The sequence below is a fragment of the Thamnophis elegans genome, chromosome 2, assembly GCF_009769535.1.
Source record: "Thamnophis elegans isolate rThaEle1 chromosome 2, rThaEle1.pri, whole genome shotgun sequence".
Taxonomy (NCBI): domain Eukaryota; kingdom Metazoa; phylum Chordata; class Lepidosauria; order Squamata; family Colubridae; genus Thamnophis; species Thamnophis elegans.
In genome coordinates, this window is record NC_045542.1 from 173,769,819 (window position 1) to 173,838,393 (window position 68,575).

The window sequence follows — 68,575 nt, forward strand, 5'->3', positions numbered from 1 at the left end:
GGAGGCATTGAGAGAGAGGGCCTTTCCTCCTGCTCCCACGCCCATCATCCCTGCCCTTCCCTCAGATGAGCTCCCCTTTCCCGCGCTTTGCAGGGAAGCCTGCAAATCTAAGCAAAATCCACCAGGGGGCGCCTTCTGCCAAGGGAAGGGAACATCAGGCGCTTCCCCATTGGGCCACTGGAGGTCGAAAGCCACGCCTACCTTGCCAGAGGAAGCTGGGAAGGAAGTGACATCAAAAACTCTTGTCGCTCTAGGACGCCGCGCTCGCTCGCCTTAATCCAAGAGGTTGCGGGAGGGTCTGGCGGGGGGGAGGGAGACCCAGACGTGCCCCGGGTGAGTTGCGGGCTCTTCCCGTGCAAAGGGAAGCCTTTCTCCGGCTTTAACCCCGGGTCCCATGTTACACTGCCGCCCTCTGCATGCAGGGGGAGGCGAGGATGCCAGGGGGGGGGGGGAGAGAAGGGTCGACCTTGCGGAGACCCAGCAGGAGAGGAGAGAAGCCGGGCGGGAGGAGGCAGGATTCGCACCCTGCTCCCTGAGCGCTGGAGAGAGGGGAGAGAAGCAGGGCGACCTCTCCAGCTGCCTCCTCCCCGGCCCTGCTGTGGGATGACCCCTTTGGGGCTCCAGGCAGGTTGGGTGAAGGTTGTTCAGTGGCTGAATTCTCCACTTTGTAATTCTTGGCATTTCTTTTCTTTTCCATCTCAAAGCCATTTGTATGTTTTTGGGAGCCAGAATTATCTCTTGATTGAGCAAAGGAAGCAGTCCGTCCCGCAACAGCAGAAACCATCCCATGAATGAGAAGCGTTTGGGGATCCACAAGATTCCTGGGATCTGCTTGGAGTTGCCTTGCAGGCTAGAGACAGAATGGAGGCGCAACTTTTAGCAAGTGAAGCCGCTCGAAAAGGCTCTCGTGCTGTTCATGTTCCGCCTGGGAGCTGTGGGGAGATCTGTGCAAGAGCTGGGCAGAAGTTCCTGGAGGAGGAAACCATCCTCCATTCAGAAGTTCAGCCCTGCAGCTTCAGGACCATCCAATACCAGGAGGCTGAGGGTCCCCGAGGACTTTGCAGCCGACTCCACAACTTTTGCAGGCGATGGCTGAAACCAGAAAAACACACCAAAGCCCAGATGCTGGACCTGGTGGTTCTGGAGCAGCTCCTGGCTATCCTGCCCCCAGAGATGGAGAGCTGGGTGCGGGCGTGTGGAGCAGAGACCAGCTCTCAGGCGGTGGCCCTGGCGGAAGCCTTCCTCCTGAGCCAGGCAGAGGAGCAGAAGGAGCAGGTCGAGTTGGAGGTAAGGGACTTTTGACTCTGGAGTCTAGATGGGCTTTGAAATTGTACCCACCCCTCTCCTAGAAGAATGAAATCTAGGAAATATTAAAAATGCAGAATATTATATTTCTCTGGATATGTAAAGGGAGAAATGTGTTTTTAAAGCCAAAGTAGCTCCTTGCAGCTTTCTGCTCTCCCCACCTTTGTCAATGGGCCATTGCGGCCTGGGCCATTCTATTCTATATAACAAAGGTAGGATTAGCCTTCTACTCATCTCACCACATGGCACCTGGGAGGATTGCATCAGCCAGCAGGACAAACAGGGTTGGGTCTCAGGACAGCCTACAGAGTTGCCCCTGCATGGCCCAATGGGATTCTGACAGCCAATCAGAGTGCATTTCTTGCACAGGAGCGGGGGAGGGGGGGTTCTCAGCAAGAACCCCCCCCTTTTTTTCTTCAACATCTTTGAGGCATGTGACCTCCCCCCTTTTCCCCAGGACCTCAACCACGTCCTGTCCACCATTAAAACCATCTTTCTGTTGGAAGAACTTCCTACGTTTCCAAGCAGCCTCCATTTTTCTAGTGTCTTTTTCCCTACTTGGAATGGAAGCCAGAAGAACAGTTCTTCCAACAAAGTGAATAAAGAGTTTGAATTCTTCACTCCCTCCCTTCCAGACTCCTCTGGCATGGAGGTACTACATGGAGGTGTTTCACTAATTCATTAAAAGTAAGTAGGTAGCTAGAGTAATAGACAGGGAGAGAAAGAGAGAGAAATACTGTAGGTAGGTAGGGAGAGAGAGAGTAGTTAGGTAGGTAGATATAGGGGGAGAGAGAGAGAGAGAGAGAGAGAAATAGAGCGTGTGTGTGTAGGTAGGTCGGTAGGTAGAGGGATAGAGAGAGAAATAGAAAGAGAAATGCAGTAGATAGGTAGGGGGAGAGAGAGAGTAGTTAGGTAGGTAGGTAGGTAGGTAGATAAAGGGATAGAGAGAAATAGAGAAATACAGTAGGTAGGTAGGGAGAGAGAGAAAGTGTGTAGGTAGGTAGGTAGGTACAGGGATAGAGAGAGAGAAATACAGTAGGTAGGTAGGGAGAGAGAGTGTGTAGATAGGTTGAGGGATAGAGAGAGAAAAATAGAGATAGAGAGAAATACAGTAGATAGGTAGGTGTTTCTGCTGGCACAGCACTTGATCAATGTAATTCTCATCAATCAATTAAAGAGCTTTCGGAAAGGAAAAAAAACCCTTTTGCACTCTGCAAACCTCCCCAAAACGGCCCATTTTTCATGAATATGGACCCAGTTTTTTTTAAAAAAAAGGCATGAATAGCCTTGGGGGGGCTTGCAGAGTGATCCTGGGGGGGGGGGGCAAAAATGAGCAAAAAATGGCTCATTTTTCGTGAAAACGGGCCTGTTTTTTGTGAAAAAAATTGCATGCATAGCCTTATGGAGGCTTATAGAGTGCTGCTGGGGGATGGAAGGGGGCAAAAAAAGTCTCATTTTTTGCTCATTTCTGCCCTCCACAGCCCCCAGGAACTCTCTGAAGGCCTCCATAAGGGTATGCACAGCCATTTTGGTGAAGGGGCAGGGCTTTGGAAGGCAAAAAATGCTGTATTCGGTGTATAAGACGCACACAGATTTTCAGTCTCTTTTTTGAGGAAAAGGGTGCGTCTTATACTCCGGAAAATATGGTAGTTCCATTCATTCATCTCTCAGGTCCTTGATGACTATCGGGTGCTTTGAGGTTGTGTTTGGATAACAAGAATCCTCTTCATGTTGTATGATGTCCATAAATTCTTCTTCTTTTCTCCTTCCTCCTATTTCAAGTCCTTCACTGTGGAGATCAGAGATCCTGAAGGAAGGAGGAATCCATCAAATTCCCCCGAGGATCTGTTTTTCAGGGCGGTATCTGAGGAAGAGTCAAGTCAGGACACCTTGGGAGGTAACCGAAGGTCCTTCATTCCCCAGAGAGATCCCAGCTATCTTACCTTGTCTATGCCTTCTCTTTGTTAGAATATGTCCTTCTATTTTGTTATTAATCATGAATGTCTTCCTCACAGGGAAACACAGAATGAAGTTTTCTGGTCCTTATGGTGGAGCTGAATCAGTGGCTGAACCTCCAAATCAAGTAAGTGGGGGATATAAGCTAGATTTGTGTTCTGATCCCCCTCCGTCTGGTGATTAACGCCGACACAGGCTTACTGTTAGCACACTTTATTCACAGTAATTACTCACAGACAAGACTCCCACAGATAAGAGATACAATACACACAAGAGCTTCTCCAGCTTGGTATGAACGGTTGTGTCCTGCAAAAAGTCTCCTCCCAAAGTCTCTTCTTATATACTCTCTTGGGAGGAGCCAAACCACAACCACCCGTATGAGTCTGCCTTCGTAATTGCTGTCTTTGTTTCTCCTCCCTTCTCTGCCTGGTGTCAGGGACAAACTCCCTTTGATCTTCACCACTGCTCCATGACTCAGGCGCCTCCTGGTGGCCAACCAGCCTCTCTGGTCCCTGCTTGGAGTCTGAACCCTGCCCAGGGTCCTCCACATCTTCCAGAGCCGACTCATAGGGTCCCTCACTATCGGAGTCCATTGGCAGCTCCAACGGCTCCTACTGGGCCACAACAGATTTGTGTTGTGTCTTGCCTTCAGGAAGTCAAGCTGGTGTACAGTGCACTCCATTCTCCCCCCCCCCCACTTCTTTGGGCTGTGTTATTTTGCTGTTTGTGAGCCATGTGGAAGGGAGTTTAGTAGACTTAAGTTGCTTTTAGCAGGTTAGTTTCCTCCGAAGACTGTTGTTGGGATACACACATTTCTACTCTCAGATTCTGTTTAGGAAATGTTTTTTTAAAGGCAACTAGTTAACTTGCTCTGCTGGGTATTCTTCCTACTATTAGTTTATAAGAAGCAATTAAAAAAAAATCTCTTAAAGAAATAGCAATGAAGAAATAAACATAACTTTCTGTTTTGTCTTCTCCTGTCTCCCTTAAACCTTGGAATCTTCTTAAGCATAACTATTTAATTTAGCAGATAGTTGTGGTTTTGGGAATAATGGAACAAATCCTCCCTGGCCTTTTTTTGTTTTTCCTTGTTAAGGAGGATGTTGTGTCCTTCGAGGAGGTGGCTGTGTATTTCTCAAAGGAGGAGTGGTCTCAGCTGGATCCTGATCAAAAACAGCTGCATTGGGAAGTCATGGTGGAAAATCATAGGAACGTGGCCTCTTTGGGTAAGAGTTTTCTATTAACTCTAGTGTTGAGAGTGAATAGAAGTATTCCTGAGTTTTTTCTCTGCGGCTATATGATTTTGGCAAAAGAAAATGAATAGCAAAGAGGAGGTAGTTTGAATAGAAAAAAAAGAATTTGTTTCAAAATTGTTTTAGTTCTTACAGATCTCTGCTGAAATGAACTGGCTCTAATAAATGTTAGGCTATCTCCTACTACCTCCTTGGATATTTCCTCTGATTATTGCTTAAGTGAGAGCTAATATGTATGATTAATTGTAGAGAAAGAGAGATTTTCTAGATATTTCCAAAGTTTCTCTAGCTTATGAATATAGAAATTGTAATTTCTATCCCTTGTCATTGTAAGCATGCAAACATGAAATATGTTGGAATGTCACAAAAATTCATATGACTTCCTACGGTTTGATGTTTTTCACTAGCCATTTTTCTTTTCTTCTGAAGGTAATAATGTGCAGGAGAATCAAGATTCCTGTGAACTGTTCCAAGTGATCAATGCTGGAGATAGAATGGAGAAGTCTGCAGTTCAAAAGGCAGTAGGAAGACACGAAAGAAACCAGTTAAATAACTGGAACCAGGAAAACTCATCTTCTATTGATGCTTCAGTGCAAGAGTTTTTTGCCCAACAAGGGAATATAAAGAAATATGTTTGGAAAAGTGTGGAACTGATCAAAGCTAATTTACATGTAAATGAACGCTTTCCAATCCAATACAATGGGACTTTAAATCTTTCGCCTGGAAATAGATCCCTTATATCTCCAAAAGAAATCCACATAGAAGAGAAGCCTTATAAATGTGAGGAATGTGGAAAAAGCTTCAGAACAAGCAATCATCTTACTTTTCATAAAAAGTCCCATACAGGACAGAAGCCATATAAATATATGAAATGTGGAAAAAGCTTTGGTGCCAGTTGTGATCTTACTGTACATAAAATGACTCATACAATGAAGAAAACATATAAATGCATGGAATGTGGAAAGAGCTTTAGTTCTAATGGTGGTCTTTTTTACCATAAAAATATCCACCAAGGGAAGAAGCCATATAAAAGCACTACATGTGGAAAGATCTTTGCTCATAGAAGTCAACTTACTAAACATATTAGGAGTCACATAGAGAAGCCACATAATTGTAAGGAGATTCAAAAGTGGCCGAATATAAAACGTTCCCTTATTCTCCATGAAATGATCAACAGAAGGCAGAAGGCATTTAACTGTGTGCAATGTGGAAAAGGCTTTCACAGGAACTATAGTCTTACCATCCATAAAAGGATCCACACTGGGGAGAAGCCCTATAAATGCATGGAGTGTGGACAGACTTTTGCTGCGAGGAATTATCTCATTTACCATCACAAGATCCATACAGGGGAGAAGCCACATGAATGCATGGAGTGTGGGAAAGCCTTTGCTTACAGGAGTAAGCTTGTGAACCATAAAAGGACCCATACAGGCGAGAGACCATATAAATGCATGGAGTGTGGAGAGAGTTTTGCTGCGAAGAATTATCTCACTTTCCATCACAAGATCCATACAGGGGAGAAGCCATATGAATGCATGGAGTGTGGGAAGGCCTTTATTCAAAAGAGTAAACTTACCATCCATAAAAGGATCCACACAGGGGAGAAGCCATACAAATGCGCAGAGTGTGGAAAGACCTTTGCTCAGAGCTACAATCTTACTTCCCATAAAAGGATCCACACCGGGGAGAAGCCATATAAATGTGCAGAGTGTGGAAAGGACTTTGCTCATAGCAGTAGTCTTATTTCCCATAAAAAGATCCACACAGGTGAAAAGCCATATAGTTGCAAAGAATGTGGAAAGTGGCTGAAAACAAAACGTTCCCTTATACACCATGAAATGACCCACACAAGCCAGAAGGCATTTATATGTGTGCAATGTGGAAAGGGCTTTCGGAGGAATTGTGATCTTACCATCCATAACAGGGTCCACACAGGGGAGAAGCCATATAAATGCACGGAGTGTGGAAAGACCTTTGCTCAGACCAGTGGGCTTATTTCCCATAAAAGAATCCACACCGGGGAGAAGCCATATGAATGTTTGGAGTGTGGAAAGAGATTCAGTCGGAGTGATCGTCTTACTTATCATAAAAGGATTCACACAGGAGATGCCATATAATTTTGTGGAATGTGGAAAGGGTTTCTACAAAAATTGATCACTGATGTTACATAAAAGTATCCACACAGTAGAAAAGCCTTATATAAGCATGGAGTTTGGAAAGACCTTTACTCAGACCAGTCATCTTACTTCCCATACAAAGATCCAAATGGGAGAAGGTATAAAATGTATGGAGTGTGGAAAGGGCTCCAGTCATAATAGGTCCCTTACATATCATAAAGGATCTATACAAAACAGAAATTATATGAGTAACTTGGAAAGAGCTTCAGGAAAAGTAATGACCTAATTTTTCAATAAACATATTTGTGTGAGAATCCATATAGACTTTCTTGGTTAAATCTCTGCATTTCCTATGTGTGTGTAATTATCTAGGGAAGGTTTTTTAAAAAGGGCCAAACCCTGACAAGATTGGGACTTTTAGGAGTATGTAACCATGAGGTTGGTTGGGTTCCAATGGCCCTCACCTAACTTTTATTTTTTTATTGTCAAATTTTTATGATCTTTGCCTTTGTTGGAAGAAATATCCTTCTGGGTTCAGTTCCAAGTGGAGTGAAAGACACTGGAAACATGGTGGCTGCTTGGAAAGATGGTTTATTGATGAACAGTATCATATGGCTTGAGTTCCTGAGCAGAAAGGGAAGAGATGCTGAGAGTCCCTGGGTTTTATGCCCTCTGTTGGGTCCCACCTTAGTTTCCTCTTGCTGTGTAAGAAATGTATCCTGATTGGTTGTCAGACTCCTAGGAGGGCGGGGGGGGGCCAGGTTTCTCTTTGTTCTAAGTTTGTTGGAGTGGTGGCTGATGCAATGAAATGGCTCTACCTGAAGGGGGTAGCTCTTTGTTATGTAGAGTAGAGTAGCCCAGGCCTTAATGGTGACAAATTGACAAAGGTGGGGGCTATTAAGAGTGAGTCTGTTTCCTGCTTAAAAACATGAATAGTCTGACTCAGACCTTAATAGTCCATTCACAAAGGTGGGGGAAATGAGTTTCTGCCTCCTTTTTAGGGGGAAATATTCTGCCCCTTTAATATTTCCAAAAATATTTCATTTTTCTAGGGGTGAGTGGGTGCTAACTTCCTACACTTCTATGTTAAATATGTTTAATTTTTATGTTTTTAACATTTTGTCTGAACATCACCCAGAGTCCATTGGGAAGATCGGCAGTTTCTAAAGTGTGTGTATGTGTATGATAGAGATAGAGAGATAGAGATAGAGATAGATGAGATAGATTACTGTTATGGCTGCCACCAGACTCCGACAGCGAGGGGCCCTATGAGTCGGCTCTGGAGGATGTGGAGGACCCTGGATAGGGTTCCGACTTCAAGCAGGGCGCAGAGAGGCTGGTTGGCCACCAGGAGGCCCCTGAGCCTTGGACTAGTGAGGAGGTGACAAGGGAGTGTGATCCTGAAGACATGCATTGGAGCAGTGGGGAGGAGCCAAGGGAGTTATTCCTGGATGCCCGACACCAAACAGATGATAGCCGGAAGGAACAGTTGCGCAGTTACAGGAGATAATTGCACTCAGCTGGTAGTAATTAGGCTTCTCTCAAGACTATAAAAGGAGTGATTGTGCACACGCCCTTTTGCAGGAGTCAACGTAGGCACTAAAGTGGGAGAACTTTTGGGGCTAGCTTGGCAGGCTGGATTGCTGCCAAGATTAGTCAAAATTTCATTTTCCCATCACAAGCACAAAAGCCAGAAGCAGTTTCCCAATAAAAACAAAATTAGATATTTTAATTTATTTTAATAAAGGAATCAATTTAACTATCTGTACTTTTTTTTCTTTGGTGTGGAAAATGTTTCTATTTGCACGTATTATTTATAGACTATCATTTATATTAGCAAAATTCACTATTCTCTTTCAGATTCTTTAACTTAGTTACATACTCCATGTAATTATGGTTTTGTCCATGTGAATGGATAGGTACACATAGGCTTAACGGTAACAACATCTCTTTATTAAGTACAACAAGTGAGAACAATCCAGCGAAGGTTAAGTCTGACAGCAGCCCTTTATAGGGAGCTGTCAGACCCTTCGACCAATAGGATTAAACCTCTCTTGCCGGAACAGAGGACCTTGGTGGAAAGAACTTGTAGTTAGAACAAGTATCTAACACTTCTGATGGGAAGTAAGTTATCTGTGCCGAGCAAATGTAATTCCTCACTCTGCATTTCTGTGGCTTCTCCCCTACATGCATTCTTTTATGCAGAGCAAAAACATTCCATCTAAAATCCCTTCCACATTTCAAGCATTTATATGGCATTTTCCCTGTGTGGATCTTGTTATGTGAACTAAGTCGACCACTCCGAGCAAAGTTCTTTCCACACTTCATACACTTATATGGCTTCTCCCCTGTGTGGGTCAATATATAATTGGAGTTTATTTGTCTGCCTACAGAATAATATTTAAAATATTTAGAATGACAGAGTTGGAAGGGACCTTGGAGGTCTTCTAGTTCAACCTATTGCTTAGGCAGGAAAGCCTATACCATTTCAGACAAATGGTTATCTAATCTCTTCTTAGAAGCTTGTAGTGTTGGAGCATTTACAACTTCTGGAGGCAAGTTGTTCCACTGATTAGTTGTTCTAACTGTCAGGAAATTTCCCTAGTTCTAGGTTGCTTCTGTCCTTGATTAGTTCCCACCTCCCCCAATTGCTTCTTGTTCTGCCCTCAGGTGCTTTGGATCCTTTGGATCCAGATCCTTTAGGCAGTCAATCTGGAAAAGAGTACTTAAGAGTGGCTGGTGTCCCAGCATGATGAAGATGCCTCAGAGCTGGTCGACCTTGACACATTCATGCAAACCCTGCAGGAGCAGTTCAAGGATCCCATGGCAGCCCAACAGCGGAAGCCTGCATCTGTGCCCTGAAGCAAGGGAAGTGACCAATGACAGTACATTCAAGATTTCTGCTGGGTAGCCAGTCTCTTGGGAAAGTGGTCTGAACACTTGCCGGTCTACCACTCCCATGAAGGACTGAATAAGGAGCTATATCAGAACTGCCTGCAAGCTGCAGGCATGGCACCGCATAGCTACTGAAGTAGAGATCAAGCTAGTGGAATTCCACAAGCGCAAGATACCAGATGGTTGGTCCCAGCACCCAGCTGAGAAGCAAAGTTAGGAGGAAAGTGGGTGCACTCCCAACTAAAGGGGGAGACCCCACCAGAGAATGGGTGGTTGCTTTCACTGCAGGAAAGAGGGGCATAGAGCAGTCAAGCGGTCAGTACCATGACCAACGACCATCTCCCCCCCCCCCCAGATCCAGTCAAATAAAAAGAGGACTCCACCAAAGACAAGGGAGAGAACTCACATGGGACAAGTCATAGAGTTCACCCCTCCATTCAGTAAGAAGGAAACTCTTGACTCCTGCCAAGATGGGACCAATCCTGTATGAGAGCGAGAACAAGATAACATGATGGTAAGTGGCACCTGACAAGGTTCTGTCAAATGAACCCAACCAATTCAGCACTCCGAGACTTTCAACTTTCTCAAGTAACTTTTATTGAGTACATCATTTTGACACGGATGAAAACAAAACCAGGTCTAACTATTTCCTGTACTTTCAGTATAACTAAAGAATAGAAAACTCCCTCCCTCATTGTCACAGGTCACAGTGCCCAGTTAGGTGTTCTGGTGTCTCACAGGCAACTCCCCGTAGTCTTTGGCCACCACCTGTTCAGATTACCTTGCTTCCCATGATCTATTGTTGGTGTCTGGTCTGACATTCCAGATCTCCCCCCTCCCACACTGTGTGGCAAGCTGAGAAACAGAAAGATGGCTGCAGCAAGCCTAATCAGTTTCAAAGTTGACAGTCGGATTCCCCTAGAAAGTGAGAATCATCTGGAAAACATCAAAAATGCACACACACACACACAGAGAGAAATCAGGCTCCCCTTATCCCTAGGAAGGTCATTTGGGTTTCTGGGGATAGTTCTTGTGAAACTTCCTGATCAACTAATCTGCCTTCATATTTTGTGCTTTCACCATCTAGCTTCTGATATTGGATATCTCTCCCATTGTATTCAGTATTAGAATTTGCCTTTGTATAACCTGGAATCCAGGATCCTTTTTACCGCACAATGTGTCTCCCCTTCCACGACGATTGGACCTGGAGCTATCCTGGCTATTGGCCTCAGTTCTGACCCTACCACCGGTTTAAGCAAGCTGCAATGGAACACCCGGTTTATTTTTCCCTATAGGTGTGGCAGTTTTAACTTTAACCGTCACTGGGTATATTATTTTCACCATGGGAAAAGGCTCTATACATTTTGGACCCAGCTTTTGACACAGCAGCTTCAATTTTGTTGAATGTATTTTGTGGAGACACTTTCTCTCCAATGTGAAACAGTCTCTGGGGTGACCGCCTCTTGTCTGCCTGTACTTTTTGAGTCTCCGTTGCTCTAGCTAGTGCCCGTTTTAGATTTCCCCACATGCTCTTCAAAGAACCCACCCATTCTGTTAAGCTCACTGAGAAAGATTCCCAAGAGTATTCTGGCATGGGGATAAACTCCACCTCATGGCTATTTTGAATGGGGTATGCCCCACACTGCTGTGTATTGCATTATTGTATGTAATCTCAGCAAACAGCAGGAGATCCACTCAGGTAGACTGCTGACTAGTTATCACAGCATCTCAAGTACTGCTCTATCATTGTTTTTGCTCATTCACTGGCTCCATTTGTACTTGGATGAAATGCAGAGCTAAACTCTTGGGAGGATCCTATCAGCTTTACTATCCCCCTCCAAAACGTGACAGTGAATTGGTCCCTCAATCTGAGAAAAATTCTCTTTGGCTTCCTGTGCAATCAATAGATGTGCTGCAGGAATAGCATGGTCAGCCTCTGGACAGATGGAACGCTTTGGTAGGCTACGAAGTGGGTTTGTTTAGAAAAGAGGTCTATTACTGTCCAAATGACAGTGTTCCTCCCACTTTCAGGGAGCTCAACTATGACATCCATTGCTATTTACTTCCAGGACCAGATCGCCTCGTGAGACATGCTGCAGCAGCCCTGGGCCGTAAGATAACTTTTCTGAGAAAAAGTCTTTCCAAACTCCATGAATTTATGTGGTTTCTCTCCTGTGTGGATCATGTTACAGGGAGTAATGTCACTGCTTTGGGCAAATGTCTCCATACTCCATGCATTTATATAGTCTTTTCCTTGTGTGAACTCTTTTATGGACTGTAAGATGACTCCTCTGAGAAAAGGTCTTTCCACATTCCGTGCATTTATATGGCTTCTCCCCTGTATGGATCCTTTTATGGGAAACAAGACCACCACTTTGAGCAAAGGCCTTTCCACACTCCAGACATTTATAAGGCTTCTCACCTGTGTGGATCCTATTGTGCTTATTAAGTTGACTTCTATGGGCAAAGGCTTTTCCACACACCATGCATTCATGTAGCTTCTTCCCTATGTGGATCATGCTATGGGAAGTAAGATTACTCCTCTCTGCAAACATTTTCCCACACTCCATGCATTTGTATGGCTTCTCCCCCGTGTGAATCCTTTTATGGATCACAAGTTTACTCCTATGAGCAAAGGTCTTCCCACACTCTATGCATTTATGTGGTTTTTCTCCTGTGTGGATCATGTTATGGGAAGTAAGGTCACTGATTTGAGCAAAGGTCTTTCCACACTCCATGCATTTATATAGTCTTTCCCTTGTGTGAATTCTTTTATGGACTGTAAGATGACTCCTCTGAGAAAAGGTCTTTCCACATTCTGTGCATTTATATGGCTTCTCCCCTGTATGGATTCTTTTATGGGACACAAGACCGCCACTTTGAGCAAAGGCCTTTCCACACTCCAGACATTTATATGGCCTCTCCCCTGTGTGAATCCTCTTATGTTTAGTAAGTTGACTTCTATGAGCAAAGTTCTTTCCACACTCCATGCATTTATATGGCTTTTCCCCTGTGTGGTTCCTTTTATGGATTGCAAGTTTACTTCTATGAGCAAAAGCCTTCCCACACTCCATGCATTTATGTGGTTTCTCTCCTCTGTGGATCATATTATGGGAAGGGAGAAGACTGCTGGAAGCGAAGGCCTTTCCACTTCCCATGCATTCATATAGCTTCTTCCCTAAGTGGACCATGCTATGGAAAGTAAGATTACGCCTCTCTGCAAACATTTTCCCACACTCCATACATTTGTATGGCTTCTCCCCTGTGTGGATCATGTTATGGGAAGTAAGGTCACTGCTTCGAGTAAAGGTCTTTCCGCACTTCATGCATTTATGTAGTCTTTCCCCTGTGTGAATTCTTTTATGGACTGTAAGATGACTCTTCTGAGTAAAGGCCTTTCCACACTCCGTGCATTTATGTGGTTTCTCCCCTGTGTGGATCAAGTTATGAGAAGTAAGGTCATTGCTTCGAGCAAAGGTCTTTCCGCACTCCATGCATTTATATAGTCTTTCCCCTGTGTGAATTCTTTTATGGACTGTAAGATGACTCTTCTGAGAAAAGGTCTTTCCACACTCCGTGCATTTATATGGCTTCTCCCCCGTGTGGATCCTTTCATGGATCGCAAGTTTACTCCTGTGAGTAAAGGCCTTTCCACACTCTGTGCATTTATGTGGTTTCTCTCCTGTGTGGATCATCTTATGGGAAGTAAGGTCATTGCTCCGATTAAAGGTCTTTCCACACTCCATGCATTTATATAGTTTCCCCCCCGTGTGGATCCTTTTATGGTAAAAAAGACCACCCCATGACCGAAAGCCTCTTCCACAATACACACATTTATATGGCATCTGTCCTGTGTGGATCATTTTATGGAAAGTAAGTTGACTTCTTGTTCTGAAGCTTTTTCCACATTCCACACATTCATAATGCTTCTCTTGTAAGTGAATTTGTTTTGGAGATATAAGAGATCTATTTCCAGGAGAAAAAGTCCCAGTGTAATTTTTTCCATTGTTTCTGCTTATAGTATCTTGTTTGTTTTGGATTCGATAGTGTTCATATTTATTTTCCCGCCCTTCTTGGGCAAGAAAGTCTGGCATCAAATCATCAATGAAAGATGAACTTTCTTCATTCCAGTTGTTTAATGGGTTTCTTTCAAGTCTTTCTACTTTCTTTCGAATTGCTGACTTCTCCATTCCATCTCCAGCGTTGATCACTTGGAACATTTCAAAGGAATCTTGATTCTCCTGCCCATTATTACCTTCAAAGGAAAAGAAAAATGGCTAGTGAAGAACATCAAACTGTAGGAAGTCATATGAATCTTCATCTTAATTTTTGCAAAATTCCAATATATTGCAGGTTTGCATGCTTACCATGACATGCTATAGAAATTATAATTTCTATATTGATAAGCCATAAAGGCTTTGGAAATATCTAGAAAATACCTCTTTCTCTACAATTATCCATAGGTACTCAAATCTCATCCAGACTCAGCTCTCATTTAAGGAATAAACAGAGGAAACATCCAGGCAGGTAAGCAGATAGCCTAACATCTATTGGAGTAGGTTAATTTCAACATTGAGAAGTAAAGCTATTTTGAAACAAGTCCTTTTTTCCTATTCAAACTACTTTCTCTTTACTATTCATTTTCTCTTGCCAAAATTACATAGCAGCAGAGAGAAAAAAAATCAGGAATTCTATTCTCAACACTATGTTTGCAATGGAAAAACAGCATGATTTAACACAATGGTGGTGTAACATATGTGCTTGGAATGTCCAAAATTTTAGAAAATACTTTACTCTGCTGGTGTAACATACATGACTTTTGCCCCTCCATCAAGAGAAAATTATCTCCCCCCATCTAGACCAGTGGTGGGATTCAATTTTTTTTACTACCAGTTCTGTGGATGTGGCTTGGTGGGTATGCTGGGCATGGCAGGGGAAGAATACTGCAAAATCCCCATTCCCTCCTGATCAGCTGGGGCTCAGGAGGCACTGAATAGTTGGGAGCGGGGCCAGTCAGAGGTGGTATTTACTGGTTCTCCGAACTACTTAAAATTCCCACTACCGGTTCTCTAGAACTGGTCAGAATCTGCTGAATATCACATCTGATCTAGGCCTCTCTAAACAATGGTACTCAGCAGCAGCAGCCCCAAACCTGGGCTTGAAATAGAGGCCCGTGCTTCAACTTCACCCCTACAATCAGTGATTCACCTCAAAAAAAGCTGTGATTGTCCTACTATTCAATGCTCTCCCGGGTCTGCTACATCTTGCTTTACTTTCAGGTAGTGTTCTCTTTTTGTTGACAAGCCTATACAAACTATTCAAGGCTGCTCTGAGTCCCATTACAGAAGGCCTATCAGCATTCCAAATATCATGCAGAATTAAATCAGAGTCCAAGGCAGAACTATCCTTAAGTTTCCAATTTAATAAGACAGACATGTTGGCATCATGCTATGGATCCCAATACTGGAAATGACATCAGAATTCCACCCAGTTAAAAGTTCATCATCTTGTCCCAACACCCACAATTCATCACATGGTCCAATCTTCTTCTTCCATGCTGGCATCTACACCCATCTGTTTCCGGTCAGGTGTACTGGTGCGGAGACAAAGGATGACCTTGGCTTCTAGTAAAGAATGAAAACAATACATTCCACAATCTCACTCCTGTCTATTTCCCCCCTCCCATCAACTATACTAATGAAACAGCATAATGAAATAAGAGAAAGTGTGCCAGGCCAAAATTCTAAAAGGAATATAATTGCAGGACTGACATGGCCTTTGTTCACTTTCTATGGCCTCTTCAGCCTCCAAAACTGCATTAAAGGCAGGGGTGGGTTCCGGCTGCTGCTACTGCCGGTTCGCTCAGGGACGCGGCCCACGAAGCACACTTGATGTATGCTATACGCGCATACACAGTACTGGGGGAAATGCTTCTGTGCATCCGCAGAAGCAAAAAACAAGATGGCGCTGCCGATAGAACCAGTTTGGGGGCATGGCAGGCTGGGTTACTATCTATTCAGCCGAACCGGTCCGAACCAGGAGGAACCCACCTCTGATTAAAGGCACTCTTCCCATGATTTTTGGAGGCTTCAAAGGCAATGTATGTGATGTCTCCCCTGGATGCTTCCCCAATACCTCTCTAGATGTCAGCTTGGAGGAAGATGAACCAGTTCATGGCGCATGAAGCGGGGAGTGGGTTAATGGCTCTGAGCAGCTGTCTGAGAGTGATTTGGTTGAAGCATAGCTTCAGAAAGACAGCTCTGAGGCTTCAGGTGAGGAAAGCATGCCCCCGCAGCTGGTCAGTGATGAGGAAGAGGAACTGCCTTCCTTACCTGATCCAAGAACAGGTGTCAGGCCTGCAATTATATTCCTTTTAGAATTTTGGCCAGTCACACTTTCTCTTATTTCATTATGCTGTTTCTTTAGTATAGTTGATGGGAGGGGGGGAACAGAAAGGAGTAGGATTGTGGAATGTATTGTTGTCATTCTTTTCTAGAAGATCAAGGTCATCTTTTGTCTTCACACTTTTACACTTTCCCGGAAGCAGCTGTGTGGAGATGACAGCGTGGAAGAAGAAGATTGGACCATGTGATGGATTTGTGGGTGTGGGGACAAGATCATGAACTTTTAACTGGGTGGGATTCTGATGTAATTTCCAGAATTGGGATTTCACAGATGTGCTAAGATGTCTGATTTATTAAATTGGAACTTTAAGGATCGTTTTGCCTTGGACTCTGATTTAATTCTACATGATACTTGGAATGCTGACACAGGTAGGGCAGAGAAAAGCAGAAGCAGAGAAGGACAGCCAGATAACTCATGAGGAGAAAGCCTCGCCATCTTGATGAGTTGTATCAGAAGCTGGCTATTGAGCACAGCAGAGAGATGGAGGTGATGCCGGGAACATGTTCATTTCCTAACTGTGCATTTTCTTGCCTTGATTTGGATTGACATCATACAGTATCTTGTTTTGGATCGTGCCTTGTGAACTCTGGACTTTTCTTGCCTTGTGAACCTTCTTATTGTGAAACCCTAATTTCACTTATCTCAAAGGTGCTTTTTCAAGAGGCAACTGGAAATAACTGTGCAGGCAAAAAGTCAGCTCTTTTTAGAACAAGACACTGCACAGACAACTCCCGGGGGGGGGGGGGGGTTTGTCTGATTAACCGTCTCAGGGACCTGCCAGGCTTACAACAAGCTGATATTATCCAAAGACTGGACAACTTGAGAGGAACTAGTGGCTACACAAAAAGCAACCAGATTTTTAATTAACCTGATTTCACCAATTACCCAAGACAGCAGTTAGCACATTGATAAAAGATGTGTCAGCATGATGGCCCATTCCTCTGACTAGGGCAGTGATGGCGAACCTATGACACGCGTGTCAGTGCTGACACGCGTAGTCATTTGGGGTGACACGCACAGGATTTCATGCGATTCATCCTCGGCTCCTGCACGGCCGCCGAGGATGAAAGAATCTGTGCTGGAGGAACGGTGGGGGGGGGGGGCGGGACGTGTGATCTCCCCCGCCCACACTCACTTACTGTATCGCCGCCGCCCCTTTCTGAGTGCAGGGGCTGCTGGTAAGGCGTGCGTGCCGTGCGCACACACATCATCAGCGCGGCGAGGGAGGACCCGCAGGAGAGGAGCGCGGGAACAGTGCGCGCCTCTCTCCAGTCAGGCCGGCACAGAGAGTCTACTCCTGGGACTGTCGGTTACGACTGCACCACAGCAGGGAACAGCGGAGTGCCAACGGGAACTGTGAGCGCCATTAGCAGCAACTATTGGGGTGCCATGGACTTGTAATTGCCCACAATACCTGAGATAAGTGAGGGGGAGGTTGTGTTAGCTTGTTAGGCTAGTTAACCCCTAATTGGTTATCTATAATTTATATATCTATAAAGTTACTAAGCAGGTATGTTAAATAATTTGTTTTTGGTTTATTAAATACAATTATATATTGCAATTATACATTTTTGTAGTTTAAACTATAAATTGCGCAAAATTATGTTTTTGTCGAAGTGACACACGTGAGTTATGCTCGATTTTTTGCCAATTTTTGACACACCACGCCAAAAAGGTTGCCCATCACTGGACTAGGGGAATCCAGATCCCTATACCATCAATATAGGATGTCCTGGAGCAGATTAAAATTCCTCTGCCCTGCCCTGTCAAAGTACTACAACATGCAGAACAAGATGTTTTATAGATGGCACTTAGATCCTAAAAAATTGGCTTGTATGTATCCGAATTTACAACCTAAATGCTGGAGTTGTGATTTTGTTGATGCTACGTATTACCATATAGCAGTGGTTCCCAAACTTGGCAACTTTAAGACTTGTGGACTTCAACTCCCAGAATTCTCCAGCCAGCTCTGCTTCTGGGAGTTGAAATCCACAAGTCTTAAAGTTGCCAAGTTTGGGAACCACTGCCATATATGGTGGACTTGTAAAAAGGTTAAAGCATTTTGACGGATTATGCAAAATATTCTTAAAAAGAGGATAAAGTTTACTCCTCAGTTATTCCTGTTAGGTATAATTACAGACTGTGCAATTACAGAGACTAATATGATTTTGAGCCTTACAAGGGCAGCAAGACTATTGGTGGCGCAGTACTGGAAGAAGGAAGAATTACCTACTATTCAAGAATGGACACTAAAAGTAACAAACTTAGCAGAGATGGCTAAAATATCAGCATATCTTAAGGACCATTCAGATGAGAAATATAAGCGGGAATGGAGAAGATGGCTTGACTATATTCAGAATAAATATGGGACCAAGAAATTCCAGATAGCTTATGAGTGAATGAGCAAGGAATGATACAATTTGCTTAAAGTTAGCTTTACAAAAGGAGAGTTAAAGCACAAGTGAGGGATGATGCCAAAGTCTGTTAGCTTATTTTAGAATATGGATGTTAATATTTATACCCTGAATTTGCTCTGGGAGGTTGGGGGGGGGAGTTGAGTTTTGAGGGGGAGGGGAGGCATATATTTGTAAAACTTTTTTTTTAAATTTTCAATAAAAAAAAACATGCAGAATCTTCCAAGAATAATAAACCAAATGCTGCTTACTGTATATACAAGAGGACAGTTTTGACTGCTTAGAGTCCCGGGAATTACAATCTGAGCCAGGCGGTGACCTGCTCCAGACACATAACATAGACTTTTGTCACTTAATACATCCCTTATGGAGAATTACAAGAGGACTGGAAAAGAGTTGATGTAGTTCCCATCTTCAAAAAAAAAAGGGGGGGGGGAAATTGATCCAGGATACTACAGACCTATCAGCCTGACCTCAATACCTGGGAAGATTCTAGAAAAGATAATCAAGCAATGAATTATTGAACACCAAGACGCAAACAAAGTCATAACCAAAAAACCAACTTTGGTTAATCAAAAGTTTATCATGTCAAACAAATCTTATTGTATTCTTTGACGAAGTGACAAAATTAGTGACTAGAGGAATGCTGTCGATATAATTTACTTGGACTTCAATAAGGCATTTGATAAAATAGACCACTTGATCAGATAGAAAAATGTGGGCTAGACAGCATCACCACCAGATGGATTCGTAACTGGCTGACCAACCACACTTAAAGTGTAGTCCTCAATAGAACGACATCTACATGGAGGGAAGTATGCACTTCTCAGTTCTACCCAGAAACACCATCTTGTGCCAATCTGCACACCCTCTCCAATTAGCCAAATATCTCAATCACATAACAATCCCAAAATTCAGATGGGCCCTTTCTTTAGCCAGATTTAATGCCCTTTCAACAGCTGTTACTCAAGAAAGGTTGTAATAAATTCCCATCAAACAAAGATTGTATCCATGCGGTGGTGGAATAACTGAATCATTACAACGTGTTAAGCTCTATCTACGCAGGAGTGTAGGATGAGTTATTATTTCCATTTAAAATAAATGGAGATAAAATCATTTATTTTATTAAATACTCTGGTCAGCCTGATTTGTTTTCTCTTAATGTGCTATTATCGGATCAATCTGACTCCATCTCTTTGTCCATAGCAAAGTACCGTCACCTCTTTCCATCTTGGAGCAGGAGAAGGCCAGATGTTTTCCTTCGCTATTTGCAGAAATGACATCTTGACTGGAGATTTTTTACTTAAGAAATAACCGTGACCCGACAAATGCGCGCCCGACAAATGCGCGCCCGACAAAACCATGGCGACAAAACTGCGATGTCGACAGCATGCCCACAAAGGCGTGCCGACAAAAGAGCACCGACAGAAGCGCGATTAGGGTTAAGGTAAGGGTTAGGGTAAGGGTTTAGGGTAAGGGTTAGGTTTAGGGTTATGTTTAGGGTTAGGTTTAGAGCGCGCTTCTGCGCTCATTCATCGGCGTGCTTTCGAACTCGCGGTTTTCTTGCCGCGGTTTCATCGGCGTGCTTTTGTTGAGCGCGCATTTGACGGTGAACCGAAATAACTGATGGCATGTAATTATAGAATATCTTCCTGAACACTCTATTGAAGCGTATCAAATTCTTACCCAGAGAGGCAATGTTCCTATGATTTTCCAGCATGACTTCCCAATACAGTGCTGTCTGTTCAGGATCCAGATGAGACCACTCCTCCTCAGAGAAATCCACAGTCACCTCCTCGAAGGACACAAGGCCCTCCTGAACAAGGAAAAACAGAAAAGGGCAAAGAGTATTTGTTCGGTTTGTTCCATTGTTTACAAATTCCCAAAGCAAAGATATTTGCTAACTTAAAAGGCTGTGCTTGATATGAATCCAAAGAATCCATGCGCTCTACATGGGGCTGCCCCTGAAAAGCATTCGGAGACTGCAACTAGTCCAGAACGCAGCCGCGCGAGCGATATTGGGTGTACCAAGATACACCCACGTTACACCTATCCTCCGCGAGCTGCACTGGCTTCCTATTGGTCTCCGGACGCAATTCAAGGTGCTGGTTATTACCTTTAAAGCCCTACATGGCTTAGGACCAGGATACCTGCGAGACCGCCTACTGCCACATACCTCCCAACGGCTGGTGAGATCCCACAGGGTGGGCCTCCTTCAGATGCCGTCAGCCAGACAGTGTTGGCTGGCGGCTCCCCGGAGGAGGGCCTTCTCTGTGGCTGCTCCGACCCTCTGGAATGAACTACCCCCAGAGATCCGGACCTTGCCCACTCTCATGGCCTTCAGGAAAGCTGTTAAAACCTGGCCTCATTTCTGAGATCCAGCCCCAATCAGATTGGGTGCATGGGTGATGTTTTTTAATTTGTTCTTTTTATTTTTATTAATCATTCTTTTTGTTTTGTAAGCTGCCCGGAGTCCTCCGGGATTGGGCGGCCTATAAATCTACTAAATAAATAAATAAATTAATGGGGAGGGGAGAAGACAAAACTAAGGAAATTCCCCAGGAAGGACATTCATCAGCTGGATTGTTTTGTTTCCAAATCCTGGCACAAATCAGAGGATTGAAAACTACTTTGCAGGCCAAAACTGCCTTGATTATATGCTCCTTCTTTACTTAGAGACTTTCCCATCTGGCCATTGTCATTGGATTTTAACAATCTGCATTATCTTTTACTCTGACAAACTCATTTTTAATCACAGGTTGCAAACAAGGCTTTTTAAAAATTGTAATGCTACAGTGTGACCATTTAGTTATTTTTTAATAAGCTTTGTACAATTAATTTGAGGTCAAAGAATAATAAAAAGCATGGATCTGTTTACCAGTTGCTGCCGCTGTGATGTGTTTATTCCTACATTCCTATTTCTTGAAGGTTTTTTAAAAAATTACTTCTTGTAAATTAATAGTAGGAAGAGTACCCAGCAGTGGAAGTTAACTAGTGGTCTTTTTAAAAAAGATTTCCTAAGCAATTTCCTAAGGTGGCTCAGTGGCTAAGACGCTGAGTTTGTTGATCAGAAAGGTCAGCAGTTCGGCAGTTCGAATCCCTAGCTCCACGTCACAGAGCGCCCTAGAGTCGGGAACGACTAGCACTTATGTGTTACCTTCGGTGGTTCGAATCCCTAGCTCCGCGCCACAGAGCGCCCTAGAGTCGGGAATGACTAGCACTTACGCGTTACCTTTACCTTTAAGCAAAATCTGAGGGTAGAAATGACAAAACATTGTGTCCCAACAACAGCCTTCAGAGAAGCTAACCTGCTGAGACCAACTTGAACCTGCTGTTGTCCTTTCCACATTGCTCAGAAATATGAAAATAACACAGCCCAAACGGGGTGTGGGTGGGTAGGTGGGGGGGATGGGATGATGGAGAGTTTTGTACATCAGCTTGACTTCCTGATGAAAAGGCAGAATACAAATCTATCTTATCTTTACTTGATTTGGAGGTTCAACCACTGTTTCAGCTCCATCGTAAGGACCAGAAAACGTCATTCTATGATTCCCTGTGAAGGAGACAGAATTTTAAAATGAATAAATAACAAAATAGGAGGAGGTATATTCTGCCAAAGGGAAGACAAAGAGAAGGTGAGAGAGCTGAGATCACTCTGTATAATTGGCGGGGGGAGAGAGGGCCTTCAATTACCTTCCAAGGTGTGCTGACTTGGCTCTTCCTGAGGGATCCTCCAGAAAAACAGCTCTTGAGGGGGATTTGATGGAATCCTCTTTCCCTCAGAAATGCTGATCTCCACAGGGAAGGACTTCAAATAGACAGGAGGAGAAAAGAAGAATGAACAGACATCAACTCAATAAGAAATGGTTTCTTGTTCTCGGAACACAAGCTCAAAACTGCCAATATCCATCAGCGACATGCAGTGACAAACCAGTGGAACTATGTCCTACAACTGTGATGGCACACGAAGCCATATTTGCTGGCACGCCACTTTTCAGCTCTGATGCAAATACGCGCACTGGCCAGCTGATTTTCGCCCTTCTGGAGGACCTGGGGAGGTCATGTTTGCCCTCCCCAGGGCTCAGGAAAGCCTCCGGAGCCTGGGCAGGGGGCATGTGCGCATGCGCAGGTGGGCGGGGAGGATTGAATTGGTGTGGGCGTGTGCGCATGCGCGATAGCGTGCATGCGAGCAATTTTGGCACGCGGTTAAAGAAAGGTCCCCGCCACTGTCCTACAAGCATTGGTTAAACATCTCAGAATCGAAAAAGATCTTGACAGACTTGAACAACGGACCCCATCCAACAGAATGATTTTCAATGTGGAGAAAAGCAAAAAAAAAATTACATTTAGGCAGGAGAAATCAAAGGTGCAGATTAGGCGAGACCTGCCTCAAAAATAATGAGGGGGAACCTTGGAGTCCTAATGGATGACCACTCGAATATGAGCCAGCAGTGTGCAGCAGCAGCCAAAAAAGCTAATAGCAATAGCAGTTAGACTTATATACCGCTTCATAGGGCTTTCAGCCTTCTCTAAGCGGTTTACAGAGTCAGCATATTGCCCCCAACAATCCGGGTCCTCATTTTACCCACCTCAGAAGGATGGAAGGCTGAGTCAACCTTGAGCCGGTGAGATTTTGAACAGCCAAACTGCAGAACTGCAGTCAGCTGAAGTAGCCTGCAGTGTTGCATTTAACCACTGCGCCACCTCGGCTAATACAGTCCTGGGTTGTATAAACAGAGACATAGAATCAAGATCTCGTGAAGTACTAGTGCCACTTTATAAAACCCTCATAAGACCACACCTGGAACACTGCAACCAATTTCAGTCATCATACTCCAAAAAACATGCTGAGCCTTTGGAAGAAGTTCAGAGAAGAGCAACTAAGATGATCAAAGGCCCGGAGACTAAAACATATGTAGAATGAATGCAGGATTTGGGTTTGGCTAATCTAAAGAAAAGAAGAATTAGGGGTGACATGATAGCAGTATTCCCGTATTTGAGGGGCTGCCACAAAGAAGAGTGCTTGTGTGTGAAATTATTCTCCAAAGCACCAGAAGGCCGGACAAGAAACAATGGTTGGAAACTAATCAAAGGGAGAAGCAACCTGGAATTAAGGAGAAACGTATTAACAGTGAGGACAATTAACCAGTGGAACTGTTTCCCTGCAGAAATTGCATGTGCTCCATCACTGGATGTTTTTAAGAGTCTAGACCATTGGGCCTCAACCTTCCTAATGCCGCGACCCTTTAATACAGTTCCTCATGTTGTGGTGACTCCCAACCATAAAATTATTTTATGCTTTCCGTATTTTTTCGAAAATATGTGTTTTCCGATGGTCTTGGGCGACCCCTCTGAAAGGGTCATTCGGCCCCCAAAAAGGTCCCGACCCACAGGTTGAGAACCACTGGTCTAGACAGTCACTTATCTGAAATAGTATAAGTTCTCCTGCTTGAACAGGGGGCTGGACTAGAAGACCTCCAAGGTCCCTTCCAGCTCATTCTGTTCTATTCTATCTTCACATACTATGAATATTAGAGAAAGCTGGTAGGGAAAGGTGAAGTATTCAAATCTTTATTCCCTAAAACTATCCTGGCGTTCCAAGATAAAGGCGTCTCACCTGCAACTGGACCTGCTCCTTCTGCTCCTCCGCCTGGCTCAGGAGGAAGCCCTCTGCCAGGTCCACCGCCTGGGAGCTGGTCTCTGCTCCACACTCCCGCACCCAGCTCTCCATCTCTGGGGGCAGAAGGACCAGGAGCTGCTCCAGAACCACCAGGTCCAGCATCTGGGCTTTGGTGTGCTTTTCTGGTCTCAGCCATCGCCTGCAAACGTCATGGAGTTGATTGCAAAGCCCCCGGGGACCCTCAGCCTCCTGGTAGCTTGTGAAGTTCCAAGGCTGATCTTCTGAATGGATGATAGTTTCCTCCTCCAGAATCTTCTGCCCAGCTCTTGCCCAGATTTCCCCACAGTTCCCAGGCTGAACGGCAGAAGGACATTTTTCATTTCCCACGCTTGCTAAGTGTTGGGTCTCCATTCTTTCTCTATCCGGTGAGGCAACTCCCAAAGGGGCCAATCCTGTGGCTCTCCAAATGCCTTTTCATTCATAAGATCACTTCTGTTGTCATAGGAGTGGCAACAACAGCCATTCATTCATTCGGTCCATTTTAGCTGAAATATAATTTTTGGCTGTATCTGAAGACATGCAAATACCTTCCAGTTTATGTATCTGAAATGGAAAATTACAGTATAACATACTATATGGCATATAGTACGTATATTAGGATTAGTAATAGTATTGGTGGGGATGACGGGACAGAGACTGGAATTTAAACCAGAACTATTTCCACTAGGAATTATAACCAAAGAACAAAGCTAAAAACCAGAAGAGCAGCTGGCAATGGCACACGTACCCACAGAAAGGGTTCTGCGTGCCACCTCTGACACAGCTGCCATAGGTTTGTCATCACAGTTATAGCGCATAGAATAGCAAAGTATATAATTTATTTAATATATTAGTAAATGGCTGTGATGGCAAACGTAAGGCACACATTCCACAGGTGGCACGCAGAGCCCTCTCTGCGGGCATGCAGGCCATCGGCCAGCTTAGCTCCACCGCGCATTTGTGTGCGCTCCCCACAGGCCAGCTGATTTTCAGGTCTTTGCTGTGCACGCGGGAGATGTGCGTGCATGCCTGGGGCAGCGGGGTCACATGCACAGGGGGACGGGAAGGAGCACAGGCTGAGTGGGTGCAGCGTTCCCCCCCCGTGCTCCATTTTGGGTCCAAAGAGGCTTCAGAGAGGCCTGCTAGGCCCAAAACTGGGTGCGAGGTACGCACATGCGTGGGGTGCATGGGGAGCGTGGGGGTCACATGCATGTGCAGGGGAAGCACAGGGGGGTTACGCAGGAATGCACAGGGGCCGGGGCACACTGCATTATGGCTGCGGGCACACATGTGCGTGCTTTTGGCACACAATGACAAAAAGGTTAGCCATCACTGATAAATGGTATATAGTTAGCATAAAGTCTTAGTATAGTATGACGGATCACATGATGGAATGTATGTCCAGATGAGGCCCTGGGGATCAGAGGAAGGGTCATATGTGGCCATAAGTCCCAGGTGTGGATGGAATGGACATGAGAGTGAGGAATGTGAATTCTGGTAAAACATTGTCTTCATTTCTTAGGGAGGGCGCGGGGGGTCACTGCCTCAGATAAAAGTGTTTGTTCCTTTATTCTGCTCTGCAACAGGAAGGAGGGGGGGGGTTTGCACATTAACAGCAAGGCAAAAGTTAGCACTTTAAAACCACTAGCCAGGATGTTAGGAACAAGAACAGCTCACTTACAAGAAAAAAAACCCCAAACCCACAAAGAGGTGGCACACTTTGCAAGATACCCGGGACCTGGGGTGAAAAACAAGTGACGTGAAATCCAAATAGCCAATCAAGATGATCTGTTATGTGTGCATTATTAAGTGAAGTGCGAAGGGTTGACGGCGACCATCCCTTGACTATAAAAACTGCTGTAAGATCCTACTCTTGGCCCTTGGTTGGTTTTTCAAACCGGGGTCCTTACAACTTGGTACCGAAATAAAAGTATGATTCTGTATCACACCTGGTGTCCGGTGACTTATCGGCTTCGACACCAAACAAGAGCCCAGTTTTGGGGTCAACAGGGGCACATTGCATTATGGGTGTGGGCACACATGCGCACGCTTTCGGCACGCGGCGACCAAAATGTTAGTCATCGCTGGTATACGGTATACAGTTAGCATAAAGTCTTAGTATATAGTATGTTGCATAGCACAGACTAAATACAATAAAATGCAAGAATTAAAACCCTGCCAAACTCTAAAAGCAGATGAACAAACCGTGAAATGCCCTTCACATCCAATGAAAATCATCAGGAAGTGACCCTGGCGGAGGATGCTCCCTTTCCCTTCTTCCCTCTGACAAGCAGGCAGGTTCACACAACCCCGTGCCCGGAGCCCTAACCGATCAGCCAAAGGGGCTATAAGGTGATGTTACCCTGCTTCTCTCCCCACATCCGAAGACTTGCGGAGGATGCGGTCCCTGGTGCGAATCCTGACTCCTCTCCTGCTTGGCCCCCGCAGGCAGACTCTCATCACCTCCCCCCCTCTGGCTCTTCCCCGAACAGCCGCCTTCCTGGCATACCCGCTTCTTCCGCTTAACCCTGCATGGAGAGGGCGGCTGGGGAGCATGGGACCCGGGGTTGCAGCCGGAGGCGGGCCGGGCGCGGCTCTCCCTCCTCCTCCCCCCCTCCCTTTGCCCAGGAAGAGCCCCCAACTCACCCGGGGAACGTACGGATCTCCCCCCGCCAGACTCTCCGCCTCCTGCGGAGCCCCAGGGGTTAAGGAGAGCGACTGCAAGGTCCTAGAGCGGCAAGCGCTTGTGACGTCACGCCTCATCTGGAAAGCCAGCTGTGACGTTCGCCCTCTAGCGGCCCAATGGAGAAGCGCGTAACTTTACCTCGTCTCGGCGGGGGGGGGGGGGTCGCCCCCTGGTGGATTCTGCGCGCCACATAGGATTCACCAAAAGGGCGGGAAAGAGGAGCGCGTCTGAGGGGAAGCCTGAGGAAAGGGTTGCTGCCCTCATGTTGGTTGCCTGTCTAAGAATTCACGCCAAAACAGGCCAGTTGGGCCTCTGGGTCAGCCTGCATTCCGGCCAGCCTCTTGGCTGCCTCTTCTGAAGGGGGTTGACTCATCTCCTCCTTTGCAGACTGAAGCGAAGGACCAGACAAAGTCCTTCTGCTCATTCCAGGTTCAAGGAGGGAACTGGGGTGCTGCTTTCCAGCCTTTCCCCAACGACCACAAAAGGAGGTCTTCCCTCAGAAAAGATGGGAGACCTTGCATGGACAGAGAGGTGCAAGCGGGTCTAAGACGCAGCATTTGCACCGTGTGCTTGATTAGACCAGCGTTTGTCAAAGTTGGCTATTTTTAAAGCCCGGGAGGTGACGTCTTAAACTGGCCAAGTTTGACAAAGCCTACTTTAGGCTAAGAATTGGGAAAGGTGTTTCTCAGAGTTGCATGAATCAGGAGATTGTGTTAAGCTATCCACGTTCATTCATTCGAGTATTAGCACAATAGGTACCGGATGGTGATTTATTAATTTTGGAGCTTCTGAAGTTACCATGGGGAATTTGGGAGGTGACTAGAAGCTCAAATGTTGATTTATTTACTTAGGCATTCGATTTATACAGCCCTCTCAATTGCCATTTGTAACCGGATACATTTAAAGGATGGTTCTTAACTCTCTGTATGGCCATAGAAATCATTAGAATAACTAACTTGGAAATAGACAAATTTTAAATGTACTTCTGTGGTATTTTGAGTCAGGGTAGTAGAGACAGAATAGTAGAATAACAGAAGGGGCATTGGAGGTCTTCTAGTCCAACCCCCTGCTATGGCAGGAAATCCTGTATCAGGGGTCTCCAACCCTCAGTCCGTGGACCAGCACTGGTCTGCAGCATGCCAAAAATCGATCTGAGGAAACAAGCAAAATCCCATCTGCGGGATGCAGGCAGCATATGAAACCATGCCCCCTCCGATCCATGGAAAAACCTCTCTCAATGGAACCAGTCCCTGGTACCTAAAAGGTTGGGGGCTGCTGCCCTATACCATTTCAAACCAATGGTTGTCCAGTCTCTTCTTGAAAATCTTCAGTGATGGAGCATCCAATAACTTTTGGAGGCAATTTGTTCCACAGGTTAATTGTTCTGTCAGAAAATTCCCCCTTAGTTCTAGGTTGGATCTCTCCTTGATTATTTTTTCTTCTTCTTGCAGCCATTTTGATATAGGACATCTTTGGTCATTGAGAGGAATTACCAAAGTTGTTGTGAAAGCCTTGCTATGAAAGTAATCTGGATTAAAAATTAGAAACATCAATAAAGCCAGATCAACTTAATATCAAAACCTTTTTGGAATCTTCTGGGAAAAAACATTTTTCAACTTACAAGCTCTAAATCAGTGATGGCTAACCTTTTTGCCATTGTGTGTCAAAAGCAAGGGAAGCATGGGGAGGTTAGTCATGTGTGTGCGTGCCCACACCCACAATACTATGTGCCCTTCTCCTCTTTTGGCACACGATGGCACGGCAGACCTGTTTTTCGCCCTCCCCAGGCTCCAGAGGCTTTCTAGGAGCCTGGGGAGGGCGAAAATGGCTTCCCCGCCCCCCACCCACCCAGAGGCCCTCCAGAGGTCGGAAACGGCTCGTTTTCTGACTTCCGGGTTGCCCGTAAAGTTGTTTTCTCCCTCCAGAGGCTTCAGGGAAGCCACCTGAAGCCTCCAGAGGGAGAAATATGGCTCAATGCTCAATTCTTTTATGGGCTGTAAGATGACTCTTCTGAGTAAAGGCCTTTCCACACTCCATGCATTTATGTGGTTTCTCTCCTGTGTGGATCATCTTATGAGAAGTAAGATTATTGCTCCGATCAAAGATCTTTCCACACTCCATGCATTTATATAGTCCCCCCACCCCGGTGTGAATCCTTTTATGGTAAAAAAGACCATCCCACGACCGTAAGCCTCTTCCACAATACACACATTTATATGGCATCTGTCCTGTGTGGCTAGCTAATGAGAACTAAATAGCTTGAGATAGATCTATACTAGTCTCCCTTTATTTATTTGTCGGCACAAATGCACATACAGTGGGGCAAAAAAGTATTTAGTCAGCCACCAATTGTGCAAGTTCTCCCACTTAAAAAGATGAGAGAGGCCTGTAATTGACATCATAGGTAGACCTCAACTATGAGAGACAAAATGAGAAAGCAAAGCCAGACAATCACATTGTCTGATTTGGAAAGAATTTTTTTGCAAATTATGGTGGAAAATAAGGCTTATATAAGGCTTTTCTACTGTATGGATCCTTTTATGTAACATCAGTGATCAATTTTTGTAGAAACCCTTTCCACATTCCACAAAATTATATGGCATGTCCTGTGTGAATCCTTTTATGAGAAGTAAGACAATCACTCCGACTGAATCTCTTTCCACACTCCAAACATTTATATGGCTTCTCCCCAGTGTGGATTCTTTTATGGGAAATAAGCCCACTGGTCTGAGCAAAGGTCTTTCCACACTCCGTGCATTTATATGGCTTCTCCCCTGTGTGGACCTTGTTATGGATGGTAAGATCACAATTCCTCCGAAAGCCCTTTCCACATTGCACACATATAAATGCCTTCTGGCTTGTGTGGATCATTTCATGGTGTATAAGGGAACGTTTTGTTTTCAGCCACTTTCCACATTCCTTGCAACTATATGGCTTTTCACCTGTGTGGATCTTTTTATGGGAAATAAGACTACTGCTATGAGCAAAGTCCTTTCCACACTCTGCACATTTATATGGCTTCTCCCCGATGTGGATCCTTTTATGGGAAGTAAGATTGTAGCTCTGAGCAAAGGTCTTTCCACACTCTGCGCATTTGTAGGGCTTCTCCCCTGTGTGGATCCTTTTATGGGTGGTAAGTTTACTCTTTTGAATAAAGGCCTTCCCACACTCCATGCATTCATATGGCTTCTTCCCTGTATGGATCTTGTGATGGAAAGTGAGATAATTCTTCGCAGCAAAACTCTCTCCACACTCCATGCATTTATATGGTCTCTCCCCTGTGTGGGTCCTTTTATGGTTCACAAACTTACTCCTGTAAGCAAAGGCTTTCCCACACTCCATGCATTCATGGCTTCTCCCCTGTATGGATCTTGTGATGGTAAATGAGATAATTCCTTGCAGCAAAAGTCTGTCCACACTCCATGCATTTATAGGGCTTCTCCCCTGTGTGGATCCTTTTATGGATGGTAAGACTATAGTTCCTGTGAAAGCCTTTTCCACACTGCACACAGTTAAATGCCTTCTGTTGATCATTTCATGGAGAATAAGGGAACAATTTGTATTCGGCCACTTTTGAATCTCCTTACAATTATGTGGCTTCTCTATGTGACTCCTAATATGTTTAGTAAGTTGACTTCTATGAGCAAAGATCTTTCCACACATAGTGCTTTTATATGGCTTCTTCCCTTGGTGGATATTTTTATGGTAAAAAAGACCACCATTAGAACTAAAGCTCTTTCCACATTCCATGCATTTATATGTTTTCTTCATTGTATGAGTCATTTTATGTATAGTAAGATCACAACTGGTACGAAAGCTTTTTCCACATTTCATATATTTATATGGCTTCTGTCCTGCATGGGACTTTTTATGAAAAGTAAGATGATTGCTTCTTCTGAAGCTTTTTCCACATTCCTCACATTCATAAGACTTCTCTTCTATGTGGATTTCCTTTGGAGATATAAGGGATCTATTTCCAGGCAAAAGATTTAAAGTCCCATTGTATTGGATTGAAAATGTAAGTTAGCTTTGATTAGTTCCACACTTTTCCAAACATTTCTTTATATTCCCTTGTTGGGGAAGCAACTCTTGCACTGAAGCATCAATAGAAGATGAGCTTTCCTGGTTCCAGTTATTTAACTGGTTTCTTTCGTGTCTTCCTACAGCCTTTTGAACTGCAGACTTCTCCATTCTATCTCCAGCATTGATCACTTGGAACAGTTCACAGGAATCTTGATTCTCCTGCACATTATTACCTTCAGAAGAAAAGAAAAATGGCTAGTGAAAAACATCAAACCGTAGGAAGTCATATGAATTTTTGTGACATTCCAACATATTTCACGTTTGCATGCTTACAATGACATGGTATAGAAATTTCAATTTCTATATTCATAAGCTAGAGAAACTTTGGAAATATCTAGAAAATCTCTCTCTACAATTTATCATACATATTAGCTCTCACTTAAGCAATAATCAGAGGAAACATCCAAGGAGGTAGTAGGAGATAGCCTAACATTTATTAGAGTCAATTCATTTCAGCAGAGATCTGTAAGAGCTAAAACAATTTTGAAACAAATCCTTTTTTTCTATTCAAACTGCCTTCTCTTTGCTATTCATTTTCTTTTGCCAAAATCATATAGCCGCAAAGAAAAAACTCAGGAATACTTCTATTCACTCTCAACCAGTGACGTGCGGTGAGGTTTATGGCTGGTGAGGCACTGATGTCATCACTATCAGATTTACAAACATTAAAATCCTACAAATGATCCAACATTTAATTGGCAGCAGTTAAAGGGTTATGTTTAAGGTCTCATATCAGCATTCTTTACACATACTGTAGCATACAAAGAAAGCACATTTAATTGAAAAAAGGAAGTTATTATGGATCTTACCATTACTTATAAATGAAGTCCATCCGCCGCTCCTTCTGAACAAAAGCATCTATGACTTGCTGGTAGAATTTTTCCTTATCTTCTTTTAATTTTAAAAGTCTCTCTGTCTCAATGGCGATCACGGCCAGGGAAGAATGTCGTTCTTGATTAGTCTTGTTCCGATTGTATGTTTTTAGTCTCTTCAGTGCTGAGAATGACTGCCCCACTGATACTGTCATAGCTGGAACAGTGAGCACAAGCTGGAGCAACTTTGTAGCCTGAGGAACAGTCTGAATGAGATCTTTCTGGGCCAAAAAGCTAAGAAGCTGTGCAGGAGATTTACATGTATCCCTGATCACTTTTGAGCTGTACAGTCCAACGAGATCCGCCTTCAGTTTCACAAAGTCAAAAAATCTGGCATATTTTGAAAGGCTCTGCAGTTTCGTGTCATCAAAACGTCGGGACATTTCACTAAATTTTGCGCAATCCACCAAACCAAGGAAAGTCAACTCACCAAAATGATCAAACCTAGCCTGCATTTGATGGCTTATGTTCTCCAAAATGTTATAAAACACTCGTTTTTGTTCAGATATAACCGTCTCTCTACATCCAGTCCCTGTCAGACCAAGTGAGCTGCATTTCTTCTCAAATCGGTCATATAAACTGTTGAACTCCAGTTTCATGCGCTCAAGAGCTGTAAAGGTGTCGCGGATACGTGCAAGACAATATTCGATGTCCATCACCTGGTTTTGCAGTACTCTAAAAAGTGTGTCAGTTTCATTGAAAATGTCCTCATATGCCATAAGGAGAAAGCATGTTGATGGTTTTGACAGCCACCGATCGTATTCTGCTGCCATCATTAGTGTGTCATTGTCCCAGTTGTCAGGATTTTCTAGAATGACATGAAATAATGTGCGCAGATCATTTTGGTGCATGCTTATTGTCTGCACCAGCCTAGAGGTAGAACTCCATCTTGTGGGTGCTGCTCTGGGTAAACGGCGCTTAACAACATCATCCAGCAAGTGAGTGCGCTTTGTGGACTTGCTGAAAAATGACGCTAGCCCCTCAGCTGTTTTAAAAAATGTGCGACACTCCGGCATGCACTTTGCTGAATTGAAAAGCACCAAGTTCAGCTTGTGTGCATAACAGTGTGTGAACATGGCTTCGGGCACTTTTTCTTTTATTTTAGCTTGCACGCCATTTAGTTCTGATGTCATTACAGCAGCCCCATCATAGGTTTGAGCTACAAGCTTTCCAATACAGTGATACTTCTCCAACACTCTCAGGATATACTCAGCAATTGCGGGAGCGCGTCTGTCCTCCCTCACATCATCAAATCCCAAAAACGCCTCCTTCACCTCACAATTGGCATCAGTCATAGCCACATACCGCAGTATGACAGAAATCTGAGCTTGGTTTGTGACATCTGTGGTCTCGTCTACTTCTACAGCAACAAATGGAGTTGCACTGATCTCTTTTTTAATGTCATTTCTAATGACATCATTGACTGCTTCAATTAAATCATTCTGTATTCTGTTTGACAAGCCGGAAAATACAGTGGATGTTTTCAAATGTTTAGCTAGCCTGTCATCTTTCTCAGCAAAACCATGTAAGAGTTCAACAAAGTTTCCACGATTCGTAGAGTCTGTACTTTCATCATTTCCATGAAATGCCAGCTGTTGTTTGGCGAGGAAGCAGGTGACATCGATGAGATCTTTTAAAATCTCTCGGTTTTCCTTTACCTTAGCATTGTGGGTGTTGATGTTGAGTCTGCGTTGTTCATCTAAAGCTATGTCTATCCTGGGCACGCTGAACGTTTTTAGTGAGATCTGACTATGTATGTGGGTGGTCGACTGCTCATGTTTGATGAGGCTTCTTTGCAAATTCTTCAGGTCACAATATCCCATCTGAGTCCAGACATTGCCGCAAGTTGAGAAAAGAAGGCAGGGAAAGCAGAAAAGGCGGTTTCTTACTGAACATCCACACAGCCAGTCTTTTCGTGTATACCACTCCGTTTGGAAAGAGCGGGTTTTCTGATTATGCCTCTGAAGCAGGCCCTTTAGCTTCGGCGTTGGTCTTCCTTTAATTATTACCTCCTTCTTTGATTGATAGTCCAGTTTAGAAAACTTTTTTAGTTTAGAAATGTAATCCTCCATTTCTGAAAGTGAAAAAGATAGGGAAGAAAAAATGAATGACTGCACTTGACTTTTTAACTCTCATACAGAATCACCAAGAGATTAGTTTCTGGCATTGTCTGCATGGATGGAGATCCACATGGATCTTCAAAAGTTCAGTACTTTCCCTGGTGGAATCACAAGGCGACAGCAGGTGACACAAAGATTCCACAATTGTGCCGGCATTACCCAAGATCCGGAGGAACAGAAGCATTTTACATTTACAAAATATAACAAAGACATTTCAGTACTTCAACAGCATACAGGTAGTCCTCAACTTACAACTGTTCATTTAGTGACTATTCAAAGTTACACCACTGAAAAAGTGACTTAAGACAGTTTTTCACTTATGACCATTGCAGCATCCCCATGGTCACATGATCAAAATTCAGATGCTTGGCAGCTGGTTCATATTTATGATGGTTGCAGGGTCCTGGAGTCATGTGATCACATTGTGCGACCATCTGACACTTTGCAACCTTTTGACAGTAGACAAGCAAAGTCAATTGTGGAAGCCAGATTCACTTAACAACCATGTTAGTAATTTAACATCTGCAGTGATTCACTTAACAACTGCAACAAGAACAGTCGTAGAGTGGGGCAAAATTCATGTAATTGTCTTACTGTGCAAAATAAAATTTTAGGTTCAATTGTGGTCATAGGTTCGGGACTACCTGTCTCCTATTGAAACACAACAAATGATCATCATGAAGGGAGAACTGTGACATCTTTGATCTCTTTGCAATTGCATAGAAAATGGTGACAATTAATATTCTACTTCAGTTCTACTTGGAAATGAACAGCTATCAGTAATAAAGTTTAGCAGGGAATGGCATACACTATTGAAAACATATCGTCCCCTACAGCCCTGGGTAGAAGTTTTGGAATGTATTTAAGGCAAGTTAAATATTAATAATTAATTTAATATGTTTTGCCTGCATTGGATGTTTGTATAAGCCGTTGAATAAGGAACATTTCTAATACAGACGTATTTATGTTGACCTGCAAAAGTTGCTTCAGGTGAGGTTTTCTGCATATTTAATTCGGAATGGAGGAAGAGGAAATGAAAGGCAAGGGGGGAGGAGGAATTCCTACTCTTTCCCCCAATGTATCCCTCAGCAGCAGTATGCTTAAAGTTAAAGCCCTCAATGGCAGGTAGGGGTGAGTAGAAATTAGAAAACAATGAAGAATAAACATGTTCCTCCTGGAGCTTGAGGTGGGGGGAGGGAGCAGCCATCCCCATATGTTACCAAAGGAACCTCAGGTGGTTAAAAGGGAATAAGCATGGCCTTAGCTCAGGAGAAATGACTGGATTCTACTATTAGCTCACCTCGGATAATAAAAAGCACTATTGCCAATTTGCATCCACGCTCCAGAAGGGGGTGGTGGTGGGCAACTTCCAACAAAGCGCAGTAACCGGAGAAAAGCAGCGAGGGGCGAGGAAGCTTGTCGGGGAGAGCCACGTGCTGTTTTCGCCTTAGATTCCTCTCCTCTCGTCGCACACCTTTCCTCCTGGGCTCTCTCCTGGCAACTTCACCAGCTGCTTTTTTTCCCTTCGCCTTCCAGCCCACCAAGAAGCGCCCGATCTGAGCCGCAGCTGCCAATCGATCATTTGCAGCTTGGCCCGGATCACGGGGGAAAGCTCGCAAGGGAAAGCACTTTCGGTGGCAGAGCTCAGGCATTCTCTCCTCTCCCCCGACACGCCACTGACTAAAGCACTTTCTTTCGCCCGCCTGAGCCTAAAGTACTTTCTTTTGCCCGCGGCAGAGCTTAGGCGGGTGAAAGAAAGTGTTTTAGTCAGTGGGGTGTCGCGGGAGAGGAAAGAATGGCTGAGCATTCTCTCCTCTCCCCCAACACCCCACTGACTAAAGCACTTTCTTTCGCCTGCCTGAGTTCTGCAGCGAGGGGACCTATTTCCATGAGAAAGAATGAATGTCTAGTTGTAATCTTTTCCATTGTCTGTGAATATATTACCTGCTCCATTAGTTTGGTATGGATAGCGTCCATTTGCATCTAATTGGTCTTTGATTTGCTTCACACTTTCCCCAAAATATTCCTTTATTTTCCCTTGTTGGACCACAAAGTCTTGCACTGGAGCATCAACGGAAGAGGAGCTTTCCTGATTCCAATTGTCAGGCTGGTTTTTCTCACATCTTTCCACTTCTATTCCAACTGCAGTTGTCTCCATTCTCTCTTCACCAGTTATCCCTTGTAATGGTTCATAGGAATCTTTATTCTCCTGCCCATCATCGCCTTTAAAAAAATGGAAAAATGAAAATGACATCAAAGTTATGGTAAGGATCAAACTATAGGAAGTACTATGAATTTCCCTCTGAATTCAGGTCAAATTCCAATACGTTACATGTTTGAACGCTTACAGTGGCATGGTACAGAAATGATAATTTCTAAATAATATTTAACACAGCACAGTACTTAAGCAAAACGGTTCAATTGAGATCTGCATATGTGGGACTGATTGGAGTAAATTGCAGGGGTGACACCAACATATAATTTTATCATATATCTATATCCTAAATATTGTATTCTACTCCAATTTTATTTTAGACTGTATTTTATTCCAATTTCATTTTAAATCATATTTTATTCCAATTGCATTTTAAATTGCTTTTATCAAATTTTTAATAATAATTTGTTTCTGGAACTTTGCCCTTTGATATGGCCCAAGGGCTAATCAATAAAGACTCACATAAAGGGCATGAGTTATAAAAGCTATTAAAAGTTCTAAAACATCCTGTTTTGCCACTAATCACCAATATTGCAAACATCCTTTTTTATTTAGAATTATTCTGATTTGAGTTAGGGGAGAATCAGGGGAAATGAAATGTCCGAGAAGGAATTAGGAGAAAACTGAACATTTATTCAAGGTGCCAATTCCAGGAAAGACCTGTAACAACAAACGTATTTTTCAGAGTATAAGACACATCTTTTTACCTCAAAAAAGAGACTGAAAATCTGGGTGTCTTATATACTGAATACAGCATTTTTTGCCTGCCAAAACTCCACCCCCTTCACCAAAATGACTGTAGGAAGCTTTTAGAGAGCTCTTGGGGGCTGTGGAGGGCAGAAATGAGCAAAAATTGCCCCCCCCCAGTCCCCAGGAGCACTCTAAAAGCTCCCTAAAGGCTATTTATGCCTTTGGGGGGGGGGGAGACGTGCCTGTTTTCCATTTTTGGGAGGGTTGCAAAGTGCAAGGTTTTACCTCTTCAAAACCTTGCTGCATCTTATACTCCGAAAAATACAGTAAGTAAATTTTGAAACATCTTTTTCTTCCCATACAAATTATCTTTCCTTTATTAATCATTTTCTTCCACCAAAACTATATGTTTGCAGGGGAGGAAATCAAGAGTTCTTCTATTAAGTCTCAAAAACATGTTTGCAATTGGAAAATGGCACTATTTAGCCCAGAGATGGCAAAAAAATTCGACTCGGCATGTCAAACGTTTAAAAGATGCTTAACTTAGCTGGCATCACACACATACATGAAACAAAAGATAAACAATTCTCTATCTTTCCCCCATCCAGACCACCCTGAACAGTGGCCCTCAGCAGTAGAGCCAAGACTGGGCTTGAGGTAGGTTTCTGGGAATCAACCAGAGCTCTAAGACCACCGCTTCCACTCAAACAGGCTGCCTTGCATTTTTCTACAAGGTGCAGAACAGCACGATTGCCCCGCAGCACAACTGATGGGCATCTGATTACAGAATGACTTCCTAAGCAATTTGACTGCAGGGTAGCAAGTCCTTACTGAGAGAGGCCACGTTCCTATGATTTTCCCGCATGACTTCCCAATACAGCGCTTTTTGGTCAGGATCCAGCTGAGACCACTCCTCCTCCGAGAAATACACAGCCACCTCCTCATAGGCCACGGAACCTTCCTGAATATGGGAAAAAGGAACAGAACAAGACTAGGACGATTTGCAAGGTCTGCTCCATCGTTCACAAATTCCCAAGCCAAAGATATGCACTAACTTACATGGCTGTGTTTGGTAGGATTCTGAGGCTTAGCTGAAAAAATTTATGAAGCCAAAAACTCTTGCCTAAAGAAATATTTTAGCCATGTTTGTCAACTTCATTTATTCTTCAGTACTTTCAGTGCCATCCAGTGATATTAACCCACTGCATATTGATTGATCCATCATCTACCTTTTAGCTGCTTCCCTACCATCTCTTCATTTAGAGTTCACTCATTCGCTCACAGTTGGATTGCAAACATGGTGCAAGTCCTATGCAGATGCCCATGGAACTGACTCGCCTAGTTATCTGAGAACAGTTTGATTCTGTTGGGTCTGAGGAAGGGTTCTGTAGAATGCAAATGCCATTACCTGTGTGTTAGATCCATGCCCTATTACAATACAATACAATAGCAGAGTTGGAAGGGAACTTGGAGGTCTTCTAGTCCAACCCCCTGCCTAGGCAGGAAACCCTATACCGTTTCAGACAAATGGCTATCCAACATCTTCTTAAAGACTTCCAGTGTTAAGCATTCACAACTTCTGGAGGCAACTTCTGTTCCATTGATCAATTGTTCTAACTGTCAGGAAATTTCTCCTCAATTCTAAGTTGCTTCTCTCCTTGATTAGTTTCCATCCATTGCTCCTTGTTCTGCCCTCATGTGCCGTGGAGAATAGCTTAGCAATAGCAATAGCAGTTAGACTTATATACCGCTTCATAGGGCTTTCAGCCCTCTCTAAGCAGTTTACAGAGTCAGCATATCGCCCCCACAGTCTGGGTCCTCATTTCACCCACCTCGGAAGGATGGAAGGCTGAGTCAACCTTGAGCCGGTGAGATTAGAACCGCTGAACTGCAGATAACAGTCAGCTGAAGTGGCCTGCAGTATTGCACCCTAACCATTGCGCCACCTCGGCTGTTAGAGGGAGCTTGACTCTCTCTTCTTTGTGGCAACCCCTGAGATATTGGAACACTGCTATCATGTCTCCCCTAGTCCTTGTTTTCATTAAACCAGACATACCCAGTTCCTGCAACTGTTCGTCATATGTTTTAGCCTCCAGTCCCCTAATCCTCTTTGTTGCTCTTCTCTGCTCTCTTTCTAGAATCTCCACATCTTTTCTACATTGTGGCGACCAAAACTGAATGCAGTATTCCAAGTGTGGTCTTACCAAGGCATTATAATATTGGCTGGGAAAGGCCCCATAGGAGGTGATATGTGGGTGGGTCCAAACAATCATAGTGTCATCCTTTGCAGGTGTTCCTGCTCCTTTTAAAGAGGCCCTGCTAGGTCCTCTACTCAAGAAGTAATTGCTGGATCCCACCATGAGCACCTTGAAGGATGGATCCTCTAAACCAGTGGTTCTCAACAGTTCCTCATGTTGTGGAGACGCCCAACCATAAAATTGGTGTCTCGGTTCCTAAGACCATCGAAAATATGTGTTTTCCGATGGTCTTAGTCGACCCATGTGAAAGGGTCGTTCGACCCACTAAGGGGTCCCGACTCATAGGTTGAGAACCACTGCTCTAAACCTTTTCAGTCTGGTTTCAGTAGGTCCCCCCCCCCCCCCCCGGTGTGGTTCTGGGATTTTTGCTCACCGTTCTTGTGCTCATTTTGACTGCACAGGGTGAGATCTTGCGCGGAGCCTCAGATCGAGGGAGATTATCAGTGGTCTTGTATGTCTTCCATTTTCTAATTATTGTTCCCACAGTTGATTTCTTCATACCAAGCTGCTTGCCTATTGCAGATTCAATCTTCCCAGCTTGATGCAGGTCTACAATTTTGTTTCTGGTGTCCTTCGACAGATCCCTGGTCTTCACCATAGTGGAGTTTGGAGTGTGACTGTTTGAGGTTGTGGACAGGTGTCTTTTATACTGCTAACAAGTTCAAACAGGTGCCACTAATACAGGTAATGAGTGGAGGACAGAGGAGCCTCTTAAAAAGAAGAAGTTACAGGTCTGTGAGAGCCAGAAATCTTGCTTGTTTGTAGGTGACCAAATACTTATTTTCCACCATAATTTGCAAAAAAAAAATTCTTTCCAAATCAGACAATGTGATCGTCTGGATTTGTTTTCTCATTTCGTCTCTCATAGTTGAGGTCTACCTATGATGTCAATTACAGGCCTCTCTCATCTTTTTAAGTGGGAGAACTTACACAATTGCTGGCTGACTAAATACTTTTTTGCCCCACTGTATCTCCATGCTGCTGAAGCGAGTGAGGCAGTGGACATCCTCTTGTTGTGCCTGGAGGCTGTTGGGGGTTTGGATGAGGAACAACAGACTTCAACAGAACCCGGGTAAGATAGAATGGGCCCCTCTGCATCACCTCTAGTCCTAGATGGGGTTGTACTACCCCAGACAGATCCGGTGTATAACTTGGGGTTCGGTTTGGTCACACGGCTCCTACTTAAAGGGAAAGTGGCAGCTGTGGCCAGGAGGGCTTTTGACCACCTACAGGTTTTATGCCAGTTATGTCCCTTACTCGACAGAAAATGGAGAAAATTAACCAGGAAGGGCAATTCTCAGCATTTGCAAATCTACCTAGTTTGGTTTCCAACTCCAAGTACAAATCTCAGAATTACAAATTACTTGGTGGGCCCAAAGTGCCTTGATTGTATACTATTTCAGAACCATTTTAACTTCAAGTCTATTCTATATTGTTCCCTTCATTGGATTTTAATTATCTGCCTTTTCATGTAATGGGTTGATTTTTCTTATCACTAGTTGTACTTAAAGCTTTATAAAAGTGGTAAAATCCCAATGTGATTATTTCTTTTTTTTTTTAATCAACCTTGTACAATTCAGTCAAAAATTACAAAAAGAACCCGTCTCTTTTTAGCACTTGCTGCCACTGTTGTTTATTCATATTTATTGAAGGAGTTTTTCAATAGTTAATTATTATAAACTCATTGTAGCAACAATATTCAAAATGAATTATCAACTTTTAAAAAAACAACATTTCTTAAACAGAATCTGACAATGGAAATAACAATCCACTGTGCCCCAACAACAGTTTTCAGAGAAAGATAAGCTAGCTGAGAGCAACTTGATTATGCTATTCCCATTTCCACATTGCTCAAGAAAATAACCCAGCCCAAACTGAAAGAAAATGGAAGTAGAGAGTGGGCTTCCTGAAGGAAAGGGAGAATACAAATCTAACAAACTAATTTCCCCCACTTACTTGATTTGGGTGTCCAACCATTCCTTCATCTCCACTACGAAGACCTGTTGGGAATACAGAAGTTTAAAACATATAATTAGCAAATTAGGAGGATGTATTCTACAAAAGAGAAGATGTGGAGAAGATGAGATAGCTGAGATTTCTCTCAGGAATGTGGGGACCTTTGATTACCTCCTGAGGTGTCCTGACTTGGATCTTCCTGAGAGAACCTTCGGAAAAACCGCTCTGGAGAGAGATTTCTTAGATTCTTCCTTTCCTCAAGATCCATGATCTCCACAATGGATTAAAAATATGAGGCAGGATTAATAAAAGAACAATTAATGGATATCATACAATATCAACTAAATTCTTGTACTCTGAACACATTGTCCGAACCCCAAACATCCATCAGTGACAGAAGGTGAGAAAGGAAACATTTCTAATCTACAATAAATAATGGCACAATGTCCTACAAGAATTGGTGTGACATCTCCACATATTATGAATGTTAGAGAAATCTGGAAAAGAGGGATGAAGAATTCAAACACATTATTCCTTTCAAATTCTTTCTGGACTTCCAAGAAAAAGTTCCCTCTCCTGAAACTCAAATTGCTCCTTCTCCTCTGCCTGGCTCAGGAGGATTTAATCTGACATCTCCATGTATTATGAGTGCCAAAGTAGTCTGGGAAAGAGGATTGAAGAATTCAAACACATTTCTTATTCCTTTCTGAGCTTCCTAGATGAAAACGTCTCACTTGCAACTCGTCCTGCTCCTGCTCCTCCACCTGGCTCACGAGGCCTTCCACCAGGGACACCGCCTGGGAGCTGGTCTCTGCTCCACACTCCCGCACCCAGCTCTCCATCTCTGGGGGCAGAAGGGCTAAGAACTGCTCCAGAACAACCATGTCCAGCATCTGCATTTTGGTGTGATTTTCCTTTTTCAGCCATTGCCTAGAAAATGCATGGAGTTGACTAAAAAGTCTCCGAGGACCCTCAGCCTCTTGGATGCTCCTGGAGTTGCAGGGCTGAATTTCTGAATGGATGGTTTCCTCCTCCAGGATCTTCTGCCCAGTTTTTGCCCAGATCTCCCCACAGCTTCCATTCTGAACAGCAGAAGGGTCTTTTTCAGTTGCCTCACTTGCTAAAAGTTGTGTCTCCATTCTGTCTCTGTCTCCAGAGTAACTCCAAGAAATGTTTTAGATCTCAAAAAGCCTTTTCATCCAGAGGATGGTTTCTGTTTCCACCGGAGTGATTTTAGTTCACTTTAGCGGAGATACTTTGGCTGTATGTGAAGACGTACAAATGGCTTCCACTTCGTGTATCTGTGATGGAAAAGAACATATATTTCAAGAATTAGAAAATATGGATTTAACCACTGAACACCACCACTCATCTGATGGAAGGAAGTATTTTTCAGAGCTGGCATAGGGGTTGACGTTGCTTTGCGATGAGTCGTGTGAGCGTGTGAGTATGTTAAACTGGAGTATTTTATATTTTTACTTACAAGAAAGGTCTTCCTTTTTAAAACCTAGATCTACATTTACCTGCAGGTAGGGTTCACTGCCAAAACCAAAACAGGCAAACACTTCAGTTCACGTCAAATGAAATGCCAGGAAATCACCCCAACTCTGTTAATCTGTTATCTGACCCTGGTTGAGGATGCCCCCTTTCCCTTCTTCAGAGTGGCCTTTGGAGAGCCCAGTCTCCCTCTGACAGCTGGCAGGTTCACACAATCTTGCCTCGTTGGACCTCCGCAAGGCCGACCCTCCCCCCCCCCACTCGGGCTCTTCCCCGGACACGGGGCTGGAAGGGACCCACGGATCCCCGCGGCATTCCTGGGGATCCCCGGTTTCTGTCCTGCTCCTCCGAAGCTCCGCTTCCCCCTGCATGGAGAGGGCGGCTGGAGAGCATGGGACCGAGGGTTGAAGCCGAAGGGGGGTCGGCCGCGGGTCTCTCTCCCCCTCATCCGCCTCCCTTTGCACGGGAAAAGCAACCCCCCTCACCCGGGGTACGCCGGGATCTCCCCCCGCCAGACTCTCCCGCAGCCTCCCCGCCACAAAGCTTAAGGAGAGCGAGTGCGCCATCCTAGAGCGGCAAGGGTTTGTAATGTCACGCCTCCTCTGGAGAGCCAGCTATGACGTTCACCCTCCAGTCCACCAATCGGGAAGCGCCTTCCTTTTGCAGAGAGCGCCCCCTGGAGGATTCTGCGCAATGTGACAGGGACCCTGCAAGGGCGGGAAGGAGGGGAGCACCTTGAGGGGAGGGGGAGGGCAGGGATGATGGGCGTCGGAGTAACAGTAAAGCGACTTCTAGTTGGTTGTCTGTCAGAGAAAAGCAGCGGCGCCTCCTGAGGGAGGGAAATTTTTCCTCTCAGGAAAATAGATATTTCTGTAGGTTTTTATTTCTTTAGTTCAATATAAAGAGCTGCCCTTCTCAAATTCCCAGCTCTGGGTGCCTAAGAATACTTGAAAAGACCAGATGGCAGCTTCTGACAAAAAGAAATAATGCTGAAGAAAAAGAAATATCGAAGGAAAACCAGTTCCAAATTAAAGAAAAACTCAAGCTGGTGAATGTTGCAGACATTTTACCTCACAGCAAGGCTCCTTGACGGAGAAAAATGAAGAGGGGAAAATAGCTTCTCATCTGTGAAAACTGGAGAAAAAGTGGAATTGCAAAATGAAGAAAGTCAAATCTCTCTCTCTCTCTCCCTCTCTCTCATTACCTCGTTAGACTACTGCTTGAACCTCTTGCAAAGTTGCAATTTGCCCATACTCTATGGTGGAGATTTTCAGCCCCATCACAAACTGCCTGGCCGGTCCCATATTTCAGACAGAGAAAGAGAGTCATCCCAGAGCAGTTCCTTCACCCAGGTGCACTGCGGACCACCAAAGGTTTCTCACGGACCACCAGTAATTCATGGACACCGGTTGCACGGACTCAGTGGTGGGTTTCAAATTTTTTTAGACTTGTGGACTTCAACTCCCAGAATTCCACAGCCAGGCATGCTCAGTTCCGATTTAAAGCAACAGCATTTGTTTTTCTCCTTTGCGAAAAAGTTTCCTTCATTCCTTTTCTTCTCCCTCCCCCTCCTTCCTCCCTCTCTCCCTCCCTCCCCCTCTCTCAAACAGACACAAATACAGAAATTGGATTGGATATATTTTCCAATGGCTTGAAAGCAGCTCCTCTGCCACACACACACACCCCCCACGTTGCTTTTTCAAACTTGTAATCAATGAAGCTGGGCTTATATAGTTTTATCCAGCTGTGTGTGTGTGTGTGTGTGTGTGTTTGAAAAGGCAATGTGGCTCTGCCTGCAATCAAACTACACTTGGGGAGGGATCTAAACTTGAGGATGAAGTTTGAATTCCTCCCCCCCCCCCCGCCGACCCACATGTACCTTTTCCAGATGTTTCAGAGAGCATTACAACTCTGCTCTTGCCTGTCATCATGAAAAGAAAAAAAAATGTAAAAGGAAAAAAGCAAGAGCTGAGGTCAGGCTGAGCTAGTTGCTGCCAGAGTCACCATGGATGACATGCCTCACCTACGTGAGGATTTTTGAGGCTTTTAACCCTTGCTTAGCTCTGCCCAAGTGATCATAAAACGCCTAAAGTCAGACTAGATGAGGCATGTCCTTCTCCTGCCTCCTCCTGTAGAGGGTGCTTTTTTAGAGGCTTTTTTAAACAGTTAAGCAGAGTCATCCACGGTAACTCTGGCAGCAACTAGCTCAGCCTGACCTCAGCTCTTGCCTTTTTCCTTTTACATTTTTTTTCCTTTTCATGATGACAGTGGTGAGGCTCTGCCTCCCCTGACTGCACATTCCTGGTCAAAACATCAAAAGAAGACTAGCTTGACTTTGCTGCATTGGCAACTGCATTGCACACAACATCCATCAGGGGGCACTCTTGGCCAAGGGAATATCAGATGCTTCTGGTTGCCTTAAATTCTACAGAGGCCTTTAGTTTTCTATTTGTTTCCCTATGAGGTAAATCTCCTGCTCAGCTCTTGAATAGATTTTTGTTCATTTTCCCCCTCACAGACTTGATATTTATATTCATTTGTTACTATTTGACTTCATTTTGCAATTCCACTTTTTCTCATGTCACAGAGGAGAAGCTATTTTCCCCTCGTAAGGTAAAGAAAAGTTGTGAGGTAAAAAAACATCCACCAGCTTGAGTTTTTCTTTAATTTGGAACTAGTTTTCCTTCGATATTTCTTTTTTTCTTCAGCATTATTTCCTTTGTCAGAAACTGCCATCTGGTCTTTTCAGTTATTCTTGAGCCCCCAGAAGTGAGAATTGGAAAAGAGCAGCTGTGTATATTGAACTAGAGAACTAAAAACCTATAGAAATATCTATTTTTCTGACAGGAAAAATTTCCCTCCCTCACGGAGGCGCCGCTGCTTCTCTCTGACAGTCACTGAGAAGTCCCTTTGCTGCTACTCCGACGCCCATCATCCCTGCCCTCAGCCTCCCCTCAAGGTGCGCTTCTTCCCGCCCTTGCAGGGTCCCTGTCACGTTGCGCAGAATCCTCCAGGGAGCGTTCTCCGCAAAAGGAGGGTAAACGTCAGGCGCTTTCCGATTGGTCGACTGTAGGGCGAACGTCATAGCTGGCTTTCCAAAGGAGGCGTGGCATCACAAACTCTTGCCGCTCTAGGAGGACGCAATCGCTCGTCTTAACCTTTGTGGCGGGGAGGCTGCGGGAGAGTCTGGCGGGGGGGAGATCCCGACGTATCCCGGGTGAGGGGGGTTGCTTTTCCCGTGCAAAGGGAGGCGGATGAGGGGGAGAGAGACCCGCGGCCGACCCCCCTTCGGCTTCAACCCTCGGTCCCATGCTCTCCAGCCGCCCTCTCCATGCAGGGGGAAGCGGAGCTCCGGAGGAGCAGGAAAGGGACCGGGGATCCCCAGGAAGGCCGCGGGGATCCGGGGGTCCCTTCCCGCCCCGTTTCCGCGGAAGAGCACGAGTTGTGGAGGGAGGAGAGGATGGTCGGCCTTGCGGAGGCCCAGCAGGAGGGAAGTCCAACGAGGCAAGATTGTGTGAACCTGCCAGCTGTCAGAGGGAGACTGGGCTCTCCAAAGGCCACTCTGAAGAAGGGAAAGGGGGCATCCTCAACCAGGGTCAGATAACAGATTAACAGAGTTGGGTTGATTTCCTGGCATTTCATTTGACATGAACTGAAGTGTTTCAGTTTTTAAAAAGGAAGGCCTTTCTTGTAAGTAAAAATATAAAATACTCCAGTTTAACACACTCACACGATTCATTGCAAAGCAACCCCTATGCAAGCTCTGAAAAATACTTCCTTCCATCGGATGGGTGTTATTGTTCAGTGGTTAAATCCATATTTTCTAATTCTTGAAATATATGTTCTTTTCCATCACAGATACACGAAGTGGAAGCCATTTGTATGTCTTCACATACAGCCAAAGTATCTCCGCTAAAGTGAACTGAAGTCACTCCGGTGGGAACAGAAACCATCCTCTGGATGAAAAGGCTTTTTGAGATCTAAAACATTTCTTTGAGTTACTCTGGAGACAGAGACAGAATGGAGACACAACTTTTAGCAAGTGAGGCAACTGAAAAAGACCCTTCTGCTGTTCAGGATGGAAGCTGTGGGGAGATCTGGGCAAGAACTGGGCAGGAGATCCTGAAGGAGGAAACCACCATCCATTCAGAAATTCAGCCGAGTCAACTCCATGCATTTTCTAGGCAATGGCTGAAAAAGGAAAATCACACCAACCCCATCTAGGACTAGAGATGATGCAGAGTGGCACACTCTATCTTACCCGGGTTTTGTTGAAGTCTGTTGTTCCCCATCCAAACCCCCAACAGCCTCCAGGCACAACAAAAGGATGTCCAATGCCTCACTCGTTTCAGCAGCATGGAGATACAGTGGGCAAAAAAGTATTTAGTCAGCCACCAATTGTGCAAGTTCTCCCACTTAAAAAGATGAGAGAGGCCTGTAATTGACATCATAGGTAGACCTCAACTATGAGAGACAAAATGAGAAAACAAATCCAGACGATCACATTGTCTGATTTGGAAAGAATTTTTTTGCAAATTAAGTGGGAGAACTTGCACAATTGGTGGCTGACTAAATACTTTTTTGCCCCACTGTATATAGCTGGGTATTGTCAGTGTATGGGTGATACCTTGTCCCGTGTTGATGGATGATTTTCCCAGCAGTTTCATGTAAAAACAAGTGGAGAGAGTATCAAGCCCTGAGGCACCCCATACCATAGGAGCCATAATCTTCCTAAAGACATCGATTAGGAATAGCCTTGGAGGAAGAAGGGAAATCAGCACAAAACTGTCCTACCCACCCTCAGTTCCATATGTTGGCCCAAAAGCATGCCCAGTAGTATTGAACAGTGCTCAGAGGGTGAGAAAAGCAGGGTTGGATTCACCACCTTCATCCTACTCTTGCCGGAGATCATCCATGACTGCAATCAATACGGTTTCAGTCTCATATCTGGGCCTAAAACCAGACTGAAAAGGTTTAGAGCAGTTGTTCTCAACCTGTGGGTCGGGACCACTTTGGGGGTTGAACGACCCTTTCACAGGGGTCGCCTAAGACCATCGAAAACACATATTTTCGATGGTCTTAGGAACCGAGACACCAATTTTATGGTTGGGCGTCACCACAACATGAGAAACTGTATTAAATTTGCGGCATTGGGAAGGTGGAGAACCACTGGTTTAGAGGATCCATCCTTCAAGATGCTCATGGTGGGATCTAGCAATTACTTCTTGAGTAGAGGGCCTAGCAGGGCCTCTTTAAAAGGAGCAGGAACACTTGAGAAGGATGACACTATGATTGTTTGGACCCACCCACATATCACCTCCTATGGGGCCTTTCCCAGCCAATATTATAATTCCTTGGTAAGACCACACTTGGAATACTGAGCCAGCAGTGTGCAGCAGCTGCCAAAAAAGCCAACACAGATCTAGGCTATATAAACAGAGGGATAGAATCAAGATGGCATGGTTAATTCCACTTTATAAGGCCTTGGTACGGCCACACTTGGAATACTGCATTCAGTTTTGGTCAACACGATGTAGAAAAGATGTGGAGACTCTAGAAAGAGAGCTGAGAAGAGCAACAAAGATGATTAGGGGACTGGAGGCTAAAACATATGAAGAATGGTTGCAGGAACTGGATATGTCTAGTTTAATAGAAAAAAGGACTAGGATAGCAGTGTTCCAATATCTCAGGGGTTGCCACAAAGTAGAGGGAGTCAAACTATTCTCCAAAGCACCTGAGGGTAGAACAAGAAAGAAGAAATGGTAGGGAAACAGCTAAAAGATAGATGACGGATCAATCAATATGCAGTGGGTTAATATCACTGGATGGCACTGAAAGTCCTGAAGAATAAATGAAGTTGACAAACATGGCTAAAATATTTCTTTAGGCAAAGGTTTTTGGCTTCATAAATTTTTTCAGCTAAGCCTCAGAATCCTACCAAACACAGCCATGTAAGTTAGTGCATATCTTTGGATTGGGAATTTGTGAACGATGGAGCAGATCTTGCAAATCGTCCTAGTCTTGTTCTGTTCCTTTTTCCCATATTCAGGAAGGGTCCGTGTCCTATGAGGAAGTGGCTGTGTATTTCTCGGAGGAGGAGTGGTCTCAGCTGGATCCTGACCAAAAAGCGCTGTATTTGGAAGTCATGCGGGAAAATCATAGGAACGTTGCCGCTCTCGGTAAGGATTTGCTACCCTGCAGTCAGATTGCTTAGGAAGTCATTCTGTAGTCAGATGCCATCAGTTGCGCTGCAGGGCAATCGTGCTGTTCCCCAAGGTTGTGCACCTTGTAGAAAAATGCAAGGCAGCCTGTTTGAGTGGAAGCGGTGGTCTTAGAGCTCTGGTTGATTCCCAGAAACCTACCTCAAGGCCAGTCTTGGCTCTACTGCTAAGGGCCACTGTTCATGGTGGTCTGGATGGGGGAAAGATAGAGAATTGTTTATCTTTTGTTTCATGTCTGTGTGTGATGCCAGCTAAGTTAAGCGTCTTTTAAACATTTGACATGCCGAGTCGAATTTTTTGGCCCTCTCTGGGCTAAATAGTGCCATTTTCCAATTGCAAACATGTTTTTGGGACTTAATAGAAGAACTCTTGGTTTCCTCCCCTGCAAACATATAATTTTGACGGAAGAAAATGATTAATAAGGGGAAGATAATTTGTATGGGAAGAAAAAGACGTTTCAAAATTTACTTAATGTATTTTTCGGAGTATAAGATGCAGCAAGGTTTTGAAGAGGAAAAACCTTGCACTCTGCAACCTTCCCAAAAACGGCCTGTTTTTTGTGAAAACAGGCACGTCCCTCTCTCCCCCCCCCAAAGGCATGAATAGCCTTTAGGGAGCTTGCAGAGTGCTCCTGGGGTCTGCGGGGGGAGCATTTTTTGCTCATTTCTGCCCTCCCCAGCCCCCAGGAGCTCTCTAAAACCTTCCTACAGTCATTTTGGTGAAGGGGGCGGAGTTTTGGTAGGCAAAAAATGCTGTATTCAGTATATAAGACACCCAGATTTTCAGTCTCCTTTTTGAGGTAAAAAGGTTTGTCTTTATACTCTGAAAAATACGTTTGTTGTTACAGGTCTTTCCTGGAATTGGCACCTTGAATAAATGTTCAGTTTTCTCCTAATTCCTTCTCAGATATTTCATTTCCCCTGATTCTTCCCTAGCTCAAATCAGAATAATTCTAAATAAAAAAGGATGTTTGCAATATTGGTGATTAGTGGCAAAACAAGATGTTTTAGAACTTTTAATAGCTTTTATAACTCATGCCATTTATTTGAGTCTTTATTGATTAGCCCTTGCGCCATATCAAAGGGCAAAGTTCCAGAAACAAATTATTACTAAAATTTGATAAAAGCAATTTAAAATGGAATTGGAATAAAATATGATTTAAAATGAAATTGGAATAAAATACAGCCTAAAATGAAATTGGAATAGAATACAATAATTAAGATAGAGATAAAATATGATAAAATTATATGTTGGTGTCACCCCTGCAATTTACTCCAATCAGTCCCACATATGCAGATCTCAATTGAACCATTTTGCTTAAGTGCTGTGCTGTGTTAAATATTATTTAGAAATTTTCATTTCTGTGCCATGCCACTGTAAGCGTGCAAACATGTAACATATTGGAATTTGACCAGAATTCAGAGGGAAATTCATAGTACTTCCTATAGTTTGATCCTTACCATAACTTTGATGTCATTTTCATTTTTCCATTTTTTTAAAGGCGATGATGGGCAGGAGAATAAAGATTCCTATGAACCATTACAAGGGATAACTGGTGAAGAGAGAATGGAGACATCTGCAGTTGGAATAGAAGTGGAAAGATGTGAGAAAAACCAGCCTGACAATTGGAATCAGGAAAGCTCCTCTTCCGTTGATGCTCCAGTGCAAGACTTTGTGGTCCAACAAGGGAAAATAAAGGAATATTTTGGGGAAAGTGTTAAGCAGATCAAAGACCAATTAGATGCAAATGGACGCTATCCATACCAAACTAATGGAGAAGGTAATATATTCACAGACAATGGAAAAGATTACAACTAGACATTCATTCTTTCTCATGGAAATAGGACCCCTCGTGGCAGAGCTCAGGCAGGCGAAAGAAAGTGCTTTAGTCAGTGGGGTGTTGTGGGAGAGGAGAGAATGCTCAGGCATTCTTTCCTCTCCCGCGACACCCCACTGACTAAAGCAATTTCTTTCGCCCGCCTGAGCCTAAAGCGCTGAGCTCTGCCACGGGCGAAAGAAAGTGCTTTAGTCACTGGGGTGTCCTCTCCTCCAACACCCCACTTTCTTTCACCCGCCTAAGCTCTGCCACGGGTGAAAGAAAGTACTTTAGTCAGTGGGGTGTCGGGGGAGAGGAGAGAGTGCCTGAGCTCTGCCACCGAAAGTGCTTTCCCTTGCGAGCTTTCCCCCGTGATCCGGGCCAAGCTGCAAATGATCAATTGGCGGCTGTGGCGCAGATCGGGCGCTTCTTGGTGGGCTGGAAGGCGAAGGGAAAAAAAGTCTTTTGCCATGCCAGGAAATGTCATGGCAAAAGAAGCAGCTGGTGAAGTTTCCGGGAGAGAGCCCAGGAGGAAAGGTACGCGAGGAGAGGAGAGGAATCTAAGGCGAAAAGACCACGTGGCTCTCCCCGACAAGCTTCCTCGCCCCTCGCTGCTTTTCTCCGGTTGCTGCCTTTTGTTGGAAGTTGCCCCCCCTCCCCCCGTCTGCTGGAGCATGGATGCAAATTGGCAATAGCGCTTTTTATTATCTGAGGTGGGTAATAATAGAATCCAGTCATTTCTCCTGAGCTAAGGTCACACTTATTCCCTTTTAACCACCTGAGGTTCCTTTGGTAATAGCAATAGCAATAGCAGTTAGACTTATATACCGCTTCATAGGGCTTTCAGCCCTCTCTAAGCGGTTTACAGAGTCAGCATATTGCCCCCAACAACAATCCGGGTCCTCATTTTACCCACCTCGGAAGGATGGAAGGCTGAGTCAACCCTGAGCCAGTGAGATTTGAACAGCCGAACTGCAGAACTGCAGTCAGCTGAAGTAGCCTGCAGTGCTGCATTTAACCACTGTGCCACCTCGGCTCTTCAAGGTAACAGATAACCACCTTCATAGGTAACAGATAACCACCTGAGGAACCACCTGAGGTTCCTTTGGTAACACTCAAGCTCCAGGAGGAACATGTTTATTCTTCATTGTTTTCTAATTTCTACCCACCCCTACCTGCCATTGAGGGCTTTAACTTTAAGCATACTGCTGCTGAGGGATACACTGGGGGAAAGAGTAGGAATTCCTTCTCCCCCCTTGCCTTTCATCTCTCCTCTTCCTCCATTCCGAATTAAATATGCAGAAAACTTCACCTGAAGCAACTTTTGCAGGTCAACATAAATATGTCTGTATTAGAAATGTTCCTTATTCAACGGCTTATGCAAACATCCAGTGCAGGCATTAATTATTAATATTTAACTTGCCTTAAATACATTCCAAAACTTCTACCCAGGGTTGTAGGGGACGATACGTTTTCAATAGTGTATGCCATTCCCTGCTAAACTTTATTACTGATAGCTGTTCATTTCCAAGTAGAACTGAAGTAGAATATTAATTCTCGCCATTTTCTATGCAATTGCAAAGAGATCAAAGATGTCACAGTTCTCCCTTCATGATGATCATTTGTCGTGTTTCAATAGGAGACAGGTAGTCCTGAACCTATGACCACAATTGAACCTAAAATTTTATTTTGCACAGTAAGACAGTTACGTGAATTTTGCCCCACTCTACAACTTTTCTTGTTGCAGTTGTTAAGTGAATCACTGCAGGTGTTAAATTACTAACACGGTTGTTAAGTGAATCTGGCTTCCTCCATTGACTTTGCTTGTCTACTGTCAGAAGGTTGCAAAATGTCAGATGGTCGCACAAAGTGATCACGTGACTCCAGGACCCTGCAACCATCATAAATATGAACCAGTCGCCAAGCATCTGAATTTTGATCATGTGACCATGGGGATGCTGCAACGGTCATAAGTGAAAAACTGTCTTAAGTTACTTTTTTCAGTGGTGTAACTTTGAATAGTCACTAAATGAACAGTTGTAAGTTGAGGACTACCTGTATGCTTTTGAAGTACTGAAATGTCTTTGTTATATTTTGTAAATGTAAAATGTTTCTGTTCCTCCGCATCTTGGGTAATGCCGGCACAATTGTGGAATCTTTGTGTCACCTGCAGTCGCCTTGTGATTCCACCAGGGAAAGTACTGAATTTTTGAAGATCCATGTGGATCTCCATCCATGCAGACAATGCCAGAAACTAAACTCTTTGGTGATTCTGTATGAGAGTTAAAAAATCAAGTGCAGTCATTCATTTTTTTCTTCCCTATCTTTTTCACTTTCAGAAATGGAGGATTACATTTCTAAACTAAAAAGGTTTTCTAAACTGGACTATCAATCAAAGAAGGAGGTAATAATTAAAGGAAGACCAACGCCGGAGCTAAAGGGCCTGCTTCAGAGGAATAGACAGATTACCCGCTGTTTCCAAACGGAGTGGTACACACGAAAAGGCTGGCTGTGTGGATGTTCAGTAAGAAACCGCCTTTTCTGCTTTCCCTGCCTTCTTTTCTCAACTTGCGGCAATGTCTGGACTCAGATGGGATATTGTGACCTGAAGAATTTGCAAAGAAGCCTCATCAAACATGAGCAGTCGACCACCCACATACATAGTCAGATCTCGCTAAAAACGTTCAGCGTGCCCAGGATAGACATAGCTTTAGATGAACAACGCAGACTCAATATCAACATCCACAATGCTAAGGTAAAGGAAAACCGAGACATTTTAAAAGATCTCATCGATGTCACCTGCTTCCTCGCCAAACAACAGCTGGCATTTCATGGAAATGATGAAAGTACAGACTCTACCAATCGTGGAAACTTTGTTGAACTCTTACATGCTTTTGCTGAGAAAGATGACAGGCTAGCTAAACATTTGAAAACATCCACTGTATTTTCCGACTTGTCAAACAGAATACAGAATGATTTAATTGAAGCAGTCAGTGATGTCATTAGAAATGACATTAAAAAAGAGATCAGTGCAACTCCATTTGTTGCTGTAGAAGTAGACGAGACCACAGATGTCACAAACCAAGCTCGGATTTCTGTCATACTACGGTATGTGGCTATGGCTGATGCCAAATGTGAGGTGAAGGAGGCGTTTTTGGGATTTGATGATTTGAGTGAGGACATACGGGCTCCCGCAATTGCTGAGTATATCCTGAGAGTGTTGGAGAAGTATGACTGTGTTGGAAAGCTTGTAGCTCAGACCTATGATGGGGCCGCTGTAATGGCATCAGAACTTAATGGCGTGCAAGCTAAAATAAAAGAAAAAGTGCCCGAAGCCATGTTCACACACTGTTATGCACATAAGCTGAACTTGGTGCTTTTGCATTCAGCAAAGTGCATGCCGGAGAGTCGCACATTTTTTAAAACAGCTGAGGGGCTAGCGTCATTTTTCAGCAAGTCCACAAAGCGCACTCACTTGCTGGATGATGTTGTTAAGCGCCGTTTACCCAGAGCAGCGCCCACAAGATGGAGTTCTACCTCTAGGCTGGTGCAGACAATAAGCATGCACCAAAATGATCTACGCGCGTTATTTCATGTCATTCTAGAAAATCCTGACAACTGGGACAATGACACACTAATGATGGCAGTAGGATACGATCAGTGGCTGTCAAAACCGTCAACATGCTTTCTCCTTATGGCATATGAGGACATTTTCAATGAAACTGATATACTTTTTAAAGTACTGCAAAACCAAGTGATGGACATTGAATATTGTCTTGCACGTATCCGCGACACCTTTACAGCTCTTGAGCGCATGAAACTCGAGTTCAACAGTTTATATGACCGATTTGAGAAGAAATGCAGCTCACTTGGCCTGACAGGGACTGGATGTAGAGAGTCGGTTATATCTGAACAAAAACGAGTGTTTTGTAACATTTTGGAGAACATAAGCCATCAAATGCAGGCTAGGTTTGATCATTTTGGTGAGTTGACTTTCCTTGGTTTGGTGGATTGCGCAAAATTTAGTGAAATGTCCCGACGTTTTGATGACACGAAACTGCAGAGCCTTTCAAAATATGCCAGATTTTTTGACTTTGTAAAACTGAAGGCGGATCTCGTTGGACTATACAGCTCACCAGTGATCAGGGATACATGTAAATCTCCTGCACAGCTTCTTAGCTTTTTGGCCCAGAAAGATCTCATTCAGACTGTTCCTCAGGCCACAAAGTTGCTCCAGCTTGTGCTCACTGTTCCAGCTATGACAGTATCGGTGGAGCGGTCATTCTCAGCACTGAAGAGACTAAAAACATACAGTCGGAACAAGACTAATCAAGGACAACATTCTTCCCTGGCCGTGATCGCCATTGAGACAGAGAGACTTTTTAAATTAAAAGAAGATAAGGAAAAATTCTACCAGCAAGTCATAGATGCTTTTGTTGAGAAGGAGCGGCGGATAGACTTCATTTATAAGTAATGGTAAGTTCCATAATAACTTCCTTTTTTTCAATTAAATGTGCTTTTTTGTATGCTACAGTATGTGTAAAGAATGCTGATATGAGACCTTAAACATAACCCTTTAACTGCTGCCAATCAAATATTGGATAAGATAATTTGTAGGATTTTAATGTTTGTAAATCTGATTGTGATAACATCAGTGCCTCACCACTGCACGTCACTGGTTGAGAGTGAAAGTATTCCTGAGTTTTTTCTTTGCGGCTATATGATTTTGGCAAGAGAAAATGAATAGCAAAGAGAAGGTAGTTTGAATAGAAAAAAAAGGATTTGTTTCAAAATTGTTTTAGCTCTTACAGATCTCTGCTGAAATGAACTGACTCTAATAAATGTTAGGCTATCTCCTACTACCTCCTTGGACTATTGCTTAAGTGAGAACTAAGTCTGGATGAGATTTGAATATGTATGATTAATTGTAGAGAAAGAGAGATTTTCTAGATATTTCCAAAGTTTCTCTAGCTTATGAATATAGAAATTGTAATTTCTATACCATGTCATCGTAAGCATGCAAACGTCAAATATGTTGGAATGTCACAAAAATTCATATGACTTCCTACACTTTGATGTTTTTCACTAGCCATTTTTTTCCTCTGAAGGTAATAATGTGCAGGAGAATTAAGATTCCTGTGAACTGTTCCAAGTGATCAATGCTGGAGATAGAATGGAGAAGTCTGCAATTCAAAAGGCAGTAGAAAGACACGAAAGAAACCAGTTAAATAACAGGAACCAGGAAAGCTCAACAATAGACAACAATAGTTCATGGGAAGCAAGGTAATCTGAACAGGTGGTGGCCAAAGATTACGGGAGACACCAGTGAGACACCAGAACACCTAATTGGACACTGTGACCTGCGACAATAAGGGAGTGAGTTGTCTATCCTTTAGTTATACTGAAAGCACAGGAAATCGTTAGACCTGGTTTTATTTTCATCCATGTCAAAATGATGTACTCAATAAAAGTTATTTGAGAAAGTTGAAAGTCTCGGAGTGCTGAATTGGTTGGGTTCATTTGCCTGAACCTTGTCAGGTGCCACTTACCATCAAGTTGTCTTGTTCTCGCTCTCATACAGGATTGGTCCCATCTTGGCAGGAGTCAAGAGTTTCCTTCTTACTGAATGGAGGGGTGAACTCTATGACTTGTTGTCCCATGTGAGTTCTCTCCCTTGTCTTTGGTGGAGTCCTCCTTTTATTTGACTGGATCTGGGGGGGAGGATGGTCGTTGGTCATGGTACTGACCACTTGACTGCTCTATGCCCCTCTTTCCTGCAGTGAAAGCAACCACCCATGCTCTGGTGGAATCTCCCCCTTTAGTTGGGAGTGCACACCCTTTCCTCTTCCTAACTTTGCTTCTCAGCTGAGGGCCAGGACCAACCCTCTGGTATCCTGTGCTTGTGGAATTCCACTAGCTTGATCTCTACTTCAGTAGCTATGTGGTATCATGCCTGCAGCTTGCAGGCAGTTCTGATATAGCTCCTTATTCAGTCCTTCGTGGGAGTGGTAGATCAGCAAGTGTTCAGGCCACTTTCCCAAGAGACTGGCTACCCAGCAGAAATCTTGAATGTACTGTCATTGGTCACTTCCCTTGCTTCAGGGCACAGATGCAGGCTTCCGCTGTTGGGCTGCCATGGGATCCTTGAACTGCTCCTGCAGGATTTGCATGAATGTGTCAAGGTCGACCAGCTCTGGGGCATCTTCATCATGCTGGGACACCAGCCACTCTTAAGTACTCTTTTCCAGATTGACTGCCTAAAGGATCTGGATCCAAAGGATCCAAAACACCTGAGGGCAGAACAAGAAGCAGTTGGGGGAGGGGACACTAATCAAGGAGAGAAGCAACCCAGAACTAAGGAGAAATTTCCTGACAGTTAGAACAACTAAACAGTGGAACAACTTGCCTCCAGAAGTTGTAAATGCTCCAACACTACAAGGTTCTAAGAAGAGATTAGATAACCATTTGTCTGAAATGGTGTAGGCTTTCCTGTCTAAGCAATGAGTTGAACTAGAAGACCTCCAAGGTCCCTTCCAACTCTGTCATTCTAAATATTTTAAATATTATTCTGTTTCCCATCCCCAAGACATGCTCCTCTTTCCCGCTCTTGCAGATCTCCTGGCATTCTGCGCAGAATCCACCAGGGGACACCCTCTGTCAAGAAAAGGGAACAACTGGGCGCTTCCCCACTGGAGGGCAAAAGTCATGCCTGCCTTTCCAGAGGAAGCTGCGATGGAGATGACATCAGAGCCGAGGTGGCGCAGTGGTTAGGGTGCAGTACTGCAGGCCCCTTCAGCTGACTGTTATCTGCAGTTCAGCGGTTCTAATCTCACCGGCTCAAGGCTGACTCAGCCTTCCATCCTTCCGAGGTGGGTAAAATGAGGACCCGGATTGTTGTTGGGGGCAATATGCTGACTCTGTAAACCGCTTAGAGAGGGCTGAAAGCCCTATGAAGCGATATATAAGTCTAACTGCTATTGCTATCACTGAATTTTGAGTCTAGCGCGCCGCACTTGCTCGCCTTAAATCTTGGAACTCCGCAGAAAAGGGTAAGAGGCTGGCAGAAAGTTTTGCAGCGCTTCATTTGCAAAGAGTGGCAGAGGAAGGAGAGAACCGTAGCTAGCATTCCTCCGGTTTTAGCACCAGATCCTATGCAGCTGCCCTTTCCATGCAGGGGCGAAGCAAAGCTCCAGAGTTGTGGGCAGAGCTGGGCAGAAGATCCTTTCTTTCTTTTCTTTATTAAAATTTATAGGCCGCCCTTTTCCCTGAGGGGACTCAGGGCGGCTTACAACCATTAGGGAGGGGGAACAATAAACAATAAACGATATGAAAACAAGATAAGTAGTAAAAACACAACATGCATTCTACATTCAACACTCGGGTGGGGCAAATTAAGGACTTATCCGCAGGCCTGTTGGGAGAGCCAGGTCTTGAGGGCTGCGCGGAAGGCCTGGACGGTGGTGAGGGTGCGTATCTCGACGGGGAGATCGTTCCACAGGGTCGGAGCTGCAACAGAAAAGGCTCTCCTCCGTGTAGTCGCCAGTCGACATTGACTGGCGGATGGAATTCGGAGGAGGCCCAGTCTGTGCGATCTAATCGGTCGGAGGGAGGTAATCGGCAGAAGGCGGTCTCTCAAGTACCCAGATCCACTACCATGGAGTGCTTTAAAGGTGGTCATCAGTACCCTGATCCTGGAGGAGGAAACCATCAGTCCAGCCCTGCAACTTCAGGACCATCCAATACCAGGAGGCTGAAGGTCCCTGAGGACTTTGCAGCAAGCTCCACAACTTTTGTAAGCGATGGCTGAGACCAGAAAAGCACACCAAAGCCCAGATGCTGGACCTGGTGGTTCTTCAATAGCAGTTAGACTTATATACCGCTCCATAGGGCTTTCAGCCTTCTCTAAGCGGTTTACAGAGTCAGCATATTGCCCCCAACAACAATCCGGGTCCTCATTTTACCCACCTCAGAAGGATGGAAGGCTGAGTCAACCCTGAGCCGGTGAGATTTGAACCGCTGAACTGCAGAACTGCAATCAGCTGAAGTAGCCTGCAGTGCTGCATTTAACCACTGCGCCACCTCGGTTCTGAAGTGCTGGGTGCGGGAATGTGGAGCAGTGACCAGCTCCCAGGCGGTGACCCTGGCCGAGCCAGGCAGAGGAGCAGAAGGAACAGGTCGAGTTGGACATGAGCAAATTTGGTTTGTGGAGTCCAGAAGGAATTTGAAAGGAATAAAGAATATGTTTGATTTCCTCACCTCTCCCTTCCTGATTTCTCCATCATTCATAATATGTAGAGATGTCCCACCAATCGTTGTCCTATTATTCATTGTAGATTTGTGGCAACCATTCCTTTCTTACTCATCATCACTGATGGACATTGGGGGTTATGAAGTTATGTTTGGAGAACAAGAATCCATTTCAGGTTTTGCAATATCTGTTAATTGTGCTTCTTTTCTCCTTCCTGTTTCAAGTCAATTGTGGCAGACATCGCAGAGACTGACAGAAGGAGGAATCCATCAAATTCCCCTTAGATATTTTTCAGGAGTCTTTCTCAGGAATATCCCAACCATCTCAGGAGCTAATCGAAAGTCCTCTCATTCCCCAGCTGCTTTCCCTTCCCTGTGCTTTCAGTAAAATATCTTCTTATTTGTTAATTATATATTTTAAAATTCTGTCTCCTCACAGGGGAACGTAAAATGAAGCTTCCTGGTCTTTATGGTAGAACTGAAACAGTGGTTGAATCTCCAGATCAACTAAGTGGGAGGGGGATTAATTTATTAGATTTGTATTCTCCTTTTTCTTTAGGGAGTAACACTGGTGTAGAGTATTCTTCCATGTTCTCTCTTTGTGGCGCAGTGGTTAAATGCAGCACTGCAGGCTACTGCTAGATCAGCAGGTCAGCGGTTCAAAGCTCACCGGCTCAGGGTTGACTCAGCCTTCCATCCTTCCGAGGTGGGTAAAATGAGGACCCAGATTGTTGGGGGCAATATGCTGACTCTCTGTAAACCGCTTAGAGAGGCCTGAAAGGCCTATGAAGCGGTATATAAGTCTACTGCTATTGCTATTGCTATTGTTTGTTGTTTGTCAATAACTTGTGTCTGCCCCCACAACCCCATGGACCACAGCATGTGATGATCCCCCATCCTCTACTGTCTTCTGGAGTCCATTCAAACTCATGCCTACTGCATTGATGACATTATCTAACCATGTCATCCTCCGCCATCCCCTTCCTCTTTTGTCTTCAATCTTTCTCAACATCAGGACCTTTCTCCTGGGCCCTCTTTCATCTGGTGACCAAACTATCTGAGCTTCAGCTTCAGTACCTATCCTTCCAAAGAGCAGACAGGGTTGATATTCTTTAAGATTGACTGATTTGATCTCCTTGCAGTCCAAGGGATTCTCAAGAATTTTCTCCAACACAATTAGAAAGCATCCATCGTGTGCTCAATTGTGTACTTCAGTGCTCAGCCTTCCTTATTGTCTAATTCTCACAGCCTCATGTACATATTACTTCTGGGAAAACCATAGCTTTGACTATACACACTTTTGTCAGCAAAGTGATGTTTCTGTTTTTACTTTTTTACTATGTCCAGGATGTCTAGCTCAAGGTCAGTGATCATAACATAGTAGTTTTCAGAGGCATTAAGATCTTTCTTGTATAGTTATTCTGTGTATTCTTGCCACTTCTTCTTAATTTATTCCCCTTCTGTTAGTTATCTATCATTTTTATCCTTTATTGTGGCCATCTTTGCACAAAACATTCCTTTGATAGTTCCTTGAAATCACTAGTATTTCTCATTTTACCCTTTTCCTCTTATTTCTTTGCATTGTACACTTAAGGCCTTATCTCTCCTTGCTATTCTCTGAAAACCTGCATTCAGTTGATGTATCTTTCCCTTTTGCATTTTGCTTTCCTTTCCTCAACTATTTGTAAAACTTCATCAGACAGCTACTACTTTTATTTCTTTTTCTTTGGGATGTTTTTAATTACTGCATCTATACAGTGTTGTAAACCTCTGTCCATAATTTGAGATCTTGCATTGGCAACTGCGTGGCACACTGGGAGTCCAGGCACTTCAGCGAGCAGCGTGTTGGATTCATATTAGTGGTCTGTGGGATTTAAAATTATGAATTTTGTGGTCCCTGAGGTCCAAAAGGTTGGTGACCATGGGCTAAATGTTACCATTTTCCAATTGCAAACATGTTGTTGAGGCTTAATAGAAGAACTTTTGTTTTCTTCCCCCTGCAATCATGCAATTTTGACAGGAGAAAATGATAATAAAGGGAAGATAGTTTGGTAAGAAACAGACATGTTTCAAAATTTATTTAGTTGTCACAGGTCTTGGAATTGGTATCCTCCAGTAAATATCCAATCTTCTCCTAATTTATCCTTGGAGGTTTCCCCGGATTCTTACCTAAATCAAAGCTGACTTCAAGTGAGATGTGAATATATCAGAATAATTCTAAATAAAAAGGATGTTTGTAATGGTGATTAGTGGCGAAAAAGGATGTTAGCTCATGAATATAGCAATTATCATTTCCAGATCAGCTGTGGTACCAGTGCCAAGATATATATAGGAATTGGGCCAAAAATCAAAAGGAAATTTGTAGAACTTGGTACAATTTGATCTTTTCACTAACATTGCTACCATTTTCATTTCTTTTCTTAAGGTAATGATGGGCAGGAGAATAAAGATTCCGGTGAACCGTTTCAAGTGATCATTGCTGGAGACAGAATGGAGACATCTGCAATTGGAATGGAAATAGAAAGAGATGAGAAAAACCAGCCTGACAGCTGGAATTAGGAAAGTTCAAGTGTGAAGCATATCAAAGATGAATTACATGTAAATGGATGCTATCCAGCCCAAATTAACCAAGAAGGTAACATATTCAGAGACAATGAAAAAAAATATAATTGGACATTCAATCTGTCTCATAGAAATAGGTCACTTACATCACAGAATAAGATCTACACAGAAGAGAAGCAATCTAAAAGTTGGGAATGTGGAAAGAGATTCCAAAAGACTAGTCAACTTACTTCCCATAACTGGATCCACACAGTGGAGAAGCCATATAAATGCAGAGTGTGTGGCAGATGCTTCAGGAAATGCAGATATCTTACATCTCATAAAAGGATCCAATCAGGGATGAAGCACTATCAATGCAGGGATTGTGGGAAGACTTTTATTTATCATAGTCAACTTGCTTCCCATAAAATAATCCACACAAAGGAGAAGCCATATGAATGCAGAGAATGTGGCATAAGCTTCAAGAAAAGCAGTTATGTTACTTCCCATAAAAGAATCCACACAGGGGAAACACCCTATCAATGTATGGAGTGTGGAAAGAGTTTTAGGTCAAGTCATCAACGTACTTCACATTACTGGATCCATACCAGTCAGAAGCCATATAAATGCATGGAATGTGGAAAGACGTTTGCTTGGAATAGTTCTCTTACTTTACATAAAAGGATCCACACAGGGGAGAAGCTGTATACATGCATGGAGTGTGGAAAGACTTTTGCTCGGAACAGTCAACTAACATTGCATAAGATGAACCACACAGGGGAGAAACCCTATAAATGCATGAAATGTGGAAAAGGCTTCAAATCAAATGGTGATCTTACTTTCCATAAAAAGATCTACTCAGGGGAGACACCATATAAATGCACAGATTGTGGAAAGGGTTTCTGTGTAAATGCATCACTTATAAAACATCAAAGGATCCACACAAGGGAAAAGCCATATAAATGCATGGAGTGTGGAAAGACCTTTGCTCAGAGCAGTTATCTATTTTCCCATAAGAAGACACATACACAGGAGAAATCATATAAGTGTATGGAATGTGGAAGATGCTTTATGTCAAATGGTGGTCTTCAGACCCATAAAAGGATCCACACAAGGGAGAAACCATATAGGTGCATTGAGTGTGGAAGGGTCTTTACATCACATAGTCATTTTAAGATCCATAAAATGATTCACACAGAGGAGACACCATATAAATGCATGGATTGTGGAAGGGGCTTCATGTCACAAAAGTCTCTTAGGATCCATGAAAGAATCCACCTAGGGGTGAAACCATATAAATGTATGGAGTGTGAAAAGGCCTTTGCTCGGAGAAGTACTCTTACTTTCCATAAGAGAATTCATTCAGGGGAGAAACCTTATAAATAATGTATGGAGTGTGGAAATAAATTTGCCCAGAGCCATCAACTTAATCACCATAACAGAATCCACATGGGAGAAACTGTACAAATGCATAGCATGTTGAAATGATCTTACTTTACATAACAAGATCTACAAATTCCAAAGTGGCCAAATGTTGATCATATTGTTCTAGAAAGTCATAATTTTGAGATGCAGTTGAAATTCTATTTTTGGGGAAGTGCCGTTAGTTTGAACAGATGTTAAATAGATGGTTTTAATTGAGCAGAACCTATACTTCAGAAAATTATCACAATTGCTCTTGACCAAACACACAGAAAGAATGGAAGTTGCCTCTGGAATGTATATGTCTGTACACCTATATGCACACATACATACATATATACTGTGCATTCAGAAATTATTCAGATTCCCTTCATTTTTGTTAATTCTGTTATGCTGCAGCCTGATTTTAATTCATTTTTTCCTCATTAATCTACTCCATGTATATTACACTTTCTGAAAGCGTATGTTTATGTGTACGTGTGTAATAAAATCAGACTTGCAGAAGTTGCAACCTTTTTTTAGTCAAAGGCCTCATTATTTATTAATCTTCACTTACAAAGTCTTGAGGTAAAATAAAGGCACACTTTGTAGACAATGGATTGATCATTGTTAATGTCCATTTTCCCCTTATGCCAGTTTTTTCAATGGAATGGGACAACTTAATCATAGCCAACTCACCATGGTCAACTCACTGCAGAACAATTTGCCATGGGACAATTCAACAATTAAATTATTTAAAAGAATTAAAAGATATTTTTTGTCATTCGCATTTCATTTTGTTCCCCCTTTAGCATCCTTTCTTTAATAATTCTGTTCCATAATTTCTGTTATTTTAACTCTTGTCCCCTAGCAAGTTGTCCTGTGGCAAGATGTGCAGGAAACCCCCCGCGGCAATTGGCTATGGCAAGTTGGCTGTGGCAAGTTTCAATATTTGTAATTTCACGTATATCATTCTTGAGTTTACAGTCACTGGGAGAAACAGCAGCTCTGGTGTCAAGCCAAAGACTCTCAATCTCATCATTTTGCCATCTGCACAAGTAGGGATACTCAGGGAAATCTTGATACAAATTCAGGAGATTGGCTGCAATGAGTGGAAGACTTCCAAAACAAGAAACAAATCTTAGGGATAGGATAGAATTAGAAATATAGAAATAGAAAAGAAGAGAAATAGAATAGAAATAGAAGAAAGAAGAGAAATAGAATAACTTTGTCACTTTAAATGTAAACTAATCAGCATACATTAAAATGAAATTCTGTTGCATCCAGCTCTCAAAGGATAACCATTATGCATATTCCCACATACCCACACATACATAAACATCACAGTCTAATCTGAATATATTACATCTACATAGCAGAAAAAAAATCCTGCGAATTTATATGATGGATGTCATAAAGAACAAAACTGTTACAGAATCTAGTGGTCCTGCTATAGATACTTTGAAAGCTCCTTCTAGAAGGGAGAAACAGAAACAGACAGTGAAGTGGGGATGTGGGGTCTCTAACAATTCTTTGAGCTCCAAGCACATAGCTCTCTAACAATGCTTCGAGCTCTAAGCACAAAGCACTTATAAACAGTATCCTGAATAACAGAAAGTGAGCTTCCTGTAACCTTCTCAACTGTTCTTACTACTCTATGTATGAACCTTCCAGTGGGGGTACGGGTGTATCAGTGCTGCTGGGAGCACCAGGTACCATTCCAGTACGGTGCTCCAGAGAGCCCACCTGCTGGCCCTCCTTATCGGTATTTGAACCGATCGGTGCTTTCGCACATGGAATGTACGGCGCCTGCGCGATGCTCTGCCAAGCAGCTGGAGCATCGTGGGTGGTAAGTACGCATGTGCATGCTGCACACGTGTATGTGGTGGACACCTGGCACCATTGCACCGTACAGGTTGCAACAGGATCCGGAACCCACCACTGGAAGCTTCTATTTGAGGCACTGCTTCCACCAAACCAAACAGTGATCCAGTTTGTTAAAAAATTCTCAATCGTGCCTCTGTAAAAAGTGGCCAGGACAGAAAGAGAAAGATGTGCTTTCCTCATCTGATGCAGGAAATACAAATGCTGGTTTGCATGCTTCACTAAAGGTAATTATTTATAATGTAATTTGTAAGTGCAATTCAAATATCCTGAAGGGTGATGGGGAGGGGGCAACTCATGGGTTGTTTGTCAAGGCCTTGAATTCTCTCTGACCTTTTATCTTTTCCTCCATTGGTCCTGTCCTCCAATCAGTTTACTTGCAGGCAAGAGGCATGGGGGAAGGCCATTTTGCAGAGTTGACACAAAGGGGAAGAAAAAAAAAAAACCAGAGAAAGCTGAAGGGAGACCTCAGCACAAAGACCTTAGCTTGGAGTTTGGGCAAAAATATGTGGAGCACTAAGCCAGATGCCACCAGCAAATCTCTTCTAAATAACAGAGTTGGAAGGGGCCTTGGAGGTCTTTTAGTCCAACTCCCTGTTGAAGCAGGCCTATACCATTTCAGACAAATGGCTTTCGAATTATTTCTTAAAACCTCCTGTGTTGGAGTACCTTCAATTTCTGCAGGCACGTTGTTCCACTGATTAATTGTTCTAACTGTCAGGAAATTTACTCTTAGTTCTAGGGTGGTCCACTCCTTGATTAGTTTCCATTGCTTTGATTTGATTTGGAGAACAGCGTCTGTTCTTTGTGGCATTTCTTCTGAGCACTGAAGGTCTTCAGGAGAGACAGCAAGCACTTAGCTGCTTACTCACAAGTCTTCCTATTTATTTATTTTAATCACACATCTTAATACAACACAAGATTTCCTACACTTTTCAAATTTGCAACTGACAAGTTCACATGCTTTCCTCAACACACTTCTAAGCCCTGCACAAATGTCCATTGCATTCATTCATTCCCTTCAATTTAAACAGCAACATGCTTTACCTGTGATTTTCTTCATTTACAATATTCAATAAAAAAGAAGAAGGAAAGAAGAAGATAGAATACTAGGTTATCAAGAAAGCCAACTCCACTGGGCATATACAATTTGTCCCATGCAGCTGGGAAATTAGACAAACAGTCCTGTGCAGCAGAGAGGAGAGTTTCTCATCACACAGGTTTTGTTAGGTGGCAGGGAAGAGGCTGTCAATATGGCACAAAACCACCCATCTACACAAACACACATCAAGCAACAAACAGCAAAAGGTAGACAATAAAAAGACTCCATAAAATAGGAGGGTAACAAGACACTTTTTTAGTGGACACAACAGCCTCCATTTTCCTGGATCTCCTGAAAAAGGCTCCCTATCTCTGCATGGGCACCTGCATTGCTCACAAGCATCCACCAGGGGGTGCTCTTGGCCATTGATTTGTCAGGCAACAGTCACTCACGCCCTCGTGACCTCAAGACTGGACTACTGCAATGCGCTCTACATGGGGCAGCCCTTGAAGAGCATTCGGAGACTTCAACTGGTCCAGAACGCGGCCGCGCGAGCGATTGTGGGTGTACCTCGATACACCCACGTTACACCTATCCTCCGCAAATATATTGTAAGTATAAACATGATTATGAATACATGAAATGGATACAAATAAATGGGGACATTAGGACAGGATCGATAAACACTTTGGTGCGCTTATGCATGCCCGAGATATAGATAACTATATCAGATAGTTCTTGTTGCCTTAAATTCTATAGAGGCCTTTGGTTTCCTACTCATGTTTCCCTTTAAGAAAATTCCCTACTCAACCCTTAAGAAGATTTTTGTTCATCCCCCCCCCTTCAAGGATTCAATATTAATATTCCTTTTTTACTATTTGACTTTCTTCATTTTGCAATTCCACTTTTTTTTCCCAGTTTTCACAGATGAGAAGCTATTTTCCCCCTCTTCATTTTTTCTCCGTCAAGGAACCTTGTTGTGAGGTAAAATGTCTGCAACATCCACCAGCTTGAGTTTTTCTTTAATTTGGAACTGGTTTTCCTTCGATATTTCTTTTTCTTCAGCATTATTTCTTTTTGTCAGAAGCTGCCATCTGGTCTTTTCAACTATTCTTAGGCACCCAGAGCTGGGAATTTGAGAAGGGCAGCTCTTTATATTGAACTAAAGAAATAAAAACCTACAGAAATATCTATTTTCCTCACAGGAAAAATTTCCCTCCCTCAGGAGGCGCCGCTGCTTTTCTCTGACAGACAACCAATTAGAAGTCGCTTTACTGCTACTCCGACGCCCATCATCCCTGCCCTCCCCCTCCCCTCAAGGTGCTCCCCTCCTTCCCGCCCTTGGAGGGTGCCTGTTACATTGCGCAGAATCCTCCAGGGGGCGCACTCTGCAAAAGGAAGGTAAACGTCAGGCGCTTCCCGATTGGTTGACTGGAGGGCGAACGTCACAGCTGGCTCTCCAGTGGAGGCGTGGCATTACAAACTCTTGCCGCTCTAGGATGGCGCACTCGCTCTCCTTAAGCTTTGTGGCGGGGAGGCTGCGGGAGAATCTGGCGGGGGGAGATCCAGACGTACCCCGGGTGAGGGGGGTTGCTTTTCCCGTGCAAAGGGAGGCGGATGAGGGGGAGAGAGACCCGCGACCGACCCCCCTTCGGCTTCAACCCTCGGTCCCATGCTCTCCAGCCGCCCGCTCCATGCAGGGGGAAGCGGAGCTCCGGAGGACCAGGAGAAGAACCGGGGATCCCCAGGAAGGCCGGGGGGATCCGGGGGGTCCCTTCCCGCCCGTGTCCGGGAAAGAGCCCGAGGGAGGGGGGGGAGAGGAGGGTTGGCCTTGCGGAGGTCTAGCGAGGCAAGATTGTGTGAACCTGCCAGCTTGTCAGAGGGAGACTGGGCTCTCCAAAGGCCACCCTGAAGAAGGGAAAGGGGGCATCCTCAACCAGGGTCAGATAACAGATTAAGAGAGTTGGGGTGACGCGAACTGAAGTGTTTGTCTGTTTTGGTTTTGGCAGTGAACCCTGAGTGCAGGTAAAGGTAGATCTAGGTTTTAAAAAGGAAGGCCTTTCTTGTAAGTAAAAATATAAAATACTCCAGTTTAACATACTCACACGCTCACACGACTCATCGCAAAGCAACGTCAACCCCTATGCCAGCTCTGAAAAATACTTCCTTCCATCGGGTGAGTGGTGTTGTTCAGTGGTTAAATCCATATTTTCTAATTCTTGAAATATATGTTCTTTTCCATCACAGATACACGAAGTGGAAGCCATTTGTACGTCTTCACATACAGCCAAAGTATCTCCGCTAAAGTGAACTGAAGTCACTCCGGTGGGAACAGAAACCATCCTCTGGATGAAAAGCCGTTTTGAGATCTAAAACATTTCTTGGAGTTACTCTGGAGACAGAGACAGAATGGAGACACAACTTTTAGCAAGTGAGGCAACTGAAAAAGATCCTTCTGCTGTTCAGGATGGAAGCTGTGGGGAGATCTGGGCAAGAACTGGGCAGGAGATCCTGGAGGAGGAAACCACCATCCATTCAGAAATTCAGCCCTGCAACTCCAGGAGCATCCAAGAGGTTGAGGGTCCCCGGGGACTTTTTAATCAACTCCATGCATTTTCTACGCAATGGCTGAAAAAGGAAAATCACACCAAAATGCAGATGCTGGACATGGTTGTTCTGGAGCAGTTCTTAGCCCTTCTGCCCCCAGAGATGGAGAGCTGGGTGCGGGAGTGTGGAGCAGAGACCAGCTCGCAGGCGGTGGCCCTGGTGGAAGGCCTCCTGAGCCAGGTGGAGGAGCAGGAGCAGGACGAGTTGCAGGTGAGACATTTTTATCTAGGAAGCTCAGTACGGAATAAGAAATGTGTTTGAATTCTTCAACCCTCTTTCCCAGACTTCTTTGGCACTCATAATATATGGAGATGTCAGATTAAACCCGTTATGCATTGTAGATTTGAGACTCCCTCCTGAGCCAGGTAGAGGAGAAGGAGCAAGTTGAGTTTCAGGAGAGGGAACTTTTTCTTGGAAGTCCAGAAGGAATTTGAA

At 43.9% G+C, this 68,575-nt stretch overlaps 7 protein-coding genes and 2 long non-coding RNA genes across 11 annotated transcripts in view; 5 read left to right on the plus strand and 4 right to left on the minus strand.

Moving 5' to 3' along the window:
- Positions 1–226: 226 nt before the first annotated feature.
- On the plus strand, positions 227–6,954 carry LOC116503351 (zinc finger protein 345-like). The gene is made up of 6 exons (XM_032209717.1): positions 227–333; positions 705–1,287; positions 3,088–3,202; positions 3,321–3,388; positions 4,358–4,487; positions 4,944–6,954. The coding sequence occupies exons 2-6, from the start codon at positions 862–864 to the stop codon at positions 6,629–6,631; spliced, it is 2,427 nt and encodes an 808-aa protein (XP_032065608.1). The 5' UTR covers positions 227–333; positions 705–861; the 3' UTR covers positions 6,632–6,954.
- A 2,321-nt stretch (positions 6,955–9,275) lies between these two features.
- On the minus strand, positions 9,276–24,051 carry LOC116503358 (zinc finger protein 665-like). The gene is made up of 5 exons (XM_032209725.1): positions 23,963–24,051; positions 22,039–22,153; positions 21,831–21,898; positions 20,032–20,161; positions 9,276–13,781 (listed from the first exon to the last, which is right to left on the minus strand). The coding sequence occupies exons 3-5, from the start codon at positions 21,885–21,887 to the stop codon at positions 11,728–11,730; spliced, it is 2,241 nt and encodes a 746-aa protein (XP_032065616.1). The 5' UTR covers positions 21,888–21,898; positions 22,039–22,153; positions 23,963–24,051; the 3' UTR covers positions 9,276–11,727.
- Positions 13,793–19,829, plus strand: LOC116503459. Its single transcript, XR_004254702.1, has 3 exons — positions 13,793–13,879; positions 13,990–14,053; positions 19,552–19,829. It is a non-coding gene; the product is annotated as an uncharacterized LOC116503459 (long non-coding RNA).
- Positions 24,052–24,465: 414 nt separating the features above from the next.
- LOC116503456 lies at positions 24,466–26,599 on the minus strand. The gene is made up of 2 exons (XR_004254699.1): positions 26,210–26,599; positions 24,466–24,568 (listed from the first exon to the last, which is right to left on the minus strand). It is a non-coding gene; the product is annotated as an uncharacterized LOC116503456 (long non-coding RNA).
- Positions 26,600–29,126: 2,527 nt separating this feature from the next.
- LOC116503388 (zinc finger protein 501-like) lies at positions 29,127–30,773 on the minus strand. The gene has a single exon (XM_032209781.1). It carries the CDS (start codon positions 30,522–30,524, stop codon positions 29,283–29,285), a length of 1,242 nt encoding a protein of 413 aa, XP_032065672.1. The 5' UTR covers positions 30,525–30,773; the 3' UTR covers positions 29,127–29,282.
- A 93-nt stretch (positions 30,774–30,866) lies between these two features.
- Positions 30,867–42,955, minus strand: LOC116503331 (zinc finger MYM-type protein 1-like). 2 transcript variants are annotated; one of them, XM_032209680.1, is made up of 8 exons: positions 42,867–42,955; positions 41,619–42,185; positions 41,056–41,155; positions 40,885–40,928; positions 37,502–37,631; positions 35,710–35,988; positions 31,583–33,719; positions 30,867–30,946 (listed from the first exon to the last, which is right to left on the minus strand). In XM_032209680.1, exons 2-7 carry the CDS (start codon positions 42,021–42,023, stop codon positions 31,585–31,587), a joined length of 3,093 nt encoding a protein of 1,030 aa, XP_032065571.1. In that variant the 5' UTR covers positions 42,024–42,185; positions 42,867–42,955; the 3' UTR covers positions 30,867–30,946; positions 31,583–31,584. The 2 variants fall into 2 exon arrangements, with proteins under 2 accessions (XP_032065571.1, XP_032065573.1); XM_032209682.1 differs by lacking the exons at positions 40,885–40,928; positions 41,056–41,155; positions 41,619–42,185; positions 42,867–42,955 and adding an exon at positions 39,302–39,424.
- Positions 42,956–45,514: 2,559 nt separating this feature from the next.
- Positions 45,515–62,753, plus strand: LOC116504301 (zinc finger MYM-type protein 1-like). The gene is made up of 7 exons (XM_032211234.1): positions 45,515–45,598; positions 46,240–46,423; positions 48,431–48,560; positions 50,104–50,382; positions 52,758–54,894; positions 55,527–55,794; positions 61,091–62,753. Exons 3-5 carry the CDS (start codon positions 48,527–48,529, stop codon positions 54,890–54,892), a joined length of 2,448 nt encoding a protein of 815 aa, XP_032067125.1. The 5' UTR covers positions 45,515–45,598; positions 46,240–46,423; positions 48,431–48,526; the 3' UTR covers positions 54,893–54,894; positions 55,527–55,794; positions 61,091–62,753.
- Positions 60,014–62,592, plus strand: LOC116502612 (zinc finger protein 429-like). Its single transcript, XM_032208483.1, has 4 exons — positions 60,014–60,027; positions 61,359–61,853; positions 61,953–62,112; positions 62,224–62,592. Exons 1-4 carry the CDS (start codon positions 60,014–60,016, stop codon positions 62,590–62,592), a joined length of 1,038 nt encoding a protein of 345 aa, XP_032064374.1.
- Positions 62,754–67,038: 4,285 nt separating the features above from the next.
- The window catches only part of LOC116504504 (zinc finger protein 723-like), a 6,741-nt gene continuing 5,204 nt past the window's right edge, over positions 67,039–68,575 (plus strand). For both annotated transcript variants that reach the window (XM_032211535.1, XM_032211537.1), the window contains exons 1-2: positions 67,039–67,113; positions 67,781–68,350. In XM_032211535.1, coding sequence (XP_032067426.1) covers positions 67,943–68,350 — 408 coding nt within the window. In that variant the 5' untranslated portion in view covers positions 67,039–67,113; positions 67,781–67,942. The remainder of the gene's footprint in view (positions 67,114–67,780; positions 68,351–68,575) is intronic.

What these genes read in the sequence shown, in the direction of transcription:
- LOC116503358 (XM_032209725.1), bottom strand. Translation starts at nt 21,887, where the DNA reads ATGACGTTTTCTGGTCCTTACGATGGAGCTGAAACAGTGGTTGAACCT. An exon ending in TGGTTGAACCTCCAAATCAA is followed by an intron (nt 20,162 to 21,830) that starts GTAAAGATAAGA and finishes TTCCTTGTTCAG; the next exon opens with GAGGGCCTTGTGTCCTTCGA. An exon ending in TAGGAACATTGCCTCTCTGG is followed by an intron (nt 13,782 to 20,031) that starts GTAAGAATTTGA and finishes TTTCCTTTGAAG; the next exon opens with GTAATAATGGGCAGGAGAAT.
- LOC116502612 (XM_032208483.1), top strand. An exon ending in TGCATGGAATGTGGAAAGAC is followed by an intron (nt 61,854 to 61,952) that starts GTTTGCTTGGAA and finishes TGCTCGGAACAG; the next exon opens with TCAACTAACATTGCATAAGA. An exon ending in ATTGTGGAAAGGGTTTCTGT is followed by an intron (nt 62,113 to 62,223) that starts GTAAATGCATCA and finishes TTTTCCCATAAG; the next exon opens with AAGACACATACACAGGAGAA.
- LOC116503351 (XM_032209717.1), top strand. Translation starts at nt 862, where the DNA reads ATGGAGGCGCAACTTTTAGCAAGTGAAGCCGCTCGAAAAGGCTCTCGT. An exon ending in AGGAGCAGGTCGAGTTGGAG is followed by an intron (nt 1,288 to 3,087) that starts GTAAGGGACTTT and finishes TCCTATTTCAAG; the next exon opens with TCCTTCACTGTGGAGATCAG. An exon ending in TGGCTGAACCTCCAAATCAA is followed by an intron (nt 3,389 to 4,357) that starts GTAAGTGGGGGA and finishes TTCCTTGTTAAG; the next exon opens with GAGGATGTTGTGTCCTTCGA.
- LOC116503331 (XM_032209680.1), bottom strand. Translation starts at nt 42,023, where the DNA reads ATGGAGACACAACTTTTAGCAAGTGAGGCAACTGAAAAAGACCCTTCT. An exon ending in AGGAGCAGGACGAGTTGCAA is followed by an intron (nt 41,156 to 41,618) that starts GTGAGACGTTTT and finishes TCCATTGTGGAG; the next exon opens with ATCATGGATCTTGAGGAAAG. An exon ending in TAGGAACGTGGCCTCTCTCA is followed by an intron (nt 35,989 to 37,501) that starts GTAAGGACTTGC and finishes ATTTTTTTAAAG; the next exon opens with GCGATGATGGGCAGGAGAAT.
- LOC116504301 (XM_032211234.1), top strand. Translation starts at nt 48,527, where the DNA reads ATGCGGGAAAATCATAGGAACGTTGCCGCTCTCG. An exon ending in TAGGAACGTTGCCGCTCTCG is followed by an intron (nt 48,561 to 50,103) that starts GTAAGGATTTGC and finishes ATTTTTTTAAAG; the next exon opens with GCGATGATGGGCAGGAGAAT. An exon ending in ATACCAAACTAATGGAGAAG is followed by an intron (nt 50,383 to 52,757) that starts GTAATATATTCA and finishes TTTCACTTTCAG; the next exon opens with AAATGGAGGATTACATTTCT.
- LOC116503388 (XM_032209781.1), bottom strand. Translation starts at nt 30,524, where the DNA reads ATGAAATGTGGAAAAAGCTTTCGTACCAGTTGTGATCTTACTATACAT.